The sequence below is a fragment of the Aegilops tauschii genome, chromosome 1 (assembly GCF_002575655.3).
Source record: "Aegilops tauschii subsp. strangulata cultivar AL8/78 chromosome 1, Aet v6.0, whole genome shotgun sequence".
Classification (NCBI taxonomy): domain Eukaryota; kingdom Viridiplantae; phylum Streptophyta; class Magnoliopsida; order Poales; family Poaceae; genus Aegilops; species Aegilops tauschii.
The window spans coordinates 91,701,383-91,773,471 of NC_053035.3; the positions used below are offsets into that span (position 1 = coordinate 91,701,383).

The window sequence follows — 72,089 nt, forward strand, 5'->3', positions numbered from 1 at the left end:
GAGGGCAGTGAATGCTGTTGAGCCGGCGGTCCCACGCTACTTGCGGTGGTCTGAGCAGCCTATAGTGTGGAGTAGGGAGGATCACCCTCCCCGGGTGGATAACCCGGGCCACTTGGCCTTAGTGGTGGCTCCTCAAGTGGGAGGATATAAGTTCACAAAGGTGCTCATGGATGGAGGCAGCAGCATCAACATCCTCTATTATGAGACTTTTCGCCGTATGGGGTTGGTTGATAAGAACCTTAGCCAGTCAAACACTATCTTCCATGGTGTGGTACCTGGTAAATCGGCTTATCCAGTCGGCAAGATCGAATTGGAAGTGGCCTTTGGTGATGAGAACAACTACAGGGTGGAGAAATTGACCTTTGAGGTGGTCAAGATAAGAAGTCCATACCATGCTATATTTGGACGGCCGGCTTACACCAAGTTCATGGCACGGCCGTGTTATGTGTACCTACAGCTCAGGATGTCGGGTCACAATGGGACCATTACGGTTCACGGCAGTCGGAAAGTGGCTCTGGAGTGTGAGGAAGGCGATGCGGCTTATGCAGAATCTGTGTGTGCTACAGAGGAGTTGAAGTTTTACAAAGACAATGTTGACCCAACAGATATGACCTCTCTGAAAAAGCCAACTACAGAACAAGAGCCGGCAATGAAATTTAAGTCGGCTGATGAAACTAAACTTGTTGATTTTGTTCCAGGTGACTCATCTCAGCAGTTTAGCATCAGTGCAAATCTGGATCCAAAATAGGAAAGCGCGCTCATCGAGTTCATCCGTGAGAATAGGGACATCTTCGCATGGAAACCTTCTGACATGCCAGGTGTACCTAGAGAACTCGCTGAGCATACTCTCAATGTTGATCCGAAATTTAGGCCGGTCAGGCAGTTTCTTCGGCGGTTTAATGAAGAGAGGCGGAATGCTATTGGTGAAGAGGTGGCCCGGCTCTTGGTGGCCGGGTTTATCGTTGAAGTCTTTCACCCAGAGTGGTTAGCTAACCCGGTGCTCGTACTCAAGAAGAACGGCACTTGGCGGATGTGTGTGGACTACACGGACTTAAATAAGGCGTGTCCGGCTGATCCTTTTGCCCTCCCCCGTATTGATCAAATCATTGATGCTACGGCAGGTTGTGCACGCTTAAGTTTCTTGGATGCTTATTCCGGATATCAACAGATTAAGATGGCAGTTAAGGACCAGGAGAAGACGGCGTTCATCACTCCCTTTGGAGCCTTCTACTATGTGTCTATGCCTTTTGGACTCAAGTGTGCACAGGCGACTTACCAGCGTTGTGTACAGAACTGTCTTCATAAACAGATTGGGCGCAATGTTCACGCTTATGTGGACGATATTGTGGTTAACTCCATAAAAGAGGAAACCCTGATAGATGATTTAAGGGAAACCTTTGATAATCTCCGGGTCTACAAGATGATGCTTAACCCAGCCAAGTGTGTCTTTGGTGTTCCTGCAGGCAAACTCTTGGGTTTTTTGGTTTCTGACAGAGGCATTGAAGCTAACCCAGAGAAGATCAAGGCCATCACCTCCCTGGCTAAGCCGGCGTGTATAAATGACGTTCAGCGTTTGGCGGGTCGCATCGCTGCTTTAAGCCGGTTTATAAGCCGTTTGGGTGAGAAGGCCATGCCATTGTATCAGTTGATGAAGAAAACTGATAACTTTGTCTGGAATGATGCAGCTAATACCGCTTTTGAGGATTTGAAGAAGCAGCTGGCAGAGCCCCCAGTCCTTGCTGCTCCGGTTGATAAGGAGCCCTTATTACTGTATGTGGCGGCAAACGCACGAGCCGTCAGTGTGGCTATTGTGGTGGAGCGCAAGGAGGAGGGTAAGGAACATCCGGTTCAACGGCCGGTTTATTATGTCAGCGAAGTGCTCATTGAGTCCAAGCAGCGGTACCCGCATTGGCAGAAGCTTGTGTATGGTGTGTTCATGGCGAGCTGGAAACTTAAGCATTATTTTCAGGGTCACCCCATCACTGTGGTCAGTTCTGCCCCTCTTGGTGATATCATTCAAAACAGAGAGGCCACAGGGAGAATTGCTAAGTGGGCTATAGAACTTGGACCTCATGGTCTCAAATATGTGCCACGCACTGCTGTTAAGTCTCAGGCCTTGGTGGATTTCATCAATGATTGGACAGAGTCACAAGTGCCCGAGCAAAAGCCGGATAACATGTATTGGACTATTCACTTTGATGGGTCCAGACAGTTGGAGGGCTCGGGGGCTGGCGTTGTATTGGCTTCCCCTAAAGGTGACAAGTTCCATTATGTGCTGCAGTTGATGTTTCCTTGCACTAACAATGCGGCTGAGTACGAGGCCTTGCTCCACGGTCTTCGGATGGCTAAGGAGATGAGCTTGAGCCGGGTAAGGTGCTTCGGTGACTCAGACTTGGTGGCTCAACAAGTATCAGGCAAATGGGATTCTAAGGACCCTCTCATGGCGGCTTATCGCCGCAAAGTTGATGCGATTGCTGGGCACTTTCAGGGCTACCAAGTAGAGCACATTGATCGCAGGAAGAACGAGGCGGCTGATGCTCTAAGCCGGCTAGGCTCTCAGCGAAAGCCGGTGCCGCCTAACACTTTCCTGGATGTCCTGTATAGCCCTTCGGTTACGTTGCCTACGGAGGAAGACTTGGCTATCCCTGACCCGGAGGCACGACTGGTGGTGGCTCTCCATATTATACCAGACTGGACAATGCCCTATCTGGCTTACATGACCCGGGGCGAGTTGCCTGAGGATGAAACTTTGGCCAGGCAAATAACCCGGCGGGCTAAGTCAATGATTGTTATCGATGGCGAGTTGCATCATCGCAGTGTTACAGGAGCATTTCAGCGTTGTGTCTCCCCTGAGGAAGGTCAAGAGATCTTGCGTGAGATCCATGAAGGGGATTGTGGCCATCACGCCGGCTCAAAGTCCCTTGTGGCCAAGGCTTTTCGTCATGGTTTTTATTGGTTGACGGCTCATGCTGATGCAGAGGACTTGGTCAGTAAATGTGATGGTTGCCAGAGGTTCTCACGACGGGCTCATGTGCCGGCTCAGGAGCTGAGGATGATCCCAATCACTTGGCCCTTTGCGGTCTGGGGGCTTGATATGGTTGGGCCTTTTAAAAGGTCCAAGGATAAGAAGACCCATCTCTTGGTGGCAGTTGATAAATTCACAAAGTGGGTGGAAGCTGAGCCAGTTAGCAAGTGCGATGCAGCCACGGCGGTTCAATTTATGAAAAAGGTGATTTTCCGCTTTGGCTTTCCGCACAGCATTATAACTGACAATGGCACCAATCTCTCCAAAGGCGCCATGGAAGAGTTTTGTCAACGCGAGCATATCCGACTTGATGTTTCCTCAGTGGCTCATCCTCAATCCAACGGTCAAGCTGAGAGAGCTAATCAGGAGATTCTGAAAGGTATCAAGCCCCGGCTTTTGGTCCCTTTGCAACGGACGCCGAGTTGTTGGGTGGAGGAGTTGCCCTCCGTGTTATGGAGCATCAACACTACTCCTAACAGGTCTACAGGCTTCACGCCTTTCTTCATGGTTTATGGAGCAGAAGCAGTCCTCCCCAGTGACATCCATCATGACTCACCTCGAGTGGCGGCTTATGTTGAGGCGGATAATGAACTGGCGCGACAAGATGCTCTTGACCTATTGGACGAACAGCGTGATGTGGCAGCAGCTCGATCAGCGATTTACCAGCAAGACCTGCGTCGTTACCATAGCCGCCGGATTAAATCCCGGGTCTTCCAGGAAGGCGATCTCGTGCTCCGGCTGATCCAGGATCAAACAGATGCACACAAGTTATCCCCGCCTTGGGAAGGGCCCTTTGTGGTCAGCAAGAACTTGCACAACGGGTCATATTACCTCATTGACATTCGGGAGCATAAAGATTCACGTAAGTCGGAGGAGGAGACCCGTCGGCCGTGGAACATAGCTCAGCTTCGGCCTTACTACACTTGAGCCACCGGCTCTCGTGGTGTACATATTTCTCTCAGCCATGTATATATTATGATAAGCAATAAAGCAGGACCTCTGTCCTTTTTTCTCCTCCAAATATGCACGTGTTGTTCTTATTGCAAGATTACATGGTGACTTAAAGGAGGATCCGGTTTATGATCGTATTCGAATCTAGCCGTAAGCAGTAAAGTCACTTGGGGGCTTCCTGTTCAAACATGGGTCGTATTCAAACCAAAGAGAACATAGCTGTCGATACCCATTTGATTGGCAAAGCGCCGAGCTCATTGGGAGGTTACCTTTGGTCATATTTGAATCATAGTTTAACCCCTCTGAGAACCGACGTGGATCGTATTCGAATCAGCATCGTTAAACAATTCTTAAAATCACTTGGGGGCTTCCTGTTCAAACATGGGTCGTATTCGAACCAAAGAGAACATAGCTGTCGGTACCCTCTTGATTGGCATCGCCACACCCACTGGGGGCTATATGATCGTATCCGAATCTTAGCTTAACCCCTTTGGGCCGGGTCTCTGGTCGTATTCGAACCGGAAGCCCCTAAGTTCTTCTGCTTTATCACAAGTTTACTCTGATTATGTCAAGATGTGTACGGCCGGGTCTCACTTTGCCGGCTTAACTTTGGTTTACAGTGTTAGTTGAACACCATGGGTGTTATTAAGACAAGTAAATCGGAGTTAAGATACCAACCTTGTTACCCGGGTTATCTAAACCAGAAGTATGCTTACAGGCCGCTAAGTGTGTTATTACGGCTGTGTTAAGGATATAATTGAGGACCAGTCTTTTTTGATTCATATTCCGGGTTATCTATCCAAAACACCTGATTCTCAGGGCGGTAAGCCGCCTCGAGACTTGTGATTTGCTTTTCTATGCAGGTTACCTAAAGGCACCTCTTTGAGGTTGAGAAAAACAAAGGGATGATTATGACCCGGAGAAACATCAAAGAGACAACTTCAAAAGACCTTGGCATTCAATACGTGCACGATGGCATGGCAGAGATAAACTGTTGCACCTACTCTATTACAAAACTCATCAAGTCTAAAAAGGGTGGAGCATTGTTTGGTAAACCGCCAGCCGAGTTACGATGCCCGCTGAGTTGAAGTCTCCAGCTCGTTCCTATCCTCTCCTCCGGCTGATCCCAAGACCTGGAAGGTTGATGACTTCCAGTCGATGCCGCTGAGAGCTTCGAATTGGGCTTCCTCGTCAATTAACCCGGCCGGGTCAATCTCTGGGGCGAAAGTGTGCTGATGAGCCGGCGGGATCAAGTTGAGGGCTTCATAGCGAGGGGTTGGAATCCTCTGATTCTCCGCATCATAACCTGGCTGGTACTTGGTCAAATCTGTGTCGTTCCCGATAAGGGTGGCCACCGGGCGTACCGCCTTCACGCAAGCCGCGAAGTCCTTCTGATCGAAAGCTGAGCCGTCTTCCTTCAGGCTTGGATAGCCAAGGGCGATGTCCGCCGGGTCTAACTCTGGCAGGAATGCCTTGGCCCGGCTCAGCGCGGAGATCGCTCCGGCCCTCGCAGAGGCCCGTCGCAGCTCTTGGATCCGCTGAGGCAGAACGGCGAGCCGGCGCAGGACTTCTGCCAGGTGAGTCGGCACCTCGTTGGATAGGGCCACCACAGCTAAGGCACGCTGTGACCCGGTGTAGAGCTGCTCCACTAGGGTATACACGGCCTTTAGCTTGGTGACCACGCTCTGGTTGAGGTTGGCACTTCTGGGACCTATTTAACAGAATCAGATAAACCGGCGACAAGGATGAATCATGAGATATAAACATTCTAAACTTGATGAAAGCCGGTGAGGTGACTTACCGAAGATGGCGGCCAACATTTGGGAAACCTGGAGCTTTAGGCCAGAGAGCTCGGCGGTCTTCTCAGAGAGAGCCTTCTCCGCCTGTTCCGCCCGGGTCACCAGTGCGGCCTTCTCTTCGGCCCAGGCTTTCCGCTCAGCATCAAATTCTGTCTTCAGCTTCTCTTGAGCGGCGATGCTGGATACAAACTTGGCGTTTGCCTTCTGGGTCTCCATCTCCTGCGTCTTCAGCCGGCTCTTGAGATCCGCAAGGTCCGCCTCTAGCTTCTTGCCAACAGCCTGCATACATTTCCGGGTTATTAACAGTCATTATATAAGTCCCAAGCGTTTTCCAAGCAAAGACACTTGGCACTTGGGGGCTAATGCATATTGATCGTATCTATCTACATACTGCCGGCTCAATTGAGTAAGCCGGAACCTAAGTCTACAACATATTCACTCATAAGTCGTCGACTTGGGGGCTATCATGGCAAAGGTAACTATGCAGTAAGTAAGAGGACAGCAGAATGATACCTCAGATTTTTGCTGGAACTGGTTCACCATGGCGACCTCTGCGTCCCGGCTCTTGTGCACTTGGCTGATGTAGCCAGAGACGAGCTCTCCAATGCTCAAGTTGGTGTAGTCGGAGAGGTCCAGGTTCACCCGGTGGGGCGGCAGCAACTCCCCCTTAGCGGAGCACTTGGCCAGCACGGTAGGTCTCCCCGGCTCAACGAACTCCGTCCGGGTGATTACCACGTCCGGGTCGTCTGCTGGTGGAGCTGAGCCGGAGGCCTCCGGGTTAATAGAAGCTTCGGTCGTTGCCTTGGTAGTCGGGGCAGTGGCCTCAGGTGCCGTGTCCATTGGAGTGGTGGCTTCGGGGGCGGAGGCAGCTGACGGTTCTTGAGCCGTCACCTCCGGTTCAGGCAAATCCGGCACTCCGGCTGACTTGGTCTTCTTCGCTCTTTTGGTGAGCTTTGCCTGGGCGCTGAAAGGACAGAAACGTTAAGCACAAAAAGAGTAAGTACAAACAAATATAATATGAGATGGTTGTCATTACCCGGGCGCGGTCTTGAAAGTCGGAAGACTCGACTGCATAGAGTCGCCCGAAGAGGGGGAGGTCTCCTGATAATTGGAGTCAGAGGAATTGAGTGGCTGACGGATAACACCCGCCAACGGATGAAAAGGGTACAAGTGGGAAATAACCTCAGTTCGGCGCTTCCTTGTTGCGTCGGGTAACCCGGCGGAGAGGTCGGTGTCCTTGTTGGTCCGGGTATGACGCCGGCTTTCATGAACCTGTCGCTTCAAAATAAATTGAGGGTCTTGATAAGCTAAAGGATGTGAAAAGCTTATTTTCCGGGTTACCCTTCGGACTTTCAGCTGTGGCAAGGGCTCCGAGTCGGAGGAAAGTGACATTACCTCTTCAACCACCGGGTTACTGGCGCCGGTGTCATCCTGTCAATGAGCAAGTATTGATAAGGCAGACAGCAAACAAACAGTGAATATAGCAAGGACTTAAAAGACTCAGGGGTTACCTCTGACTCGGAGCTGTCGCTTAATTGCATCAGCTTGGAGGCAGTAGGCCTGCTCCCTTTCTTGCGAGGGGCGGTTTTCTTGGCGGCTTTCTTCGCCTTCCTGGCCTTCTTAGCCGCCTCATGGTCATATTTGACCCGCCAGAACTTATCATTAGCCTGAAAAGTACAATGATGAATTCTTCAAACGGTTCAGATGAAGGTTACATGCAGAAGTAGATAAAAAGTTAAAGTCGGCGGCTTACCGCTGGGGCTGGGTTGGTCTTGCAGAAGGGGGCTAACCCGGTCCTTCCGCAGTCTGCCAGGCTCTCGTTTAACAGAGCCTTGGTCATCTCCTCTGCAACGTCTTCTGGAAGATCATTGCGGCTGTGTCTCTGAGGGTCATCCTTTCGTCCTGTGTACTCACACATTAAGCCGGGGCGGCGGCTCAATGGGATCACCCGCCATGAGATCCAGACCCGGACCAGGTCGATTCCGTTCAGACCATTGCCCAGGAGAGCCTTGATCTTGTTGATAGTGGGGAGCAGAGGCTGGCGCTCCGCTTGAGTCAGCTTGTCCGACAGTGGGTGAGTCGGCTCCAGACGTGTTGGGCGAAAGCCGGGCAGCGGGCTTTCATCAGCCGGGGACGTATCTTGGCAGTAGAACCAAGTCATGTTCCAGTCCTTTGGGTGGCTCGGCGGCTCTGCGTAAGGGAAAAGGCAGTCCCTACGCCGCTGGATGGAGATACCACCTAATTCCAGACTTGGCCCATTGGCGCACTCATTCTGACGGTTTAAATAAAAAAGCTCTCTGAAGAGCAGCAAACTAGGTTCTTCTCCAAGGTAAACCTTGCAGAAGACTTGAAAATTGCAGATGTTGGATACTGAGTTGGGTCCTATATCTTGAGGCCGCAAGTCGAAGAAGTTGAGCACGTCCCTAAAAAACTTTAAGTCGGGCGGTGCGAAGCCCCGGCTCATGTGATCCGCAAAAATCACTACCTCCCCATCCTTTGGCTGTGGCCTCTCTTCTGACAGGCCAGGGGCACGGTAGGACATGACATCCTTCTTGGGCAGATATCCAGCCTTAACAAAATCTGCTAGGGTCTCATTGGTGACATTGGACCTCATCCAGTTGCAAGTAATGGGAGCTTTGGGAGGCATGGTGAAAGTTGGCGGTCTATGATAAAAGAAAAAAAAACGTCCGGGTTAATTATGAGCTGGAGGAAATCTACAGTTCAATATCAAGATGGCGGCTTATAAGGGGACTAATGGTATACACTTAAGTGCATCGGGCTATTTAAGCTGCCGAGGGGTTGAGAATAATTTGATTGTCTACAGGCCTTATCACAGCTAAGCCGGAAATTTTTGTGGCGCATGGTTTTCTTTAAGCCGGAAGGTTCTATGGCGCGTGGTTTCTTTAAGCCGGAAATATAAACCGCCGAGATTCAATGATTGCAGTTTTTTTTTACTAAGTGTGATAAACAGGTTTCACACATCGCAGTAAAAATTTTGGATCAAAACAGTCGGCTAAAAGGAAAAGTTCTAGACCTAAAAACAGACGCTGGAGAAGCTCTTGGGCTCGAACGAGGCTCCTATGCAGTAAAAAGGGATCTGCTTACATTAGAAATGAGTGCTAAACGGCCGCCGCATTGGTTCTATACTATCCTGAGATCAGAAAGAGGCAGTAAAAAGGAAAACTACCAAGAACTCGCGGGTGGTGGCGAAGAACACGGACGAACTGCTCGAACCCTACGGCAGATCCAATCTACAGGACAAGCAGGACTTACAGGAGCTGGAGAGCTGCGGAGGTTGTCGCGTTCCTCTGGTCCGATCAGGGTGATGCAGCGGCCTAAGCTGGTGACGACGAGAAGACCCGCAGCGGTGACGGCGGCGGAGCTCGAGCAGCACGGGCAGTGAGAGGAAGGAGACGACAGAGGAAGGAGAATGAGAAAGGGCCGTCGGGCCGGCCTATTTATAAGGCAAACTCATAAAGCGGGCGCGAGGATCAAGGAGACCGCGGCGTGGTTATCTCCCCACGAAACGCCTCGATTTTCGGGATGACAGTAAATGTAAAGATCCGTTCCGAATCTGGCGGAGTAAAGAACAGGCTTAATGGAAGATGATGTCACGGCGGATTATCCGGAGTCCAGAGGATGACGTCACGCCGGGTTATGGCCTTCACACAATTGTAAGCCGGAGATTTTCTGTCGAAGGAATGGAAGATTGACATGAGCCGGCTCAAATCAATCTGGGGCCTAATGTTGAGGATATAGACCTTAGAGTCACCCGCCAGGAGGGGCCGGGTTACTCATATGGTCACTGCCAGAAGCCCGGCGCCAAGCTTAAAGACGGTGGGCCAAAGATGGGCTCAAGACCCGGAGATGGCTTAAGGCCCGTAGTTACAATCATTATTATGTTAGAACTTGTAGTGTAAGGCAAGAATAGTTGAGAGTCCGAGCCGGACACTCTTATGAGCCGGCCGGGACTCTGAGAGCTGCTGGGCGTCAGCCTCCCTATATAAAGGGACGACCCGGCAGCGGTTTAGGAACAAGAACAATCTCATCGAAAGCCGGGCATAGCAGTTTAGCTCCCTGGTGATCGTAACCCTAATCAATACCACCTCAACTGGACGTAGGCTTTTACCTTCACCGTAAGGGGCCGAACCAGTATAAACCCTCGTGTTCCTTGTCCCGCATTAACCCCTTCAAGCTTCCTAGTTGCGATGGCTCCACGACTAAGTCCTAGCTCAAGGACATCTGCCGTGACAATTCCACGACACTTTCTCAAATAAGACCGGTAAAAACTCCAACACCGAAAACACAAAAGAAGATGCATATGAAATCGGTTTTCGATGAACTCGAGCTTGTCATGAAGATGACCATAAGCTCCAAATCTCACAAGGAGAAGAACCAAACAAGAACCAAGAGAGATGATGCAAGGATGCAATGGTTTGAGCTCTCGATGAACGATACGATCAAGCTACTCACTAGAGAGCCCCCCTTGATAGTACGGCAATCGATTCTACAACCCGGCCTCCCAACTACCACCATGAGACCGGTAAAATAGAAAACCTATCAAGGGCAAACCTTTTCCTTGCAGATAGTCCACTTGAGCTAGATGATGACGATCTTGACTTCCTCAAGTTGGACCACCTTTCTTGATTGTGTTGGCTTGATGAAGACTAGTTGATTGCTCCCCCATACTCCACTATGGGTGAGCCACTCTTCGGCACATCTTCACAATTCCATTGACACCACAATGGATTGCTCCCCCATACTCCATTATGGGTGAGCCACTCTTCGTGTTGCTCCACTTGAACTTGCACACTGCAAACTTGATGACGATCACCACTTGATGTCATCCTCCATGGGTTGTATGAGATTTTCCTCTTGACGCAAGACCGTGGAAACATACCCAACCCCCACACAGAACTCTCATGTAGACCATGGGTTAGTACACAAAGCGTAATGGACAATGCTTACCATACCATGGGATCACTTGATCCCTCTCGGTACAACTTGTGCACTTTGTGTGTTGATCAACTTGAACCACTCTCTGTACTTAGTCTTGATCAACCTTGCATCTTTCCAATTCTCTTCATTAGGATGATGTCTTGAAGGTAAACTCGAATCTTCACACAATCTTGTTCTTCAAGACATGCTTGCAATAAGCTCAACTCTCACATGACCAATCTTTGGATAAATCCTTGAAAAGCACTTTGACCATCTAATAAACTCTTTGAAACCAACACATCGACTTCAAGAAAAGCCTATGGACAAATCCTTCAAATATAACTCAAGGCAACCATTAGTCCATAGAGATTGTCATCAATTACCAAAACCAAACATGGGGGCACCGCATGTTCTTTCACTTAATACACTAGATGCATGCTAGATAGCGGTCGATGTGTGGAGTAATAGTAGTAGATGCAGGCAGGAGTCAGTCTACTAATCTTGGACGTGATGCCTATATAATGATCATTGCCTGGATATCGTCATGATTATTTGAAGTTCTATTAATTGCCCAACAGTAATTTGTTTACCCACCATTTGCTATTTTTCTCGAGAGAAGCCACTAGTGAAACCTATGCCCCCCGGGTCTCTTCTTTAATATATTTGCCTTTGCGATCTATTTTATTTGCTTTTATTTTCAGATCTATTAAACCAAAAATACAAAAATACCTTGCTGCAATTTATTTTATCGCGTTCCTGCGAGATCCATCTATCAAATTATCACAACTTTCTCACATCTGTTTGCCAATTTCTGGCGCCGTTACCCGAAAGGGATTGACAACCCCTTTAATACGTCGGGTTGCGAGTATTTGTTATTTGTGTGCAGGTGCCGTTCATGTAGTGTTGCTTGGTTCTCCTACTGGTTCGATAACCTTGGTCTCATCACTAAGGTAAATACGTACAGTCGCTGTGCTGAATCATCCCTTCCTCCTTGGGGAAATACCGACGTAGTCTAGCAGACATCAAAAGAAATTTCTAGTGCCATTGCCGGGGAGACATCATCAACATCTACCAGGTTCCTAATCACAAATATCATCTCCTTGCAATTTACATTATTTGCCATTGGCCTCTCATTTTCCTCTCCCCACTTCACAAAAATTTGCCGTTTCATTCGCCTTCTTTTTTGTTCGCCATTTTCTTGCCGGATCTATTTTTGAGTGCAATCTTGTTGCGTAGTCACAATGACTCAAGAGAACACCAAGTTGTGTGATTTCTCAAATACCAACAACAATTATTTTATTGGCACTGCGATTGCTCCCATCACTAGTGCGGAATCTTGTGATATTAATACCGCTTTGCTGAATCTTATTATGAAAGATCAATTCTCCGGTGCTCCTAATGAGGATGACGCGTCCCATCTTAACACATTTGTGAAATTATGCGATATGCAAAAGATAAAAGATGTGGACAATGATGTTGTGAAGATGAAATTATTTCCGTTTTCTTTGTGAGATGATGCAAAATTTTGGTTTTTTTTTCTTTGCCTCACAATAGTATTGATTCTTGGAAATGGTGCAAAGATGCTTTTATCACTAAGTATTTTCTGCCCGCGAAAATTATTTCCCTTAGAACCCAGATCATGAATTTCAAGTAGCTTGAACATGAGCATGTTGCACAATCTTAGGAAAGGATGAAAATGATGCTAAGGAATTGCCCAACTCATGGGTTAAATCTTTGGATGATCATACAAAAAGATTATGCGGGGTTGAATTTTGTTTCTCCTAATCTTTTAGATTCCGCCACGGGTGGTACTGTTATGGAAATTACTTTGGGTGAATCCGCCAAATTTCTTGATAACATCATGGCAAATTATTCACAATGGCATACCGAAAGAGCTCCTACTAGTAAAAAAGTTAATTCAGTTGAAGAAATTTCTTCTTCGAGTGAAAAGGTTGATGCTCTTATGAAATTGGTTGCTAGTAAAAGTGATCCTATTGATTTCAATGATATGCCTTTGCCTACATTGATTGAGCAAAATAGTGATGCCGTAGATGTGAATTTTATCTCACGAAACAATTTCAATAACAATGCTTATAGAGGTAATTTTAATCCTAGGCCTTTTCCTAGTAATTCCTCTAATAATTATGGTAATTCCTTTGTAAATCCTTCTTATAATAATAGGAACACCAATGATCTTGAGAATAATATTAAAAAAGTTATCAACACTCAAAAAAATTTCAACACTAGAATGGAAGAAAAGTTGAATAAGATTGATGATTTGTCTAGAAGTGTTGATAGAATTTCTTGTGATGTGGAAAATCTCAAGATGAAAATTTGTGTGCCTAAGGTTGAGGAATCAGTTAAAGCTCTTTATGTTTTCTATGGATGAAATTAAGAAAAGAACTGCTATGCTTAGAGCTAGAAGAGAATTTTTAGAAAGGCGTTTTCTAGTGATTGTTTTCATAAAAGTGATGAAGATCTTAAAATGATTGGTGTTTCTCCTATTGATTCCTTGTTTAGTAAAATTAAGATTGGTTAAAAAAGGACTGAAGAAGAGTCAACTTTAGCTAGAAGGCGTCCCGATAATTCGGAGGGTGAAAATCTTGTTGAGAAAATTTATAAAAGTGGGTTTGAAGAGGTCAAAACTTTAACTAGTGATGTGCCCACTCTTTTGGATTACAAAGACTTTAATTATGATAGTTGCTCTTTGATTGATTGTATTTCTTTGTTGCAATCCATGATAAATTCACTCCATGCTTATGAATAGAATAAAGCTTTTACTAAACATATTGTTGATGCTATGATGAAAGATTTAGAAGAAAAGTTGGAATTAGAAGTTTCAATTCCTAGAAAATTACATGATGAGTGGGAACCTACTATCAAAGTCAAATTATGAGTGTTTTGCTTTTGTGTGACTTGGGTGCTAGCGTTTTTACAATTCCGAAATCTTTATCTGATGTGCTTGGTCTTACGGATATTGAAGAATGCTCTTTAAATTTGCACTTGGCGGATTCTACTATTAAAAAGCCTATGGGAAGAATTAATGATGTTATTATTCTTGCACATAGGAATTATGTGCCCATAGATTTTATTGTTCTTGATATTGATTGCAATCTGTCTTGTCCAATTATCCTTGGTAGACCGTTTTTACGCACTATCGATGCCATGATTGATATGAAAGAAGGCAATATTAAGTTTCAATTTACACTAAGGAAGGGTATGGAACACTTACCTAGAACAAGAATTAGGCCATCATATGAATCAATCATGAGGGCATCTTATGGATCTAGAAACAAAGACGACAAAACTTAGACCCTTGCTTTATGCCTAGCAAGGGGCGTGAAACAATAGCGCTTGTCGGGAGGCAACCCAATGAATAAAATTTGTTTTTGTCTTTTGCTTTCTGTTCTTGAGTGTTTGCATAATTATGCTACTGTTATTATTGTATTTTTTGTGTTTTAATTAGTGTTTATGCCAAGCAAAGCCTTTAGGATCTTCTTGGGTGATAGTTGTTTGATCTTGCTGAAAAACATAAACTTTCGCACTCACGAAAATAATTTTCATTTTTAATAGAAGCGTGATAAAATATCAATTCTTTTTGCAGAAGATTAATACACAAATTGCTTAGGTCTTCCTAATTTTTCGGAATTTTTGGAGTTTCAGAAGTATTCGAAATATCAAGATTGCTACAGACTGTTCTGTTTTTGACAGATTCTGTTTTCTTTGCGTTGTGTGCTTGTTTTGATGATTCTATGGTTTTGTTTGAAGCTTTTTTGCCATAGCGAAGTTGGAATACAGTAGATATAGTGCAAGAATAAAATATGAATGGGTTGCAACAGTATTTTATAGTAGTGATTTGTTTTCTTATACTAACGGGTCTCACGAAGGTTTTGTTGAGTTTTGTGTGATTGAAGTTTTCAAGTTTTGGGTGATGTTACGATGGATGAAGGAATAAGGAGTAAGAAGAGCCTAAGCTTGGGGATGCCCATGGCATCCCAAGCTACTATCCAAAGAGAAGCAAGCAACTAAGCTTGGGGATGCCCCGAGTGGCATCCCCTCTTTCTTCTAACGACCATCGGTATTTTACTCGAAGCTATATTTTTATTCGTCACATACTATGAGTTTTGCTTGGAGCGTCTTGTATGATATGAGTCTTTGCTTGATTTTGTTTTTGTTTTAAGTCTTGATTCCTTTCTGGAGACACCTATTTGAGAGAGCCAAAATTATGCCATGACTTGTTAGAATTACTCTCTATGCTTCACTTAAATTTTTATGAGCTATGGAATTGCTCTAGTGCTTCACTTATATCTTTTTTAGCACGGTGTGCTTTAGTATTTTTGAAGAAATGCTCTCTTGCTTCACTTAGATTTATTTGAGAGTTAGTAAAATTTTCAAGAAATTCTCTCTTGCTTCACTTAAATTAATTTGAGAGAAAGAAATATTATGCTCATGATCTTCACTTATATTTGTTTGAGCTTATCAACAGCAACACATGAAAATTAGTTCCAAATTGATAGATATCCAAGAAGGATATAACAAAAAATTTCATGAAGATCATTGGACAAAATAAACTTGATTCCTTGTAATAGTTTTGAGATATGATGATGTGATATGTGAGTCATGTTGTGAGTAATTATGCTTTAGTAAGAATATTGGTTTAAGGTTTGTGATTCCCTATGCAAGCACGAAAGTCAATAGTTATGCAATGAAATTACATCCTACTTGTGGTGCATTATTCGGTGTTAATTATGCTCAATGCTCGGTTATGAGATTATTTGTTTCTTGGTTGGTCGCTTCTCAATCTTTTGATAGCCTTCATTTTGCACTAAGTATGATCACTACTTGTGCATCCAAGATCCTTTAAACCAGTTTTTCCATATGAGTTCACTATACCTACCTATATGTGGTATTCTTTTGTCGTTCTAAGCAAATTTGTATGTGCCATCTCTAATTTTCAAAATAAATTTCTCTTTTGTGTGCTCGTACCGCTCGCGAGGCGGTGAGGGGTGGCCAATATTTTCCATGCTAGATGTATTATTCTCACGATGAGTGTTTATTCACTTGTCATTGCACGAGAGTAAGGCAAAGGTAATAGGGATGCCCAGTCCCGAAATGAAAAATGAATTTACTTTATGTTGTCAAATAATAAATTCCTTGGAAAGTGTTGGTATGGAGGGCACCCATGGATACGGTTAGCCATGGAAAGTGAAAGTATGGTTGAAAAAGAAATAAACTTTATTTTCTGTTTGGGAACCGCCTATGATATATCTAGCATGGAAAGTGTTGGGAGCTCTAAGTCGTTTTCCTTGGTGGGAAAAGTATGCCTCTCAAAATGTTTTTATCTCTAAGTTTTTGCTTTGAGCTCTGGCACCTCTAAAAATCCCTACTTCCCTCTGCGAAGGGCCTTTCTTTTTTACTTTATGCAATTTTTATTTTTAATTTGAGTCTCCATCTTCTCTTATAAAGCACGAATTAGGAGGCACTATGATCGTACTTGAGCATTGGGTGTAGCTAATATGTGAGTGTGTTTCATGAATGGATCAACGTTTGAGCATGATGGGCTAGGGATAACTTATTTTACCGTTGACATTTTGAAAGACATGGTTGCTTGTTGATATGCTTGAGTATTTAAGTTATCATGTCAGAACTAGACTATTGCTTTGAACAATATAAAAGTGAGGGGAAGTCCTCCCTCTCTCCACAGTCCTCCTACTACTCCCCACCCCCAGCACAGCGACGCATCACCGCGGGAAGCACACACCGGCTTAGGCATCACAAGCTCCCTAGTCCCCTTCCCACCCCACACGGCGAGATCTTGGTCCGATCTCGCTAGCGTGTGGTCACATCCACCATAGCCGCTCACCAAGCCATCGCGCGGCGGAGACCCAATGTCGGCAGCGGTCGAGGAGCAGATGGTAGTGAAAGCGATCCGGGGAAACTAGAGCTGGCTGACGCTCTGGCGATGCAGGCTTCGGGCTCTGGCAACTCTGGCAATGCGCCCCCGCCCCCGGCGGGCACCGCGGCCGGCGTCCTTTCCTCGCTCGGTTCCTCGTCGGACCCCCGCCCCCCTTCCCCTCCGCCTGCGTCACCTATCTCCTCGCCGCCCCGGCCTCCCACGAGGCGCTGCCTCGGATCCGTTGGGAGGACCTCACCGAGGAAGACGAGCCCCCCCGATTGGCGACTGTCCTGGCACCTCCCTCCCCCCCCCGTCCCCCCGTTCGTGCGTCGCCGACCAGCGCGGCCGCTGGCTCAGCCTCCCGTTACGGAGGTTCTGCCTCCGGCTCACGGCGGCGCTCGTAGAACCGGCCGATGAGCTCTGCTCGTCCGCCTCGGGGCCAAGGTGCAGCCTTGCGGGGCTCGGGAGATCGCCGATGCCGCTCCTGGGGAGTGGCGGACCGGTCCGACATGGGAATGGCTCGTTCCTCCTGGCGTCCGTCCACTACGCCCCCCTCCCCCTCGGCCGGCTCCGGCGGCACCTTCGGCCCTCCCTGCCTCCCCGTCTGCCGGCGTGGTAGTGGCCCGTTGCTCTCCGTTTCGGCCCTTCATCGCCGCGTTTGGTTCCTACGGTCGTCAGCTCCGCCCGCTCTCCCTCCCTCGTCGCCCTTGGCCGGCGGACTCGCCTCCCCTTGCCCCGGTGACGGCGGCGGCGGAGGCACCTCCCTGCGAAGGGGAAACCCTTCCACGCGGTGCCCCATCCCCTGTCCTGGGCCGTGCCCTGGTGGGCCGCGAGGTGTTGGCCCGTTCGCGCCGGGTGGCCGGCCTGCCCCTCAGGGCCCGTAGGCCCCTTCCCAGGCCGTGGCGGCCGGGCCATCGATCCTCGGGCCGGCGCCGTGCCCTAGGCCCACTGAGCCCCCTCGCTCGGTTTGGCTCCCCTATGGCCAGCCGCGCCCCCGGTCCCCCCTCCCGCCGCCACTGTCTCTCCCTCCCCCGAAGCGAACTCCAGTCCCTCCCCCTCCCCCGCCCCGCTCCGCTCGCCTCCTCGGCCTGCCTCACCGGCGGCCGCCGGCCCGGGTCCCATCCCTTCCGCCCCCCTCTCCTGTCCGCTGGCTCCGCCCATGCCGCGGGAGTGGGACGACGGTGAGGACCGACGCAAGCGACGCTACGACGACCGCCGCAAACCCCCCCCCCCCCGTCCCTCTCCGGACGCCGCCCGTCGTGAGGATGAGCTTCGGCGCGAGCTCCAGGACCGGGATAGCCGGCGCTCGCAGGGCTATGATGACCGCCGCGACTCCCGACGCTCTCCGGGCCGCTCCGATGGGCGTGCTCGCTCCCGCTCCCCTCCGCCCGCGGCTGGCGATTGGCGCTCCTCGCGTCGGTGCTCCCCTTCCCCGACTCGGCGCCGGGAGCGCAGCCAGTCCCCTCCCCGCCCGCCCCGTCCTCTCTCCCCGCGTGCGCCTCCCCAACCCGCTGTTGCTCCGGCCCGGAAATATGTCCCGCCACATGCCGCTAACTCCTCTGGTCCTCCCGCCGCCGGTGGTGGTGGGGGTGACTAGGCCCGTGGTCGCCCGGGCGTGGCCAAGAAGAAGAAGAGGCGCGGGCAGGCTCGGGCCAACCAATAGGCGGCTTCCGTGCCGGCCTCCGGCCTCGCTGCCGCCTCTGGTCCTGTGTCTGGCCGCCCCGGTCCGCCGCGCTTCAATTGCGGCGTTGCGGGTCATTCTCAGGTCAATTGTGTCAACCCCCCATGCTGCTACATCTGCAAGGATCCCTCCCACCCCGCCCTGCTGTGCCCGGACAAGCCTATCGACGAGGAGTTGATGATGTACGGCCACGGGATTGAGGGGTTGGGGTTCTTCCACATCGAGCTCCCAGACGTCCCCTCCCCCTCCCTCCAGGCGCTCGTAACGGTGGTTGATGGTGTCTCCTCCCCTGAGATGATTGAGGCTGAGCTCAACCACCTCTATCGTCGCCAATGGGACTGGCAGGCCACCATCACCACCGGTGGCGCTTTCTCGGTGGTCTTCCCCGATGCTCTCAGCCACGGCTATGCCACGCGCAGTGACCAGATCACTCTCACCCTCAACAAGCTGGTCTTCGACATCTCTGAGCCGATCCTCGATCCCAAGGCCGTCGCGGTCCTTGACACTGCTTGGATCCTGGTCGCCGAGCTTCCTGACATTGCCCGGTCCGAGCGGATGATCCGCAATATGTCTCGGATCCTTGGCAAGGTGGTGGTGGTTGACGAGCTTTCCCTCCATAAGGAGGAGGAGGTGCGAGTCAAAGTCAAGTGCCTCGACTCCTCTAAGTTGTGTGCCACCATCCGTGTCTTCTTCAACGACCAGGGATTTCATCTCCGCATTGCTCCCGAGCCGCCCAACCACGTGGGTCGGCCCCGCTTCTTCGACGACGCCCCTCTTGACGCCCCTCCTGGGTCCCAGGATAACTACCGCGATCGTCATCATCCTCGCCTGCACCACTCCGACGAGGAGGAGGGGTCGGAGGACAGCCCTTCCCGCTCCCCCTAGCCGACTCGCCCGGCCCCGTCCTCGAGCCGTGGGGGCGGCAGGCTGGGCTTGCTGTGCTTCCCCCCTCTCCGTCTGATGTCGCCTCCAAGGGGAGTGATGCCTCCGACATCAGCCTCATCATCGCCCCGGCTTCCTCACCGCGCTCCCCCGACGCTCTCCCTGCCAAGCCGGCCCTAGGTGTGCAGCCGACCACCTCCGTCCCGGCCTCCCCTACGGCTGGGACCCAAGTCGCGGCGTGCACCCCCCTGGCCACCCTCTCGCTGGCGCTCCAGGACGACTCGCTCCGCACTCCAGCTCGCCCTCCCTGGCGCTGGTCCCTGAGGACCCCCCACCACCCCCGGCAGCCACTCCCACACCGTCTCCGCTGCCGGCGGTAACCGGAGTTCCTCCCGCCTCTAAGCCCGCGCCGCCAGCTTTAGCTCCATCCCCCCTGCGCCTCGACTGCACCCAGCTGGCACTCCTCCTCGCGGCTGCGGCTGACCCCGACGGGGAGGGAGGGACTCAGGTGACCACCCCGGTGGCTTCCCAGCCCCCTCCCCCACGGTCCGCGGCTAACTCCCGCCGTGGTCGGTCCTCCTCCACCCCCGATGACGGCCTCGCGACGGAGTGTCCGGCTTGTGGCCGCCCGGCCAGACGGTAGCCCAGCTCTGCCCATCCCCGAGCGGGCGGAGCTTCGGGCCGCTGCCCGAAACCTGGAGCCAGGTACGCTTGCCGCCCCACCCCCCCTCTGCTTCTACTTGCTCATTTTCTGCGCTCGAAGCGGTCCCACTTGGTCACCTTGTGAAGGTTGCGTCAGACTCTGCGATCGTTTTCAGGGGGAAGCCACTCCCCCCTTAGTGCAGATTGCGGCCATCCAGGCTCGCAAGATTCTTGATGGAAAATTGGCGGAGGCCCGCCAGGCCCTCCTCGTCCCCTCCATCCCCCCGGCCCCTTCTCCGGCGGCTGCACCGTCACAGCCCCGTAGGGCTGCTGGCCGCCCCCCGGTGGTGGCAGCCGAGCCTCGTGGCCGCACCCGCTCTCGCACTGCCGTTTTCCGTGCCCAAAGCGCTTCCCGTGTCCTGGGGTCAAGTAGCCCCCCAATGGCTCCTTAATGCGTGCCTTATTTTGGAACATCCGCGGGTTCGTCCATGATGGTCGACGCCACAAACTCATCGAGTATTTGCGCGATGAGCATATTGACATAGTGGCGATCCAGGAAACCATGCGCTCTGACTTCTCCTTGCCGGAACTTGATAGGCTAAATTCCCACCTCTTCGCGTGGCACTAGCTCCCTTCTAGTGGGAATGCCGGCCATTCGGGTGGCATCCTTCTAGGTGTGAAGGATGCCACCTTCGAGGTGGGGAGTATGGATCGGGGCTAGTTATTTGTTAGTATGGAGCTTTATGAACGGGCCCTGAATTTCAAATGGGAGGTTATCATCGTCTACGTCCCGGCTGACCACAGTAGATCCGCGTCCTTCCTCGAGGAGCTTAACCGGAAGGTCTCTTCGGCCTCCCTGCCCGTGGTTGTCGGGGGCGATTTTAACCTCCTCCGCTTCGCGGAAGACAAGAGCAATGACCACGTCAACTTTGCATGTATGCAAATGTTTAATGACTACATTGCCGATCTTGGTCTTCGCGAGATAGACAGGATTGGTGCCAGGTTCACCTGGACCAATCGGCAAGCCTCCCCGACCCAGTCCGTCCTGGACCGAGTCTTAGTCTCCCCGGAATGGGACCTCCTCTGCCCTCTGGCTTCCCTCCCGGCCATCACTCGGATCGGCTCCGACCATGTTCCTCTTCTCTTGTCCTCCTCTGACGAGCGACCTCCGATCCCTCCACGATTTTGGTTTGAGACATTCTGGCTGTCCCAAACTGGATTCGTGGAGGCTGTTAGGGCTCGCTGGGTGGAGACTAGGTCTCTTCCCCACCTCCGCCCCCTCGGCTATTGACTCTTGGCAACTCTGTGCCAAAACGCGGCCGACAGTTCATGAAGGGGTGGGGTGCCAACCTGGGTCGCGACCTCCGCGAGCGGAAAAAGGCCTTGCTGACCTCCATTCAGGCTCTCGATCTCCACATGCTGACACGGTCGGCCTCTCCCCTGATGAGTGGCTCTCCTGGTATGACCTGGAGGACCAACTCTCCATCATCTACACGGGCGAGGAGGCTTATTGGCGCTTGCGGGGTTCCCAGAAATGGGTCCTGAAGGGCGACGCGAACACTGCCTACTTTCAGGCCATAGCGAATGGGCGTCGTCAAAGCAACACCGTCCCTCTCCTCTAGGACGGCCCGTCCCTTCTGCAGTCCCCGAGGGACATTAGGGCCCATGTCGACGGGTTCTACCGATCCCTATTCTCTGCATCTCCTAGGAGCGGTCTCTCTCTAGCACACGATTGCTGGTCTGGCCGCCAGCTTGTCTCCGCTGAGGAGAATGCGGCTCTCACGGCGTGTATGAGGTCTGGGCAGCCATTAGAGGCATGAACCCCTCCTCGGCCCCGGGACCGGACGGCCTTCCGGTTAAATTCTTCCAGACCTTCTGGAATGTGATTAAGCCAGAAATCATGGCCATCTTTGACGAGTTTTACGTTGGGACCATCGACCTTGGTCGCCTCAACTATGGGATCATTTCGCTCATTCCCAAAGTGTCGGGGGCCTCCGACATTCGCCAGTTTCGCCCGATCACGGTGATCAATGTGATCTTCCGGATTCTGGCGAAAGGGTACGCCAATAGGGATGACCCTGCTAGCTGACCTCATTACCCCCCCCCCCCAACCAGTCCGCCTTCGTGAAAGGGCGATATATCCTGGACGGGGTGCTAGTTCTTCATGAAGTCCTCCATGAGGTCCGCTCTAAACACCTCAAGGCGGTCTTCCTGAAAATCGACTTTCATAAGGCCTACGACACTGTTAGTTGGTCCTTCCTTCGGGAAGTATTGCTCCGGAAGGGCTTCGATGATCGAGGGATCACCCGGGTGATGCAGATGGTGTCCCGCGGTCGCACCGTCGTGAACATCAATGGGGAGATTGGCCCTTACTTCCCCACTCTCTGTGGGGTTAGACAAGGCGATCCTTTCTCTCCGTTCCTGTTCAATATGGTGGTGGACGCGCTGGCCGCCATCCTAGATATGGCCAAAGCCACATGCCATATTCGTGGGATTACCCCTCATCTGGCTAGCGGCTCCGGGATTTCCATGCTCCAATACGCCGACGATACCATCATCATGGTCGAAGGCTCGGACACGGACATCGCTAACCTCAAGTTCCTCCTCCTATGCTTCCAACAAATGTCTGGCCTCAAGATCAACTTCGACAAGAGTGATGTGATAGTAATGGGCTATTCTCCGGCTGAAGCCCTCGACATCACCAACCGCCTCAACTGCCGCCTCGGCTCCTTCCCCACGACGTACTTGGGAACCCCCATCAGTGACTCTCGGCTCACCTTCGCGGACTTGCGCCCCACGGTTGCCAAGTTGCAAACTCGCACGGAGCCTTGGCAGGGTAGGTGGCTGTCGAAGGCGGCTCGGACGATCCTCATTAACTCCTCCCTCTCTAGCCTCCTCCTGTTTCTTATGAGCTTCTATAGCCTCCATGAGACCCTTCACCATGAGATCGCCAAAATCCAATCTCGCTTCTATTGGGCTGGCGACAACAATAAGCAGAAGTACCACATGGTTAGCTGGCCGGACATCTGCAAGCCCCGGGAACAGGGAGGCCTCGGTATCATGTGCTCTAAGCGCATGAATATTGCCCTCCTCATCCGCTGGCTTTGGCGCATTTCGCAAGGGCATGGTGGTCTCTGGCTTGACATTATCCGGAACAAGTACCTGCGCGGATGGCCCCTCGCCTTTTGTCAAAGGTCCGGCGGTTCCCAGTTTTGGCAATCGGTCGTCGAACTGCTGCCCGTCCTCCGTATTGGGACCTCCATCTCGGTTGGTTCGGGTATGGCGACGTTGTTCTAGTTCGGCCGTTGGGCGGGAGACTCCCCCTTTGCGGCCCGCTTCCCCGACCTCTTCTCCATTGCTGTCACCCCCTTGATCTCAGTTGAGAGGGCCCTTATTGACTTAGGGCGCCTCGCCTTCCAGAGGTCATTTGGGCCTCCGGAAGCCGCCGCGTGGCTTGAGCTGCTTGATTGCGTCGCTCTCCACGAGCCGGTGGTGGATGCTGGCCCGGACGAGGTTCGGTGGCGTCTTGAGCCCTTAGGACAATTCTCCACCAGGTCCCTTTACTCGGCCATCGCTCCCTCCTCCGCTCCTCCCCCCTCCTTGCGGTCTGGTCCATCCGCCTGCCATTGAAAATTCGGATATTCATGTGGCAATGGATCTGTGGTAGGATTTCGTCTGGGGTGGAGGTCCGCAAACGCAATGGCCCTGGGTCCGGCCTCTGTCCTCTGTGTGGTACCCCCGAATATTCGAATCACATCTTCTTCTCCTGTGTCTCAGCACAATTCATGTGGATCTGCTTTAGGGAGGCTGTAGGAGGGGATTGGTGGCACACTAACTTCCCCGACCTCTTCGCTGAACTCCAGAACTCCCCTCTGCCCTCTCGCCACATTAGGTGGCTCGAGATTGGGGCGCTTGCATGGACTCTTTGGACGATTCGCAATAAGCTTGTGATTTAGCGTATTCCTCTTCGACGGGCTACTAACGCTCTATTCAAACTGTCTAGTTACTTGCAGCTTTGGCGGCCGCTTAGCCGCCCTCAGGATCGAGACGCCATCACCGCCTTCATGGCCGACCTTCGCTCGATGGCCGTCCGTCTGTCGCCGCCGCCCCCTCTGCCTCCCCCGGAGCCAGATTAGACGCCTTGCCTCGGTCGCGTCCTTTTTTGTTTCTTTTGGGCTTGTTGAGTTGTGGCCTCAGCAGAACCTTGGTACTTCTCGTTATGTGACTTGGGTGTGTGTGTTCTGGACTAGTCCGTGTATGTGTGCTCTTGGCGGTTTGCTTTATATATAAAGCGGGGCGAAAGCCTTTTTCGGTAACAATATAAAAGTCCAAACGTCCATGCTAAAAAGAAAAGAATATGAGATGACATGTTAGGCAGCATTCCACATCAAAAATTCTTTTTTTATCATTTACCTACTCGAGGACGAGCAGGAATTAAGCTTGGGGATGCTGATACGTCTCCAACGTATCAATAATTTTTTATTGTTCCATGCTATTATATATTTATTCTTGAATGTTTCATAATCATTTTATAGTCATTTTATATCATTTTTTGGTACTAACCTATTGACATAGTGCCAAGTGCCAGTTGCTGTTTTTTGCATGTTTTTACATCACAGGAAATCAATACCAAACGGAGTCCAAATGTAGTGAAACTTTTTGTGGATTTTTTGGACCAGAAGACATCCAGTGGGCCGAAAAAGCACCTGGGGGCTGCTCCGAGGGGAGCACAGCCCACCTGGGCGCGCTTGGAGGCCCACGCGTGCCCTGGTGGGCTGTGCCCACCTCGGGTGCCCCTCGGACCGCCTCTTTACTCTATAAATACCCCAATATTCCAGAAACCCTAGGGGAGTCGACGAAAATCAATTTCAGCCGCCGCAAGTTCCAGAACCACCAGATCCAATCTAGACACCATCACGGAGGGGTTCATCATGTCCATTGGTGCCTCTCCGATGATGCGTGAGTAGACTCTTGTAGACCTATGGGTCTGTAGTTAGTAGCTAGACAGCTTCCTCTCTGTCGTTTGATTCTCAATACAATGGTCTCTTGGAGATCCATATGATGTAATGTTGGGGAACGTAGTAATTTCAAAAAAATTCCTACGCACACGCAAGATCATGGTGATGCATAGCAATGAGAGGGAAGAGTGTCTCCACGTACCCTCATAGACCGAAAGCGGAAGCGTTAGCACAACGCGGTTGATGTAGTGGTATGTCTTCATGATCCGACCGATCAAGCACCGAACGCACGGCACCTCCGAGTTCTGCACACGTTAAACTCGATGACGTCCGTCGAACTCCGATCCAGCCGAGCTTTGAGGGAGAGTTCCGTCAGCACAACGGCGTGGTGACGATGATGATGTTCTATCGACGCAGGGCTTCGCCTAAGCACCGCTACGATATTATCGAGGTGGAATATGGTGGAGGGGGGCACCGCACACGGCTAAGAGATCAAGAGATCAATTGTTGTGTCTATGGGGTGCCCCCCTCCTCCGTATATAAAGGTGGGGAGGAGGAGAGGGCCGGCCAAGGGGAGAGGCGCGCCCAAGGGGGGGGGGGCAATCCTACTCCAAGTAGGTTTGCCCCCCCCCCTTTCCTATTCCAACTAGGAGAAGGGGGAAGGAGGAGGTGGAGAGAAGGAAGGAGAAGGGGGGTCGCCGCCCCCTTCCCTTTCCCAATTTGGATTGGGGCAAGGGGGGCCACGCGCCACCTCTTGGCCTCCCTCTCTCCTTTGCACTAAGGACCATAAGGCCCAATAGCTTCCCGGGGGGTTCCGGTAACCCCCGGTACTCCGATAAATATCCGATAACCCCCGGAACCATTTCGGTGACCGAATATAGTCGTCCAATATATCAATCTTCTTGTCTCGACCATTTCGAGACTCCTCGTCATGTCCGTGATCACATCCGGGACTCCGAACAACCTTCGGTACATCAAAACACATAAACTCATAATAAAACCGTCATCAAACTTGAAGCGTGCAGACCCTACGGGTTCGAGAACTATGTAGACATGACCGAGACACGCCTCCGGTCAATAACCAATAGCGGAACCTGGATGCTCATATTGGCTCCTACATATTCTACGAAGATCTTTATCGGTCAAACCGCATAACAACATACGTTGTTCCCTTTGTCATTGGTATGTTACTTGCCCGAGATTCGATCGTCGGTATCTCAATACCTAGTTCAATCTCGTTACCGGCAAGTCTCTTTACTTGTTCCGTAATACATCATCCCGCAACTAACTCATTAGTTGCAATGCTTGCAAGGCTTATAGTGATGTGCATTACCGAGTGGGCCCAGAGATACCTCTCCGACAATCGGAGTGACAAATCCTAATCTCGAAATACGCCAACCCAACAAGTACCTTCGGAGACACCTGTAGAGCACCTTTATAATCACCCAGTTACGTTGTGATGTTTGGTAGCACACAAAGTGTTCCTCTGGTAAACGGGAGTTGCATAACCTCATAGTCATAGGAACATGTATAAGTCATGAAGAAAGCAATAGCAACATACTAAACGATCGAGTGCTAAGCTAACGGAATGGGTCATGTCAATCACATCATTCTCCTAATGATGTGATCCCGTTAATCAAATGAAAACTATTTGTCCATGGCTAGGAAACATAGCCATCTCTGATTAATGAGCTAGTCAAGTAGAGGCATACTAGTGACATTCTGTTTGTCTATGTATTCACACATGTATCATGTTTCCGGTTAATACAATTCTAGCATGAATAATAAACATTTATCATGATACAAGGAAATAAATAATAACTTTATTATTGCCTCTAGGGCATATTTCCTTCAGTCTCCCACTTGCACTAGAGTCAATAATCTAGATTACATAGTAATGATTCTAACACCCATGGAGTCTTGGTGTTGATCATGTTTTGCTCGTGGAAGAGGCTTAGTCAATGGGTCTGCAACATTCAGATCCGTATGTATCTTGCAAATCTCTATGTCTCCCACCTGGACTTGATCCCGGATGGAGTTGAAGCGTCTCTTGATGTGCTTGGTTCTCTTGTGAAATCTGGATTCCTTTGCCAAAGCAATTGCACCAGTATTGTCACAACAGATTTTCATTGGACCCCATGCACTAGGTATGACACCTAGATCGGATATGAACTCCTTCATCCAGACTCCTTCATTTGCTGCTTCCGAAGCAGCTATGTACTCCGCTTCACATGTAGATCCCGCTACAACGCTTTGTTTAGAACTGCACCAACTGACAGCTCCACCTTTCAATATAAACACGTATCTGGTTTGCGATTTAGAATCGTCCGGATCAGTGTCAAAGCTTGCACCGACGTGACCATTTACGACGAGCTCTTTGTCACCTCCATAAACGAGAAACATATCCTTAGTCCTTCTTAAGTATTTCAAGATGTTCTTGACCAATGTCCAGTGATCCACTCCTGGATTACTTTGGTACCTCCCTGCTAAACTAATAGCAAGGCACACATCTGGTCTGGTACAGAGCATTGCATACATGGTAGAGCCTATGGCTGAACCGTAGGAAACATCTTTCATTTTCTCTCTATCTTCTGTAGTGGTCGGGCATTGAGTCTTACTGAACTTCACACCTTGTAACACAGGCAAGAACCCTTTCTTTGCTTGATCCATTTTGAACTTCTTCAAAACTTTGTCAAGGTATGTGCTTTGTGAAAGTCCAATTAAGCGTCTTGATCTATCTCTATAGATCTTGATGCCCAATATATAAGCAGCTTCACCGAGGTCCTTCATCGAAAAACTCTTATTCAAATATCCCTTTATGCTATCCAGAAATTCTATATCATTTCCGATCAACAATACGTCATCCACATATAATATCAGAAATGCTACAGAGCTCCCACTCACTTTCTTGTAAATACAGGATTCTCCAAAAGTCTGTATAAAACCATATGCTTTGATCACACTATCAAAATGTTTATTCCAACTCCGAGAAGCTTGCACCAGTCCATAAATGGATCGCTGGAGCTTGCACACTTTGTTAGCTCCGTTTGGATCGACAAAACCTTCCGGTTGCATCATATACAACTCTTCTTCCAGAAATCCATTCAGGAATGCAGTTTTTACATCCATTTGCCAAATTTCATAATCATAAAATGCGGCAATTGCTAACATGATTCGGACAGACTTAAGAATCGCTACGGGTGAGAAGGTCTCATCGTAGTCAACCCCTTGAACTTGTCGAAAACCTTTTGCAACAAGTCGAGCTTTATAGACAGTAACATTACCGTCAGTGTCAGTCTTCTTCTTGAAGATCCATTTATTCTCGATGGCCTGCCGATCATCGGGCAAGTCAACCAAAGTCCACACTTTGTTCTCATACATGGATCCCATCTCAGATTTCATGGCCTCAAGCCATTTTGCGGAATCTGGGCTCACCATCGCTTCTTCATAGTTCATAGGTTCGTCATGGTCTAGTAACATAACCTCCAGAACAGGATTACCGTACCACTCTGGTGCGGATCTTACTCTGGTTGACCTACAAGGTTCAGTAACAACTTGATCTGAAGTATTATGATCATCATCATTAACTTCCTCACTAATTGGTGTAGATGTCACAGGAACCGGTTTCTGTGATGTACTACTTTCCAATAAGGGAGCAGGTACTGTTACCTCATCAAGTTCTACTTTCCTCCCACTCACTTCTTTCGAGAGAAACTCCTTCTATAGAAAGGACCCGTTCTTGGCAACGAATATCTTGCCTTCGGATCTGTGATAGAAGGTGTACCCAACGGTTTCTTTTGGGTATCCTATGAAGACACATTTCTCCGATTTGGGTTCGAGCTTATCAGGTTGAAGCTTTTTCACATAAGCATCACAGCCCCAAACTTTAAGAAACGACAACTTTGGTTTCTTGCCAAACCACAGTTCATAAGGCATCGTCTCAACGGATTTTGATGGTGCCCTATTTAACGTGAATGCGGCCGTCTCTAAAGCATAACCCCAAAATGATAGCGGTAAATCAGTAAGAGACATCATAGATCGCACCATATCTAGTAAAGTACGATTACGACGTTCGGACACACCATTACGCTGTCGTGTTCTAGGTGCCGTGAGTTGCGAAACTATTACGCATTGTTTCAAATGTAAACCAAATTCGTAACTCAAATATTCTCCTCCACGATCAGATCGTAGAAAGTTTATTTTCTTGTTACGATGATTTTCAACTTCACTCTGAAATTCTTTGAACTTTTCAAATGTTTCAGACTTATGTTTCATTAAGTAGATATACCCATATCTGCTTAAATCATCTGTGAAGGTGAGAAAATAACGATACCCGCCGCGAGCCTCAATATTCATTGGACCACATACATCAGTATGTATGATCTCCAATAAATCAGTTGCTTGCTCCATAGTTCCGGAGAACGGTGTTTTAGTCATCTTGCCTATGAGGCATGGTTCGCAAGTACCAAGTGATTCATAATCAAGTGATTCCAAAAGTCCATCAGTATGGAGCTTCTTCATGCCCTTTACACCAATATGACCCAAACGGCAGTGCCACAAATAAGTTGCACTATCATTATCAAATCTGCATCTTTTGGCATCAACATTATGAATATGTGTATCACTACTATCGAGATTCATCAAAAATAGACCACTCTTCAAGGGTGCATGACTATAAAAGATATTACTCATATAAATAGAACAACCATAATTCTCAGATTTAAATGAATAACCATCTCGCATCAAACAAGATCCAGATATAATGTTCATGCTCAACGCTGGCACCAAATAACAATTATTTAGGTCTAAAACTAATCCCGAAGGTAGATGTAGAGGTAGCGTGCCGACGGCGATCACATCGACTTTGGAACCATTTCCCACGCGCATCGTCACCTCGTCCTTAGCCAGTGTCCGCTTAATCCGTAGTCCCTTTGTTCACCTTGCCATCCTTCTTATCCGCCAAATACTTGGGGCAGTTCCGCTTCCAGTGACCAGTCTGCTTGTAGTAGAAGCACTCAGTCTCAGGCTTAGGTCCAGACTTGGGTTTCTTCTCTTGAGCAGCAACTTGCTTGTTGTTCTTCTTGAAGTTCCCCTTCTTCTTCCCTTTACCCTTTTTCTTGAAACTGGTGGTCTTATTGACCATCAACACTTGATGCTCCTTCTTGATTTCTACCTCCGCAGCCTTTAGCATTGCGAAGAGCTCGGGAATCGTCTTATCCATCCCTTGCATGTTATAGTTCATCACAAAGCTCTTGTAGCTTGGTGGCAGTGATTGAAGAATTCTGTCAATGACGCTATCAGCTGGAAGATTAACTCCTAGTTGAATCAAGTGACTGTTATACCCAGACATTCTGAGTATATGCTCACTGACAGAACTATTCCCCTCCATCTTGCAGCTGTAGAACTTATTGGAGACTTCATATCTCTCAATCCGGGCATTTGCTTGAAATATTAACTTCAACTCCTGAAACATCTCATATGCTCCATGACGTTCAAAACGTCGTTGAAGTCCCGGTTCTAAGACGTAAAGCATGGCACACTGAACTATCGAGTAGTCATCAGCTTTGCTCTGCCAGATGTTCATAACATCTGGTGTTGCTCCTGCAGCAGGTTTGGCACCCAGCGGTGCTTCCAGGACGTAATTCTTCTGTGCAGCAATGAGGATAATCCTCAAGTTACGGACCCAGTCCGTGTAATTGCTACCATCATCTTTCAACTTTGCTTTCTCAAGGAACGCATTAAAATTCAACGGAACAACAGCACGAGCCATCTATCTACAACAAACATAGACATGCAAAATACTATCAGGTACTAAGTTCATGATAAATTTAAGTTCAATTAATCATATTACTTAAGAACTCCCACTTAGATAAACATCCCTCTAATCATCTAAGTGATCGCGTGATCCAAATCAACTAAACCATAACCGATCATCACGTGAAATGGAGTAGTTTTCAATGGTGAACATCACTATGTTGATCATATCTACTATATGATTCACGCTCGACCCCTGGAGCCAGATTAGACGCCTTGCCTCGGTCGCGTAATCTTTTGTTTCTTTTGGGCTTGTTGAGTTGTGCCCTCAGCAGAACCTTGGTACTTCTCGTTATGTGACTTGGGTGTGTGTGTTCTGGACTAGTCCGTGTATGTGTGCTCTTGGCGGTTTGCTTTATATATAAAGCGGGGCGAAAGCCTTTTTTGGTAACAATATAAAAGTCCAAATGTCCATGCTAAAAAGAAAAGAATATGAGATGACATGTTAGGCAGCATTCCACATCAAAAATTCTATTTTTATCATTTACCGACTCGAGGACGAGCAGGAATTAAGCTTGGGGATGCTGATACGTCTCCAACGTATCAATAATTTTTTATTGTTCCATGCTATTATATTTTTATTCTTGAATGTTTCATAATCATTTTATAGTCATTTTATATCATTTTTTGGTACTAACCTATTGGCATAGTGCCAAGTGCCGGTTGCTGTTTTTTGCATGTTTTTACATCGCAGGAAATCAATACCAAACGGAGTCCAAACGCAGTGAAACTTTTTGTAGATTTTGTGGACCAGAAGACATCCAGTGGGCCGAAGAAGCACCTGGGGGTTGCTCCGAGGGGAGCACAGATCACCAGGGCGCGCCTGGAGGCCCATGCACGCCCTGGTGGGCTGTGCCCACCTCGGGTGCCCCCCGGACCGCCTCTTTACTCTATAAATACCCCAATATTCCAGAAACCCTAGGGGAGTCGACGAAAATCAATTTCAGCCACCGCAAGTTCCAGAACCACCAGATCCAATCTAGACACCATCACGGAGGGGTTCATCATGTCCATTGGTGCCTCTCCGATGATGCGTGAGTAGTCACTTGTAGACCTACGGGTCCGTAGTTAGTAGCTAGATAGCTTCCTCTCTCTCGTTTGATTCTCAATACAATGGTCTCTTGGAGATCCATATGATGTAATGTTGGGGAACGTAGTAATTTCAAAAAAATTCCTACGCACACGCAAGATCATGGTGATGCATGGCAACGAGAGGGGCGAGTGTGTCCGCGTACCCTCATAGACCGAAAGCAGAAGCGTTAGCACAACGCGGTTGATGTAGTCGTACGTCTTCATGATCCGACCGATCAAGCACCGAACGCACGACACCTCCGAGCTCTGCACACGTTCAACTCGATGACGTCCCTCGAACTCCGATCCAGCCGAGCTTTGAGGGAGAGTTCCGTCAGCACGACGGCGTGGTGACGATGATGATGTTCTACCGACACAGGGCTTCGCCTAAGCACCGCTACGATATTATCGAGGTGGAATATGGTGGAAGGGGGCACCGCACACGGCTAAGAGATCAAGAGATCAATTGTTGTGTCTATGGGGTGCCCCCTCCTCCGTATATAAAGGGGGGAGGAGGAGAGGGCCGGCCAAGGGGAGAGGCGCGCCCAAGGGGGGCAATCCGACTCCAAGTAGGTTTGGCCTCCCCCCTTTCCTATTCCAACTTGGAGAAGGGGGGAAGGAGGAGGTGGAGAGAAGGAAGGAGAAGGGGGGCCGCTGCCCCCTTCCCTTTCCCAATTCGGATTGGGGCAAGGGGCCCGCGCGCCACCTCTTGGCCTCCCTCTCTCCTTTCCACTAAGGCCCATAAGGCCCAATAGCTTCCCGGGGGGGTTCCGGTAACCCCAGGTACTCCGATAAATATCCGATAACCCCCGGAACCATTCCGGTGTCCGAATATAGTCGTCCAATATTTCAATCTTCTTGTCTCGACCATTTCGAGACTCCTCGTCATGTCCGTGATCACATCCGGGACTCCGAACAACCTTCGGTACATCAAAACACATAAACTCATAATAAAACCGTCATCGAACTTTAAGCATGCGGACCCTACGGGTTCGAGAACTATGTAGACATGACCGAGACATGTCTCCGGTCAATAAACAATAGCGGAACCCGGAGGCTCATATTGGCTTCTACATATTCTACGAAGATCTTTATCGGTCAAACCGCATAACAACATACGTTGTTCCCTTTGTCATCGGTATGTTACTTGCCCAAGATTCGATCGTCGGTATCTCAATACCTAGTTCAATCTCGTTACCGGCAAGTCTCTTTACTTGTTCCGTAATACATCATCCCGCAACTAACTCATTAGTTGCAATGCTTGCAAGGCTTATAGTGATGTGCACTGCCGAGTGGGCCCAGAGATACCTCTCCGACAATCGGAGTGACAAATCCTAATCTCAAAATACGCCAACCCAACAAGTACCTTCGGAGACACCTGTAGAGCACCTTTATAATCACCCAGTTACGTTGTGACGTTTGGTAGCACACAAAGTGTTCCTCCGGTAAACGGGAGTTGCATAATCTCATAGTCATAGGAACATGTATAAGTCATGAAGAAAGCAATAGCAACATACTAAACGATCGAGTGCTAAGCTAACGGAATGGGTCATGTCAATCACATCATTCTCCTAATGATGTGATCCCATTAATCAAATGACAACTCTTTGTCCATGGCTAGGAAACATAGCCATCTCTGATTAACGAGCTAGTCAAGTAGAGGCATACTAGTGACATTCTGTTTGTCTATGTATTCACACATGTATCATATTTCCGGTTAATACAATTCTAGCATGAATAATAAACATTTATCATGATAAAAGGAAATAAATAATAACTTTATTATTGCCTCTAGGGCATATTTCCTTCATGTAACACTTTTTGCGGTGTGTTTGTTGGGATCGGATGAACTTTGAGTGTATGATCAGATCTATCTTTTTATCCATGAAAGTTATTTGAGTCTTCTTGATCTCTTATATGCATGATTGCTTATAGCCTCGTATTTCTTATCTGATATTTGGGTTTTGTTTGGCCAACTTGATCTATTTATCTTGCAATGGGAAGAGGTGCTTTGTGATGGGTTCGATCTTACGGTGCTTGATCCCAGTGACAGAAGGGGAACCGACATGTATGTATCATTGCTGTTAAGGATAACAAGATGAGGTCTATTTCGACATAAATAGATCTTGTCTACATCATGTCATCGTTCTTATTGCATTACTCCGTTTTTCCATGAACTTAATACACTAGATGCATGCTGGATAGCGGTCGAAGTGTGGAGTATTAGTAGTAGATGCAGCAGGAGTCGGTCTACTAATCTTGGACATGATGCCTATATAATGATCATTTCCTGGATCTCGACATGATTATTTGAAGTTCTACAATTTCCCAACAGTAATTTGTTTACCCACCGTTTGCTATTTTTCTCGAGAGAAGCCACTAGTGAAACCTACGGCCCCGGGGTCTCTTCTTTAATATTTCTGCCTTTGCGATCTATTTTATTTGCTTTTATTTTCGTATCTATTAAACCAAAAATACAAAAATACTTTGCTGCAATTTATTTTATCTCGCGTTCCCGCGAGATCCGTCTATCAAAGTATCACAACTTTCTCACGTCCGTTTGCCAATTTCTGGCGCCGTTACCCGAAAGGGATTGACAACCCCTTTAATACGTCGGGTTGCGAGTATTTGTTATTTGTGTGCATGTGCCGTTCACTTGGTGTTGCTTGGTTCTCCTACTGGTTCGATAATCTTGGTCTCGTCACTAAGGGAAATACCTACCGGCGATGTGCTGCATCATCCCTTCCTCTTTGGGGAAATACCAACGTAGTCTAGCAGACATCAATAGCACTTCACCATATTTGGGCCCAAGGGAATGCATTGTGGAGTAGTTATTAGATGATGGGTTGCTAGAGTGACAGAAGCTTAAACCAGTTTATGCGCTACTTTGTAAGGGACCGATTTGGATCCAAAAGTGTAATGCTATGGTTAGATTTTATCTTAATACTTTTCTCATAGTTGCAGATGCTTGGAGGGGGTTAATCATAAGTAGGAGGATTGTTCAAGTAAGAACAGTACCTAAGCATCGGTCCACCCACATATCAAATTATCAAAGTAGCAAACGCGAATCAAACCAACATGATGAAAGTGATATGGTGAAATTCCCGTGTACCCTCAAGAACGCTTTGCTTATCATAAGAGACCGTTTTGACATGTACTTTGCCACAAAAGGATTGGGCAATCTTGCTGCACTTTATTTACCATTATCGTTACTTGCTCATTACAAATTATCTTGCTATCAAACTACTCGTTACCGACTATTTCAGTGCTTGCAGAAAATACCTTGCTGAAAACCACTTGTCATTTTCTTCTGCTCCTCGTTGGGTTCGACACTCTTACTTATCGAAAGGACTACGATTGATCCCCTATACTTGTGGGTCATCAGCCGACTGCGCTTCAGCCGACTCCGCGTTGTCGGTGATGGACTCGCTGTCGTCTGAGCCAGCTTGCTCATTCACCAAGACATGCGTCCTCGTCCCATCACGCGTTTGTTGTACCGTGAGCAGTAGCATCTCTCTCATCGCGTCGGGGCGGAGGAGAATCTCAAACATTGTGAAAAATGGAGACTAGGGACTCAACACTGGCGCCGGGTTCGCTCTGTTGTTGGGCGCCTTCCCGAAGCGCCAGTCAGCGGCCAACCCGGCCTTGGAGATGTTGTTGACCCAGTCGGCAACCTGCGCCAATGTCAAATCCCGGGCCGACGTCCGGGTGGGGTCCTGCTGGTCACCCATCTCTATGATGTTGTGAACCCGGCGCTGCAGCGGCAGCACCCGGCACGTGATGAAGGTCGTGATGAGGTCCATCCTGGTGAGCCCCTCGCGCACTGTCATCTCAGTGACCCGAATGGACATGTCCAGCATCCCCAGCAGCGGGTTCTTGGGCAGGTAGCCCCAGTTCATCTTGGCGAGCGGTTGCTCATTGACGAAAAGCGGCAGGGTTATGCACTCCGCGCCAATGTTGCGCACATAGAAGAAAGAATTCTACCACTTCTTGGCAGAATCCTTCAAGGGCATTTTGGGAAACGGCCCATTCGGCCGGACCGAGATGACGGCGGTACTAAATGCCTCTGCATATTTAATACTCCTATCCTCAAATAGAATCATTAAACAAGCAAACATATGCAAACAATTTAAACATAACAGCAATCTGCCAAAACAGTACAATCTGTAAAGAATGCAAGAGTATCAATACTTATTCAACTCCAAAAATTATGAAAAAAATACCACACTGTAGAAAATTTATCAGAGCTTATTTCGCAAAAATTTCAACATTTTTATCATATTCTGACTTTTCTAGGGAATTTTTGCAACAGCAGTAAACTTTCTGTTTTCAAACAGCAACATGTAGACTTGTAAAATAAGCATGGTAAAGGCTATCAATGCCACTTTTATTGAAATAAAAGATGCAAAACATTATTCTAAATAACAGCAAGCAAATCCTAACAAAATAAATTGACGCTCCAAGAAAAACACATATCATGTGACGAATGAAAACATAGCTCCAAGTGAGGTTACCGATAATGTTTGAGATGAAAGAGGGGATGCCTTCCGGGGCATTGTCGGTGTCAAAACCGGCGGATCTCGGGTAGGGGGTCCCGAACTGTGCGTCTAGGATCGATGGTAATAGGAGACGGGGGACACAATGTTTACCCAGGTTCGGGCCCTCTTTATGGAGGTAATACCCTACTTCCTGCTTGATTGATCTTGGTGAATATGAGTGTTACAAGAGTTGATCTACCACAAGATCGTAATGGCTAAAACCTAGAAGTCTAGCCTATGAGTATATGGTAATGAATCTGTCCTATCCGGACTATGCTCTCCGGTTTATATAGACACCGGAGAGATCTAGGGTTACATGGAGTCGGTTTACATAAGGAGGAATCTTCATAATCGATCGCCCAGCTTGCCTTCCACGCCAAGCAGGGTCCAATCCGGACACGGGTATAGTATTCGGTCTTGATGTCTTCATAGCCCATCAGTCCGGCCCATGGATAACAAGTCGGACCCCCGAGGACCCCTTAGTACAGGACTCCCTCAGTAGCCCCCAAACCAGGCTTCAATGACGATGTGTTCGGTGCTTGGATTGTCTTCGGCATTGCAAGGCGGGTTCCCTTCTTTGAGTAATGTATCCGGCTGTTGACTCAATATCGTTTCCCTCGGCTTCTGCGCGCTAATAACTTCGTCTTCCACGCATCAAGCGGATGCGGAAAGTCAGGGCATTTTTACAAATAATGCCCCATCCATACAAGGCAGAATGCCTATTTAATGAAATCAGATCTTAGATCCAGGCGACATCGTGCCGAGAAAAATCCCCAGAAACTGCCGAAAGAAACCACTCCAACATGGCTAGCATCCCCAGCTCTTCCTCCCGCTCCGGCCCAAAGAGAAGCGAGTGGGAGAAGTGTTCCGTGACTAGCAGTCAGCTAGCAAAGCTGCAAACACAGGGATTTCTTCCTCCTGCGGAACTGGTCCCTGTCCGAGCAGGGTCGGTCTCTTTTAATGGTGTGACTCAAGCGGAAGACTTCCCCAATCCATCCGGAAGGGAGCGAGTGTGATTCGTCCCCTATCTGCTGAGGGGCATCGGATTTCCAGTCCATCCATTCCTTCGAGGGCTTCTGGAATATTACGGTCTTCAGCTGCACAACTTCACTCCCGCCTCCATCTTGCACATTGCCGGTTATGTTGCTTTATGCGAACTATTCCTGGGCGTCGAAGCCCATTTCAAATTGTGGAGAAAATTGTTTCGTCTTGTCCCGCGTAACCATGAAGGGTCTATATTTGAAGTTGGCGGAGCCGAAGTGTGGCACATCGCCGATACCGGATATCCGTCCGGCACACCAAGGAAGGCATCTGAAGAATGGCTTTCCGAGTGGTTCTGTATTGAGGACGTTGCACTTCCCGACCCAATTCGAAAGGGTCTTCCTGAATTTGCAAGTGTTCCGCTAAAGAGACGCCACAGTTGGCGCCTCCGGAGCTTCGAGGAGGATGATAGTGCGGAGGTTCGTCAACTCTTGGGCGAGATAAAAACGCTCGCCCAGTCCGGATTAACAATGATTGAGGTAATGGCGACCTCCGTAACGCGAGGGGTTCAGCCGCTTCAATACAGAGGGCTCCCAATGTGGCACTATAACGGGGAGGACGACGCCTCCCGCTGTGGTCGAAAAGGTCTGGGCACCCCTGCCGCTCTGGCCAAAATACTGGCCGAGTTGTTCAAAGGGGAGGAAGAGGAATTTCTTTGGATCAATCGCAGAGATGGATATTCTATGTATAATCCTCCCAGTTGGGTAAGCCCCAATCCTTCTGTTTTACTCATTCCACTTCCCGGGTTACCTTTGACGGATTCCTAACCCGCCTATTGTTAGAGTTATAATATAAGTCATGTATACCCCTTTGTATTTATCCCGTAGTATAAGGGGTTTCCTGCATATGTACCAGACCTGTACATGTATATATATCGGCCTATGGCCTCATGGGAATACAAGTTGCTTATTCCTAACATGGTATTAGGGCTAGGTCAATTTTTTGCACGCTGCAACTCGTGCTATTGATCCGTCCCGATCGAGTCGGCCGCCGCTGCTCCCGTTCGAAGTCGCCGTCCTCCTGCTCGAGGTCGTCGTCGCCTGTGGCTGCTACCGCTCGAAGCTCCCTCCCGCCTCCCGCTCGAAGCTCCCTCCTGCTCCCGCGGAGTCGGCCGCCGCTGCTCCTGCTCATCCGCCCCGCCCGCGGCTGCCGCTCGTCGACCGCGGCTCTCCTGCCCGACGACTCCCTCACGCTCGAAGTAGGCCGCCGCCGCCGCTCTCCCCGGCTCGGCCACCGCGACGTGCGGGCTCCCGTACCAGGCCCCGCGTCCGCCCGTGTTCGTCTGCCCCTCCTGCGGCTGCCGTTCGTGCGTGCTCGTCCGCCTGCTGTTCGGTGGTTCCTCTGATTCCGGGTGCTTATTCCAAAAAAAATTGTCTGCTGCATCGGGCTTTGTCGTTGTCCCTCGCTGTCCGGTGATCTTCGACGGTACTAACTACACCGAGTTTGCTGGCTTCATGCGCATTCACATGCGTGGCATCCGTCTCTGGGGTGTTCTTTCTAGCGAGGTCTGCTGTCCGCCACGTCCGGTTCTTCCGGTGGCCCCTACTCCGCCGACTCCACTGGTTCTTCCTCCGGATGCTAATCAGGCCGCCAAGGATGCGGCTAAGGTTGCTGATGAGGCTGCTGATCGTGCCTATGATGAGAGGGCTCTGGCTTATGAGGAGGCTCTTCAGACGTATCATGGTGCTTTGTCTGTTTACACCCAGTGGCTTGATGATGATGCTCGTGCTGCCGCTGTTCTCACTTCTAGTGTTCTGCCTCAGTTTGCTTCTGAGTTTCTGGGTCTTCCTACTGTCTTCCAGATGTGGACCTGTCTTCGTCAGCGCTATGAGCCCTCTAGTGATGCCTTATACCTTTCTGTGGTTCGTCAGGAGCATGCTCTTCAGCAGGGTGACTCTACTGTTGATGACTTTTATGCACAGAGTTCTGCTATCTGGCGCCAGCTTGATTCTCTCCGCAGTGCTGGTTGTCGTACTTGCCCCTGCTGCCAGGCTGTCCAGGCCGATTTGGAGTTTCATCGCGTCTACGAGTTCCTGTCTCGGCTCCGTAAGGAGTTTGAGCCCCGGCGTGCTCAGTTGCTTGCTCGTGGCCGTATTTCTCTCATGGAGGCGCTTTCGGAGATTCGTGCTGAGGAGACTCGCCTACGCGGTGCTGGTTTGCTGGAGGTTCCCTCGGTGCTCGCTACTCGGGTTTCTTCCACTCCACCTGCTGCACCGCCCCATTCTCGCTCGAGTGCTCCGCCGCTCTTGCCCACTCCTTCTGGAGGCTCAGGTCGGCCCCGTTCACATTGTGACTACTGCAACAATGATGGTCATATTGAGTCCCAGTGCTACACAAAGAGGAAACACCTGCGCAAGGCGCGATCATCCTCCTCAGGGCCTTCGTCATCTCCCTCACCAGCTTCAGCCATTGCTTTGACTGAGCAGGATATTCTGAGACTTAAGCGTCTGCTCGCGGCTTCAGGTTCTTCCTCGACGGGTACTGCTGGTTCTGTGACTGATGCTTCCCGCACTGAGCACCCGCCCTCTACACAGTCAGGTACATCCCCATGGGTTCTGGATTCTGGAGCTTCTTTTCATATGTCTTCTCATTCTTCTGCTTTGTGTTCTCTTCGCTCGCTGGATTCTCCTGTTCATGTCTTCACTGCTGATGGTACTCCACTTTCTGTTGCTAGTAGAGGCCATCTTTCTACTCCTTCTTATTATGTTCCTGATGTTGCTCATGTTCCTCGACTTACCATGAATCTATTTTCTGCCGGTCAACTTACTGATTCTGGTTGTCATGTCATCCTTGATGTTGACTCTTGTTCTGTTCAGGATCGTCGCACGCACACTCTGGTTGGGGCTGGCCCTCGCCGCCGTGATTCTCAGGGTCTTTGGGAGTTGGACTGGCTTCATGTTCCTTCCGCTGCCACCACCATCGCCAGTTCCTCCGCTGCTGTCGCTTCTGTTACTGGTTCCTTCAAGCAGTGGCATCATCGCCTTGGTCATATGTGTGGTTCTCGATTATCGTCTTTAGTTCGTCGAGGTCTTCTGGGGTCTGTCTCAGGAGATGTCTCTTTAGAGTGTCAGGGTTGTCGTCTTGGCAAGCAGATTCAGCTACCATATTCTCATAGTGAGTCAGTGTCTCAGCGTCCTTTCGATTTAGTCCATTCTGATGTATGGGGTCCAGCTCCTTTCACTTCGAAAGGTGGTCATAAATACTATATTATTTTCATCGATGATTTTTCTCGTTACACATGGCTTTATTTCATGACTTCGCGTAGTGAGGTGTTGTCTATTTATAAGCGTTTTGCTGCCATGGTTCATACTCAGTTCTCTTCACCCATTCATGTTTTTCGTGCTGACTCCGCTGGTGAGTATATCTCTAAGATGTTGCGTGGTGTCCTTGCTGAGCAGGGTACTCTTGCCCAGTTCTCTTGTCCTGGTGCTCATGCTCAGAATGGTGTGTCTGAGCGCAAGCATCGTCACCTTCTTGAGACGGCTCGTGCTATGATGATCGCCGCCTCTCTTCCGCCTCATTTTTGGGCAGAGGCTATCTCCACTTCTGTCTATCTCATCAACCTTCAGCCATCTGCTGCTTTGCAGGGTGGTGTTCCTTTTGAGCGTCTGTTTGATCGCTCTCCCGATTATTCGATGCTTCGCTTGTTTGGTTGTGTTTGCTATGTTCTTCTTGCCCCCCGCGAACGCACCAAACTGACCGCTCAGTCTGTTGAGTGTGTCTTCTTAGGCTACAGTGATGAGCATAAGGGCTATCGTTGTTGGGATCCTGTTGGTCGCCGGATGCGTATCTCTCGAGATGTGACTTTTGATGAGTCTCGTTCTTTTTACCCACGCCCATCTTCCTCGGTCTTTTCCGTGGAGGATATCTCCTTTCTCACTTTTCCTGACTCCCCTGTCACTCTCGTTGCGCCTGTGCCTATTCGTCCCACTCCCTCTGCTTCTCCACCTCTTGTCGATTCACCGTCATCATCTTCCCCGGTCTCCTCACCTAGCATGTCACCGGATTCTACACCTTTCTCTCCAGTGACTTCTTCGTCGCCACCCCCTGATTCTACCTTGGCGATTCCTCCTTCTCTTGTTCCATCTCTTCCTCAGCATTACACTCGTCGTTCATGGCCTGTGGATGTTTCCCTGGATGAGTCATCCTCTTCCTCTCAGCCTACTTATGGCTTGCGTTCTCGTCCTCGTCCGCCTATTGATCGCTTTGGATTTCCCACCGCTGGTGCTGCTGTTCTTGAGCCGACTTCTTACCGTCAGGCTGTTGGTCATCCTGAATGGCAGTTTGCGATGGCAGAGAAGATTGCTGCTCTTGAACGCACTGGTACCTGGGATCTTGTTTCTCTTCCTCCCGGAGTCCGTCCCATTACTTGTAAGTGGGTCTACAAGGTTAAGACTCGCTCCGATGGTTCTCTTGAGCGTCACAAAGCTCGTCTCGTGGCTCGTGGTTTTCAGCAGGAGCATGGTCGTGATTATGACGAGACTTTTGCTCCTGTGGCCCATATGACCACTATTCGTACACTTCTTGTCGTTGCCTCTGCACGCCACTGGTCTATATCTCAGCTTGATGTTAAGAATGCCTTTCTTAATGGTGAGCTGCGTGAGGAGGTGTACATGCAGCCACCACCTGGGTATTCGGTTCCTGATGGCATGGTGTGTCGTCTTCGTCGCTCTCTCTATGGCCTTAAGCAAGCCCCTCGCGCCTGGTTTGAGCGTTTTGCTTCTGTGGTCACTACTGCTGGTTTTTCAGCAAGTGTTCATGATCCCGCATTGTTTATTCACCTTTCTCCTCGTGGCCGGACTCTTCTTCTTCTCTATGTTGATGATATGGTCATCACTGGGGATGACCCCGAGTATATTGCCTTTGTAAAGGCCCGTCTTAGTGAGCAGTTTCTTATGTCTGATCTTGGACCTCTTCGCTATTTTCTTGGGATTGAAGTCTCTTCTACCTCTGATGGCTTTTTTATATCCCAGGAAAAGTATATCCAGGATCTTCTTGCTCGTGCTGCTCTTTCTGACGAGCGCACTGTTGAGACTCCTATGGAGCTCAATGTTCACCTTCGTGCTACTGATGGTGATCCTCTCCCTGACCCGACGCGTTATCGTCATCTCGTTGGCAGTCTTGTTTATCTAGCTGTCACTCGTCCGGACATCTCTTATCCGGTTCATATTCTCAGTCAGTTTGTTTCTGCTCCCACATCGGTTCATTATAGTCATCTCCTTCGTGTTCTCCGATATCTTCGGGGCACGATCTCTCACCGTCTCTTCTTTCCTAGCTCCAGTTCTTTACAGCTTCAGGCCTATGCGGATGCTACGTGGGCTAGTGATCCTTCTGATCGCCGTTCGCTTTCTGCTTACTGTGTTTTTCTTGGCGGTTCTCTCATTGCCTGGAAGACGAAGAAACAGATTGCAGTTTCCCGTTCGAGTGTTGAGGCTGAGTTGCGAGCTATGGCTCTTTTGACGACAGAGGTGACTTGGTTACGGTGGTTACTTCAGGACTTTGGTGTTTCTATCACTACACCGACTATGCTCTTATCTGACAGTACAGGTGCTATTAGCATTGCGCGCGATCCTGTGAAGCATGAGCTCACCAAGCATATTGGTGTTGATGCTTTCTATGTGCGCGCTGCTGTGCAGGATCAGGTCGTTGCTCTTCAGTATGTGCCTTCCGAGTTACAGTTGGCGGATTTCTTGACAAAGGCCCAGACTAGAGCACAACATGGCTTTTATCTCTCCAAACTCAGTGTTGTTCCTCCACCATGAGTTTGAGGGGGGGTGTTAGAGTTATAATATAAGTCATGTATACCCCTTTGTATTTATCCCGTAGTATAAGGGGTTTCCTTCATATGTACCACACCTGTACATGTATATATATCGGCCTATGGCCTCATGGGAATACAAGTTGCTTATTCCTAACACCTATAACAGCATTGGCGAAGAATCACCGAGGGGTTTTACAGCCCCGCCCCACAGCCTGAGGACCACAACCGGGAATTGGATACCGGGTTCGAAGAGGATCCGGATATAACCGTGGTACTCGCAGAAGGGGTGTTTTTTCAGGCGAGCTACGATGGCATGGAAGTGGCCATTATCACCGATTACCCTGGCCTTCTTCCTGCTTCCCACGTAAGCCGTTGAGAACAAACCTCTCTCAAAAGAGCTTCCTTGCACTGACTCACCCATCATTGTCTCGCGCTTCCACAGGGGAGGCGTTCGGCGCGTCATACTACTCCCGGGCAGCTCCGAAGAGAGCGGCTCCGACGTTGAGCAAGGCCTCTAAAAGGAAGGTCGGCGAAGTCACGACCGGTCCCTCATCAAAGAGGTAAGGATTTAAAGGTATACGTCAACAGTCACATCCAACTGTAACTTGTATGCTTATTTGACACCAGGAAAAAGGTTCACCGGACTAAATCCGAGGGTCCGGCCAGCCGTACTCCCCGCGCCCGGGATTTAGATCCCGTTGGAAAGGCGGGAGCCAATGTAGGAATAGTGTCGGACTGTCCTTCAGCCGAGGGTTCGGAGAACATGTCCGTTACCAACTCGGAGGTGGAGAGCGTCATGAATCATCGGCGCTGTAGGGCTGTTTTACGAGACCCTGAGCTTTCGGAAGAGGCATTCAATGCCTTCAGCTCAGCCGATGCGTACATCCGAACTGCTCGAACCGGGCTTAGTAGAGCCACGAAGCAGTATTTAACAGATGTGCGGGTAAGTTTTTTGATTTTTCCGAAATAGAATAGCCATGTGCCAGTAGCCCTCGGGACTGAAAGCAGTTGGTACAACTGATTTGAGGACCGTTATACCGCCAGGTTCTTACCGAGAAGAACGACATGCTAGTCCAAGAGCTGGAACAGTGTCGGGCGCAGTTAAATACTGTCACCACCGAACTAGAGAATTTGAAGAAGTTATCCACTGGTAACATTCCCCGCTATTGAGGAATAGTGAATGTATACCAAATGTGCTAATACTGCCACTGATCGCATAATAGGGTCACCTGACCAATTTGACAAGGAGTTGAAGACCGCCCAAGAGGGAGAAAGAGAGGCGAAGAGGCAACACGCCGTAGGAGAACGTGTGTTGGCCCGCGTCAGGGACGAGAAAAACAAGCTGCAGGACTCCAACACCAAGTTGGGTGAAGAATTCAAGGATGTGCGAGCCCACTATCCGACTCCGTAAAGGAGAACAAGAAACTGCGGGGCGGCATATTCAGTATGCTTCCGAACTTATTTGTTTTTAGTAGTTCGGAGAGAAATGAAACTGATGTAGCCATGCTTGCAGGTATATTGACGGGCCGTCCTAAAGAGGAGGTGTCCGGATCATCGAGTGATCTGCTGCATAAGCTGTCGCACGTGCACGAACAGGCGAGGCTGGTGATGCGGAGTGTTGCCAAGGCTCTATGGCCCTCCGCCTCTTCTCCAGGAAGTATGGAGGAGCTTGTAGAGCGTTTCAAAGGCGCACGGCGGCATATCCGACTATGGAAGATATCGGCCTGTCGAGAGGGTGCACGAGAGGCTTGGGCCATGGTGAAGACTCGGTATACCAAGCTTGATCCTAATCACATGGCGCGTGTCGGACCGGTAGGGCCGAATGGGGAAGAAATTCCAGTTAGTTTAGTATATGACCAGGTAGAGGTGGCCGCCAAATATTCCCAACAGGATTGTAAGTTAGATTGCCTGTTGGACGGTATAGAGGAGGAAGTGTTTGAGTCCAAGTGACTATGTACTTTCCTCACCGTGTGGAATTCTAGCTGAATTGTATATCATTTGTCATGGCAGACCTTTTCGCTTCAACCTCCGGACTCGAGGGTACGGAGTGTTTCTGGATACCCTCACGGCCGAATAGGCCGGGGCATGCCTGGAAAACTAGGCGTAGGGGTCATAATTGCTTGAACAGACAAGTTGTATTCTGCTAGTTATGTTATATTACATTTGAGTCGTAAGAAACATCTTCCAGAGAGAATAGTTCCGTTAAGGGTTCCTTTCCCTGGGTGTGCATGCATTAGTAGGCATGTCTGAAGTATGATGTGATAATCACAGTATGTATAGCTTCTGGGGGTTCACAATAGAGTGAGTGCAAAAGAGATTTTTCATCCACCGACCGAATATTCCCTTAAGAACGCTAGCTTTCGGCTTCACCCGGTCTGAGGTACACATCCGGATGACCCGACGGTAACAATCACAGAGGTGCTCCCTTTACCACCTAGCCGAACAATCGGGAACGTAGGGGTAAGCACAGGAGCCAGGCAACCCAGCTTGGCCAAAACTTAAGTCATATCGATGCATATAATGGCGAAGAAAAAGACATGCGGGAAAGCGCGCATGTGTGATGAGCTTGATGCTCGGAAAATAATATCAACAAGCTTCTGTTTAAAGAAGCCCCCAGGTATAATGGGCATACATATGTAAAGGTGTGTACGTCAATAGTGTTCAGTCAAGCCGAATGAGTGCTTTAAAGTGAAAGAAAAAATTGTGTAAAAGGGAGAAAGAGTAATGGAAACTATAGGGGAGAAGGAGACTAACAACGAGTTCGGCGCTAGGCATAGAACCTTCATAGTCTGGCCGCGTTCCAGGGGTTCGGCTCTAGGCGATTGTCTGATGCATCACGAAGACGGTACGCTCCTCCGGTGAGAACTTCGTCTATTATGAAGGGACCCTCCCATTTGGGCCTGAGTTTGTCCTTTTTCTTCTCCGGTAAGCGTAGAACGAGTTCACCAACATTGTAAGTCTTGGCCCGTACCTCTCTGCTTTGATACCCTCGAGCCTGCTGTTGATAAAATGTTGAACGGGCTTTGGCGACGTCGTGTTCTTCCTCCAGGGCATCTAGGTTGTCCTGCCGATCCAACTCGGCCTCTTTCTCCTCGTACATACGCACTCGAGGTGAATCGTGTATAATATCGCAGGGCAACACGGCCTCTGCACCGTACACCATGAAAAAAGGTGTGTATCCGGTGGTACGGTTGGGCATGGTCCACAGCCCCCAGAGTACGGAGTCGAGCTCCTCGACCCAGTGCTTGTTTGATTTTGTCAAAGAACGCACTAGTCTGGGTTTAATGCCGCTCATAATGAGACCATTGGCTCGCTCGACTTGACCATTTGTTTGCGGGTGATAGACGGAGGCGTAATCGAGCTTAATACCCAGATTAGCGCACCAGGTTTTCACCTCGTCGGCTGTGAAATTCGAACCATTATCGGTGATGATGCTGTGCGGTACACCGTAACGGTGTACCACATCGGATATGAATGCAATCACCGGTCCGGACTCGGCCGTTAACCGGTCTAGCCTCTATCCACTTGGTGAATTTGTCCACCATGACCAACAGATACTTTTTCTTATGGCTTCCCCCTTTAAGGGGTCCGACCATGTCCAAGCCCCAGACCGCAAAGGGCCATGTAATGGGGATTGTTTGTAGAGCGGTGGGGGCATATGGCTTTTGTTGGCGAAGAGTTGGCATCCGACGCAGTGCTGGACGAGGTCTTGTGCGTCTGCCCGGGCCGTAGGCCAGTAAAATCCTATACGGAAGGCCTTGCTGACAAGTGCCCAGGCTACGGCGTGCTGTCCGTCAAGACCGGCGTGAATTTCTGCCAAGAGTTGCCGCCCCTCCTCCTCGGAGATACACCTTTGAAGGACTCCGGTAGTGCTTTTCTTGTAGAGCTCTCCTTCGTGAACTTTATAGGCTTTCGAATGCTGGACTATGCGGCGAGCCTCATTCTGATCTTCTGGGAGCTCCTTCCTATTAAAGTAGGCCAAGAATGGTTCGTTCCACAGGGCTATTACTGCCATGATGAGGTGGGCCGACGGTGTTACTTCGGTGGTTGATCCTCCGATGATGTCGTCGTGTTCGTTATCCGAGTTTGTGTTTGGAACGGGACTGTCGTTGCTGTCTCCCCCTTGCCATACCACGGAATGCTTGAAGAGCCTTTCGAGGAAGATGTTAGGTGGGACGTGGTCGCGCTTGGCGCCAATGCGAGCAAGGACGTCTGCCGCCTAGTTACTTTCGCGGGCTATGTGATGAAATTCGAGTCCCTCGAACCGAGCCGACATCTTCAAAATGGCATTGCGATAAGCTGCCATCTTTGGATCCTTGGCGTCAAAGTCTCCATTGATTTGGGATATTGCGAGGTTTGAGTCCCCGCGCACCTCCAGGCGTTGTATGCCCATTGATACGGCCATCCGGAGGCCGTGTAGCAAGGCCTCGTATTCGGATGCGTTGTTGGAGTCTGTGTATAATATTTGGAGTACGTACTGGATGATGTCTCCTGTGGGGGACGTTAATATGACGCCCGCCCCTAGCCCTGCCAACATCTTGGAGCCGTCAAAATGCATCACCTAGTTGGAATACGCGCCGTATTCTTTGGGGAGTTCGGCTTCTGTCCATTCGGCGATGAAGTCAGCCAGTACCTGGGGTTTGATGGCTCGACGTGGTTTGTACGTGATGTCGAATGGCAGGAGCTCAATGGCCCATTTGGCAATCCGGCCCGTTGCATCCCGGTTGTTAATTATGTCATTGAGGGGCACTTCGGAGGCCACCGTGATAGAGCACTCCTGAAAGTAGTGTTGCAATTTTCGAGATGTCATGAAGACTGCATATGCTATTTTTTGATAATGAGGGTACCGGGATTTGCATGGTGTGAGGACGGTGGATACGTAGTATACCGGTTTCTGGAGTGGAAATTTGTGTCCGTCCTGTTCTCGTTCGACGACGAGTACGACGCTCACCACCTGGTGTGTTGCCGATATGTATAAGAGCATTGGTTCGCCGGCGTTTGGCGCGGCCAGGATTGGGTTGCTTGCCAGAAGGGCCTTTATTTCTTCCAGCCCGGCAGTCGCCGCATCTGTCCACTCGAAGTTATCGGTGCGCCGCAGAAGGCGATAGAGCGGCAGCGCCTTTTCTCCCAACCTGGAGATAAAGCGGCTTAAAGCTACCACGCACCCAGCAAGTTTTTGGACCTGCTTGAGTTCGGTTGGCGTGGCCAGTTGCGACAGAGCTCGGATTTTGGCTAGATTTGCTTCAATTCCTCGTCTGGAAACGATGAAGCCCAATAGTTTACCGGTGGGGACGCCGAAGATGCACTTTTCTGGATTAAGCTTGATGTCGTATGTGCGGAGATTGTTGAATGTGAGACGTAAGTCGTCTATTAGTGTTTCGACGTGTCTGGTTTTGATGACGACGTCGTCCACGTAGGCCTCCACTGTTTTGCCGATCTGTTTCTCGAGGCATGTTTGGATCATGCGCTGGTAAGTGGCGCCGGCGTTCTTGAGCCCGAAAGGCATGGTGTTGAAGCAAAACGGCCCGTATGGTGTAATGAATGTTGTTGCGGCTTGATCGGACTCCTTCATTTTGATTTGGTGGTATCCGGAATATGCATCAAGGAAGCATAGCGAGTCGTGACCCGCGGTAGCGTCAATTATTTGGTCAATGCGGGGAAGAGGGAAGGGATCCTTAGGGCAAGCCTTGTTGAGGTCTTTGAAATCGACGCATAGGCGCCAGGATTTATCCTTTTTTGGTACCATTACCAAGTTTGCCAGCCAGTCCGGATGTTTGATGTCTTTGATGAATCCGGCCTCGATGAGTTTGGCTAGCTCCTCCCCCATAGCTTGTCGTTTGGGTTTGGAAAAGCGCCGCAGAGTTTGCTTGACCGGCTTATATCCCTTTAGTATGTTGAGGCTATGTTCGGCCAGTTCACGCGGGATTCCTGGCATATCGGAAGGATGCCAGGCAAATATATCCCAGTTTTCGCGCAGGAAGTCTCGTAGTGCGGCGTCGACAGTCGGGCTGAGCTGTGCTCCGATAGACGCTGTCTTCTTCGGGACGGTTGGATGGACTTGAAATTTGACTATTTCTTCTGCTGGCTTGAAAGAAGTGGATTTAGGTCGTTTGTCCAGGGTCACATCGTCCTTATCCACTATGGAGCGTAGTGTGCTTAGTTCTTCGGCCGCAAGGGCCTCAGACAATGCCTCGAGGGCCAAGGATGTGGTTTTATTCTCGGCACGGAAGGCTATGTCCGGATCGCTGACAAGGGTAATTATTCCATTGGGCCCAGGCATTTTTAACTTCATATACCCAGAATGAGGTATGGCTTGAAAGCGCATGAAGGCCTCTCGCCCTAACAGGGCGTGGTATCCACTGTTGAAAGGGGCCACCTGGAAAGTTATTTCTTCAGACCGATAATTCTCCGGCGTGCCGAACACCACATCAAGTGTAATTTTTCCTGCACACTGCGCTTCCCGGCTGGGAATGATACCTCGGAAGGTTGTGTTGCTTTTCTTGATGCGGCTCCTATCTATTTCCATCTTTCGGAGCGTGTCCTCATAAATGAGGTTGAGTCCGCTGCCGCCGTCCATAAGCACTTTTGTAAGTCGAAAGCCGTCCACGATGGGACTGAGGACTAATGCGGCTGGAGCTCGGACAGTTCTGTATTTAGGTTCATCACTGGCATTAAAGGTTATGGCCGTGTCGTTCCAGGGGTCAATTGCAGCGACCTGGCAAACTTCGGCGAGATCGCGCAGGGCCCTTTTACACTTATTGTTTGAAGCGAATGTCTCGAAGACTGTCAATACCCTATTGTCGTCGTTTGCTGGAAGGTGTTGTTCTGGAGTGTCCTTGATAAGGATGTCCTCGCCGCTCTTGGCTACCTGCCGAAGTATCCAGCATGCTCTAAGGCTGTGGGTTGCCACGGTATCCGGTGTCGAGTGTATTTTGCATGGGACATTGAGCCATCCCTCCAGAACGGTGCCGTGCAGCGTAAAGGGTTTATGTTTTTTGACTGTTCGGCTGGGCGTGCCACGAGGGTGCGTCCTTTTCGCCTGTATGGGGAGTCGGGGTGGTTCGCAACAAGCTTCCTGAGTTTTCCAGGCACTTTCCATCGCGTTGTATTTATGTACGATAGTTGCTAAGTCAGTGAACTTTGGTATGCGGCGGCGATTGATGGCGTTAAGGATACCTTCATCCGTGCAGTTGTTACAGAATGCTGCTATCGCGTCTTCGTCGCGGCAGTCTTTTACCTTGTCTTTTGACCGTTTCATGGGACTTTTGCTTGATGCTCCTGAGAGCGTCTATGTCCGGGTGGGTGGGTGGCGTTGAGTCCGAACCCTGACCCGATTTTGGATCCGGAGTTTGGAGATCTACCGGGCCTGACAGTTTGGGCTCTGGAATATCAACTGATTTTTTAGACTCGTCCTCTGACTCTATGTTTGGAGGAAGAGGCATGACCGTCTGCCGGAAAGTATCCGGCTCTTCAAGATCGACGATTCGAACATAGTTCGTCTTCAATATAGTGGAAGAATTGATCTGCTCCTCGACTACTGCTATCTGGTGGGTGATCGGCGGAGTTTTAATTTCTCTCCGGTCGGGTTTAAGCCCGTCCCGATCATAGTCTGTCGCGACCCCCATGGTGGCCATGCGATCCAGGAGTTCGTTCAACGACGACAACTCTACCAGATCCATGCGGGCGAAGTATTCGGGATCAACGCGGAGGTGATTTTTGATGACTTGAGAGGTCATCGTCGGCTTAAGGGCCAAGCTGGCGGTCATAACGAAGCCGCCGAGACGGAGGGTCTGACCAGGGGCCAGGGCTCCTCCAGAGATGATATTATCCTTGACAACAAGGCTAGCCATCAATCCTCTTGGCGACGGCACAGCGGAACTCTCAATGAAAGCACCAATGTCGGTGTCAAAACCGGCGGATCTCGGGTAGGGAGTCCCGAACTGTGTGTCTAGGATCGATGGTAACAGGAGACGGGGGACACAATGTTTACCCAGGTTCGGGCCCTCTCTATGGAGGTAATACCCTACTTCCTGCTTGATTGATCTTGATGAATATGAGTGTTACAAGAGTTGATCTACCACGAGATCGTAATGGCTAAACCCTAGAAGTCTAGCCTATGAGTATATGGTAATGAATCTGTCCTATTCGGACTATGCTCTCCGGTTTATATAGACACCGGAGAGATATAGGGTTACATGGAGTCGGTTTACATAAGGAGGAATCTTCATAATCGATCGCCCAGATTGCCTTCCACGCCACGCAGGGTCCAATCCGGACACGGGTATAGTCTTCGGTCTTCATGTCTTCATAGCCCATCAGTCCGGCCGATGGATAACAAGCCGGACCCCCGAGGACCCCTTAGTCCAGGACTCCCTCAGGCATCCCCAAGCTTAGTTGCTTGGATCTTCCTTGAATATTACCTTGGGGTGGCTTTGGCATCCGCAAGCTTAGGGTCTTTTCACTCCTTATTCTCCTCATATCGACATCTCGCCCAAAACTTGAAAACTTCAATCACACAAAACTTAACGGAACTTTGTGAGATAGGTTAGTATGATAAAGAGAAAACGATTCCACTTTTGGTACTGTCAAAGATAAGATACATAATTGTTCTCACACAATACCTACTGTAGCATATCGTTTCTACAATTTACATTGAGCAATATAAGCCATAGAAACTAGAAAACAAGCTAACTATGCATTGAAAACAGAATCTGTCAAAAACAGAACAGTCTGTAGTAATCTGTACTCAAACCATACTTCTGATACTCCAAAAATTATGAAAAAACCAGGACCACGTGAGAAACTTGTATATTAATCTTCTGCAAAAAGAATCAACTCAAAAGCACTCTTCTGTTAAAAATGAGAATTATTTTCGTGAGCGCAAAAGTTTCTGTTTTTCAGCAAGATCAAATCAACTATCACCCAACATGATCCCAAAGGCTTTACTTGGCACTTTACTGAAAGAAAAGCAATAAAACATGATCAATACAGTAGCATAATCATGTGAACATACAAAAAAAGTAGGTAAAAGTGTTGGGTTTTCTCCCAACAAGCGCTTTTCTTTAATGCCTTTTAGCTAGGCATGATGAGTTCAATGATGCTCGCATAAAAGATAAGAATTGAAACATATCAAGAGCATCATGAATCACATGGAAAGCACATTTAAGTCTAACCCACTTCCTATGAATAGGGAATTTGTGAGCAAATAATTTATGGGAGCAAGAATCAACTAGCATAGGAAGGCAAAACAAGCACAACTTCAAGATTTTCAACACATAGAGAGGAAACTTGATATTATTGCAATTCCTACAATCATAAGTTCCTCCCTCATAATATTTTTCAGTAGCATCATGAAGAAATTCAACAATATAACCATCACATAGAGCATTCTTTTCATGATACCTAAGCATAAATTTTTTGTTACTCTCCACATGAGCAAATTTATTCTCATCAATAGTAGTGGGAGCAAACTCAACAAAATAACTATCATGTGATTGAAAATTAAAATCATGATGACGAGTTTCATGTTTATCATTATTCTTTATAGCATACATGTCATCACCATAATCATCATAGATAGCAACTTTGTTGTCATAGTCAATTGAAGCCTCATCCAGAATGGTGGATTCATCACTAAATAAATTCATGACCTCTCCAAATCCACTTTCATCAATATAATCATCATAAATAGGAGGCATGCAATCATCATAATAAATTTTCTCATCAAAACTTGGGGGACTAAAAATATCATATTCATCCAATATAGCATCCCCAAGCTTATGGCTTTGCATGTCATTAGCATCATGGATATTCAAAGAATTCATACTAACAACATTGCAATCATGCTCATCATTTATGCCAAACATTTTATAGAACTCTTCTTCTATCAATTGAGCACAATTTTCCGATCCATCATTTTCAAGAAAGATATTATAAAGATGATCAATAATATGATGCAACCTCAATTCCATTTTTATGTAGTTTTCTTTTATAAACCAAACTAGTGATAAAACAAGAAACTAAAAGATTCAATTGCAAGATCTAAAGATATACCTTGAAGCACTCACCTCCCCGACAACGGCGCCAGAAAAGAGCTTGATGTCTACTACGCAACTTTATTCTTGTAGACACGTGTTGGGCCTCCAAGCGTAGAGTTTTGTAGGACAGTAGCAATTTTCCCTCAAGTGGATGACCTAAGGTTTATCAATCCGTGAGAGGTGTAGGATGAAGATGGTCTCTCTCAAACGACCCTGCAACCAAATACAAGAAATCTCTTGTGTCCCCAACACACCTAATACAATGGCAAATTGTATAGGTGCACTAGTTCGACGAATTGATGGTGATAAAAGTGTAATATGGATGGTAGAAATATATTTTATAATATGAATAAATAAAAACAGCAAGGTAGCAAATAGTAAACGAGCACAAAAACGGTACTGCAATGCTTGAAAATGAGGCCTAGGGTCCGTACTTTCACTAGTGCAAACTCTCAACAGTGCTAATATAATTGGATCATATAACCACCCCACAAAGTGCGATGAAGAATCACTCCAAAGTTCTTATCTAGTGGAGAACATAAGAATAAATTGTTTGTTGGGTAAGAAACCACCTCAAAGCTATTCTTTCCGTTCGATCTATTCAAGAGTTCTTACTGAAATAACACAAAGCTATTCTTTCCGTTCGATCTATCCTAGAGTTCATACTAAAATAACACCAAAGCAAATTCATATTCATAATACTCAATCCAACACAAAGAACTTCAAAGAGTGCCCCAAGATTTCTACCGGAGAAACAAAGACAAGAACGTGCATCAACCCCTATGCATAGATCACCCCAATTTCACCTCGGGAATCCGCGAGTTGAGTGCCAAAACATATATCAAGTGAATCAATACGATACCCCATTGTCACCACGAGTATACAATTGCAAGACATATATCAATGTTCTCAAATCCATAAAAGTATTCAATCCGATAACAAAGAAATCTCAAAGGGAAAAACTCAATTCATCACAACAAGATAGAGAGGGGAAAACACCATATGATCCGACTACATTAACAAAGCCCGCGATACATCAAGATCGTGACATCTCAAGAATACGAGAGAGAGGGAGATTAAACACATAGCTAGTGGTACAAACCCTCAGCCCCAAGGGTGGACTACTCCCTCCTCATCGTGGTGGCCACCGGGATGATGAAGATGGCCACCGGAGATGATTCCCCCCCCCCTCCGGCAAGGTGCCAGAAAGGGTCTAGATTGGTTTTCGGTGGCTACAGAGCCTTGCGGCGGTGGAACTTCTGATCTAGGTTAACCCCTGATGGTTTCTCTATTTATAGGATTTTTTGGCGTTGGTTTCACGCTAAGATGGGCCTCGAGGTGAGCACAACCCACCGGGGCAAGCCAGGCCCAGCAGGCGCGCCCTGGTGGGTTGTGCCCTCCTCATGGCTCTTCTGGCCCTCCCACGAAGCTTCGGGGGTCTCTTTTGTTCCAAAAAAATCGTCAAAAAGGTTTAGCTCGTTTGGAGAACTTTCATTTCTGCACAAAAAACAACACCACAGTAGTTGTGCTGAAAACAGCATCACTCCGGGTTAGTTCCATGCAAATCATACCAAAACCATATAAAATTGTTGTAAACATGGCATGAATACTTCATAAATTATAGATACGTTGGAGACAGTAGGTGCTACACCTCTTGAGCACTGCGTTGGTTTTCCCTTGAAGAGGAAAGGGTGATGCAGTAAAGTAGTGTAAGTATTTCCCTCAGTTATTGAGAACCAAGGTATCAATCCAGTAGGAGACCACGCACGAGTCCCATGCACCTACACAAACAAATAAGAACCTTGCAACCAACGCGATAATGGGGTTGTCAATCCCTTCACGGTCACTTACGAGAGTGAGATCTGATAGATATGATAAGATAATATTTTTGGTATTTTTATGATAAAGAGAAATAAAGATGCAAAGTAAAAATAAACGGCGCCAGAAATAGCTTGTTGACGGGAGATTAATATGATGGAAAATAGACCCGGGGGCCATAGGTTTCACTAGTGGCTTCTCTCAACAGCATAAGTATTACGGTGGGTAAACAAATTACTGTCGAGCAATTGATAGAATTGAGCATAGTTATGAGAATATCTAGGTATGATCATGTATATAGGCATCACGTCCGTGACAAGTAGACCGAAACGATTCTGCATCTACTACTATTACTCCACACATCGACCGCTATCCAGCATGCATCTAGAGTATTAAGTTCTTAGAACAGAGTAATGCTTTAAGCAAGATGACATGATGTAGAGGGATAAACTCATTCAATATGATATAAACCCCATCTTTTTATCCTCGATGGCAACAATACAATGCGTGCCTTGTGCTACCTCTTGAGCACCGTGTTGGTTTTCCCTTGAAGAGGAAAGGGTGATGCAGTAAAGCAGTGTAAGTATTTCCCTCAGTTTTTGAAAACCAAGGTATCAATCCAGTAGGAGGCCACGCAAGAGTCCCTCGCACCTACACAAACAAATAAATCCTCGCAACCAACGCAATAAAGGGGTTGTCAATCCCTTCACGGTCACTTACGAGAGTGAGATCTGATAGATATGATAAAGTAATATTTTTGGTATTTTTATGATAGAGATGCAAAGTAAAGAAAGCAAAATAAAAACAGCGCGAGAAATAGCTTGTTGTCGGGAGATTAAATATGATGGTAAATAGACCCGGGGGCCATAGGTTTCACTAGTGGCCTCTCTCGAGAGCATAAGTATTACGGTGGGTGAACAAATTACTGTTGAGCAATTGACAGAATTGAGCATAGTTATGAGAATATCTAGGTATGATCATGTATATAGGCATCACGTCCGTGACAAGTAGACCGACTCCTGCCTGCATCTACTACTATTACTCCACACATCGACCGCTATCCAGCATGCATCTAGAGTATTAAGTTCATAAGAACAGAGTAACGCTTTAAGTAAAATGACATGATCTAGAGGGATAAACTCATGCAATATGATATAAACCCCATCTTGTTATCCTCGATGGCAACAATTCAATACGTGCCTTGTTGCCCCTACTGTCACTGGGAAAGGACACTGCAAGATTGAACCCAAAGCTAAGCACTTCTCCCATTGCAAGAAAGATCAATCTAGTAGGCCAAACCAAACTGATAATTCAAAGAGACTTGCAAAGATAACCAATCATACATAAAAGAATTCAGAGAAGATTCAAATATTGTTCATAAATAAACTTGATCATAAACCCACAATTCATCGGTCTCAACAAACACACCGCAAAAGAAGATTACATCGAATAGATCTCCACAAGAGAGGGGGAGAACATTGTGTTGAGATCCAAAATGAGAGAAGAAGCCATCTAGCTAATAACTATGGACCCGAAGGTCTGAGGTAAACTACTCACACATCATCGGAGAGGCTATGGTGTTGATGTAGAAGCCCTCCGTGATCGATGCCCGCTCCGGCGGAGCTCCGGAAAAGGCCCCAAGATGGGATCTCACAAGTACAGAAGGTTGCGGCGGTGGAATTAGGTTTTTGGCTCCGTATCTGGTAGTTTGGGGGTACGTAGGTATATATAGGAGGAAGAAGTACGTCGGTGGAGCAACATGGGGCCCACGAGGGTGGAGGGCGCGCCCCCTACCTCATGCCTTCCTGGTTGATGTCTTGACGTAGGATCCAAGTCCTCTGGATCACGTTCGTTCCGAAAATCACGTTCCCGAAGGTTTCATTCCGTTTGGACTCCGTTTGATATTCTTTTTCTGCGAAACTGTGAAATAGGCAAAAAACAGCAATTTGGGCTGGGCCTCCGGTTAATAGGTTAGTCCCAAAAATAATATAGAAGTGCATAACAAAGCCCAATAAGCATCCAAAACAGAATATAACATAACATGGAACAATCAAAAATTATAGATACGTTGGAGACGTATGAAGCATCCCCAAGCTTAATTCCTGCTCGTCCTCGAGTAGGTAAATGATAAAAACAGAATTTTTGATGTGGAATGCTAGTTGGCATAATTTCAGTGTAATTCTCTTAATTGTGGTATGAATATTCAGATCCGAAAGATTCAAGATAAAATTTTAATATTGACATAAAAATAATAATACTTCAAGCATACTAACTAAGCAATTATGTCCTCTCAAAATAACATGGCCAAAGAAAGTTCATCCCTACAAAATCATATAGTTTAGTCATGCTCCATTTTCGTCACACAAGAATGCTCTCATCATGCACAACCCCAATGACAAGCCAAGCAATTGTTTCATACTTTAGTAATCATAAACTTTTTCAACCTTCATGCAATACATGAGCGTGAGCCATGGACATAGCACTATGGGTGGAATAGAATATAATGATGGGGGTTATGTGGAGAAGACAAAAAAGGAGAAAGTCTCACATCAACGCGGCTAATCAATGAGCTATGGAGATGCCCATCGATTGATGTTAATGCAAGGAGTAGGGATTGCCATGCAACGGATGCACTAGAGCTATAAATGCATGAAAGCTCAACAAAAGAAACTAAGTGGGTGTGCATCCAACTTGCTTGCTCATGAAGACCTAGGGCATTTGAGGAAGCCCATTGTTGGAATATACAAGCCAAGTTCTATAATGAAAAAATCCCACTAGTATACGAAAGTGACAAAACAAGAGACTCTCTATCATGAAGATCATGGTGCTACTTCGAAGCACAAGTGTGGAAAAAAGGATAGTAGCATTGCCCCTTTTTATTTTCTCTTTTTTTGGGCCTTTCTTTTTTTTGGCCTTTCTCTTTTTTTTGGGACAATGCTCTATGAATGATGATCATCACACTTATATTTATTTACAACTCAATGATTACAACTCGATACTAGAACAAAGTATGACTCTATATGAATGCCTCCGGCGGTATACCGGGATAGCAACGAATCAAGAGTGACATGTATGAAAAATTATGAACGGTGGCTTTGCCACAAATACGATGTCAACTACATGATCATGCAAAGCAATATGACAATGATGAACGTGTCATAATAAATGGAACGGTGGAAAGTTGCATGGCAATATATCTCGGAATGGCTATGGAAATGCCATAATAGGTAGGTATGGTGGCTGTTTTGAGGAGGATATAAGGAGGTTTATGTGTGAAATAGCATATCATATCACGGGGTTTGGATGCACCGGCGAAGTTTGCACGAACTCTCAATGTGAGAAAGGGCAATGCACGGTACCGAAGAGGCTACCAATGATGGAAGGGTAAGAGTGCATATAATGACTCAACATTAGTCATAAAGAACTCACATACTTATTGCAAAAATCTACAAGTCATCAAAAACCAAGCACTACGCGCATGCTCCTAGGGGGATAGATTGGTAGGAAAAGACCATCGCTCGTCCCCGACCGCCACTCATAAGGAGGACAATCAAAGAACACCTCATGTTTCAAATTTGTTACATAACGTTTACCATACGTGCATGCTACGGGACTTGCAAACTTCAACACAAGTATTTCTCAAATTCACAACTACTCAACTAGCACAACTTTAATATCACTACCTCCATATCTCAAAACAATCATCAAGCATCAAACTTCTCTTAGCATTCAGCACACTCATAAGAAAGTTTTTTACTAGTCTTGAATACATAACATATTTTTTTGAATATTTACTGTGAGGCAAAGCCCCACAGCCCTTTATTAAAGAAAACAGAACTGTACAAGCAAATTATAGACTATACAAAGAAAAAAAATAAAAAAGCCTACCTATGACTAAACATCCCTACCTGCTTTACAACAAAGAATCAACCCAAGCCAAGAGTTTTGGTTTAATACAATCCTTCACCCTATGAGCAAGCAATGAAATATCATGGATGAATTTACACTTCCAAGCACTGAAAGTAGCTCTCTCAGCTCTGAAGGTTCTGCCATTTCTTAAAATCCAAATATTCCAGGCTGCTATCAGCATAACTTCACAGAAGAAAGGGTGCCTGAAGCTAGATCTAGCATGCACGATACATTGCAGTATATCGGGGCCTCCAGACCAATCAATGCCCAAGTAGCTCCAGACTCTACAGCTGAATGTGCAATTAAAAAACAGATGGATTCTATCCTCATACAGTAGCTCACTGCAAATGAGACAGAGATTGTCATCTTGGCTTGAGCGCCAATGTCTTCGAACTAGCATATCCTTGGTGTTGAATCTGTCAAAGAATAACAGCCACCCAAACACCTTGATCTTCATGGTGCACCTACTCTACCACAACCATTTGCAAGGTTGTATTGTAGGTAGGTGGGAGTGCATGATCATGTAGAAGCTTTTGGCAGTGTATTCCCCTGATTTACCAGGCCATATCCAAACATCAGGTATAGAGGGGTCTCTGTCTAACTGCATGATCCAACCTTCCAGCATGTGTAACTCAGCAGTAGCCTCATGAGAAAGAGGCAAATAAAACATAGAGAACAGATCCTGGGATTGAAGAAATTCCTGCACTGAGATCTTATCATTATTGAAAAAAGAAAACAACCTAGGCAATCTCCAACATAGGGGTCTAGCAGAACCCCCAATGTGCCAAGAATCTGTCCAGAACAAAGCAGTGTCACCCATGTTGATATGAGCTGAGGCAATAGCAGTATAAGCCTCATGCAGTTTCAGAACATCCCTCCACCAGAAAGATCCAGCTTGAGCTGTGGCCTGTGGAACCCCATGATCATAGTAGCTGTTCCATATTAGTGTCACCCAAGGAATATCAACCTTGTTATAGAACTTGTGAAGATGCTTGATGAGGAGTCCTTTATTCTGGATGTTCAGATTAATAACTCCTAAACCCCCTTTATCTTTTGGCCTGCAAACGAGCTCCCATGCAGCCAGAGACTGCTTTGGAGCATCACTATTACCCCTCCAGAGGCATTGCCTGAAGATTCTGTCTAGCTGCTTAATGATCCCTGGTGGAATATTGAGGCTGCACAGAAAGTATATTGGCAGAGAGGTCAGGACAGAGGTAAGAAGCTGCAAACGAGAACCTTGATTCAGCATGGAAGAGCTCGCAGTTAACCTCCTCTCAAGACTGTCAACTAGAGGCATTAGGTCAATGATCCTTGGCCTAGTAGTTCCCAATGGCAATCCAAGGTAAGTAAATGGTAGCTGCCCAATTCTACAACCAAGAATAGCAGCAAGCCTAGTAGCCTCCTCATCACTCATATTCAATGGAATCATTGAAGATTTAGCAAAGTTCACCTTTAAACCTGCGGATTGTTGGAAGGTAAGCAGCATGTTCTTTAGGGCAACAAGCTCATCATCCTTAGCTGCAAGAAAAATAATCGTGTCATCACTGAATGATAGGAAAATCTCTGTCATGGGTTGGAATAGGCAAAGAGAGCGTGCCATGCTCCAACATTTGGTTGACCACAGACTGCAACAGATCCGCTGCGATGACAAACAACAATGGTGATAGGGGATCACCCTGTCTGACCCCACACTTGCACTTAAATTGCTTTCCTGGAATTCCATTTAACAGCATAGACGAAGAACCTGTGGACAGTAATTGTTTAACCCAAGATATCCATTTGGCATCAAACCCTTTATGCTGCAACATTTGTAGAATAACCTCATGCTTGACAGTGTCAAAGGCCTTAGCAAAATCCAATTTAAGAATTATGATTGGACGCTTGGACTGTTTACATTGATGGATATACTCAAAACTCCAGGCCAGACAATCCTGAATCGACCTACCCTTAAGGAACCCATACTGATTTTTGTGTATACACCTAAGGACACTACAAAAAAAGACACTTCCGTGATGATACGTGTTTGTCACAGTAGGTCACGTTTTTTGTCATGCATGTACATCCATGACAAATTTATGACAGAATCAAGATAGTCATACCTGTGTTGTCATAGAAGTCTTCCATGACATTACCAAAATTTCATCACGGAAGTGTCCACTTCCATGACGATAAATCGCGCGTCACAGAAGTGCTTTCGTCAAGGGTGACCGACACGTGGCATCCACCATAACGGAACGCCGTTAAGCTATCGGGTCGGGTTTTGGATCCGATAACCCGTTAACAGCCCCGACCAATGGGGATTTTCCACGTGTAAAATCATCATTGGCTGGAGGAGACACGTGTCAGGTCCGCGTTGGCACAGGTGTCACTCATCCAATGGGCGAGACGCGCCTATGATATGTTGACACGTGGACCGGCCCATCAAGTTTAAATGGGCCGGCCCAACTAAAGGCCCACAAGATTTTACGGACCATAATGGGCCTGCCCAGCTAAAGGCCCATGAGATTTTGCGGACCATAATGGGCTGGCCCAGCTAAAGGCCCACAAGATTTTGCGGGCCATAATGGGCCGGCCCAGCTAAAGGCCCACAAGATTTTTGTGTGCCATAATGGGTCGGCCCAGGTAAAGGCCCACAAGATTCTTGCGGATCATAATGGGCCGGCCCAGCTAAAGGCCCACGAGATTTCACCGACATTAATGGGTCGGCCCAGCTGTAGGCCCACAAGATTTTGAGGACCCTAGTAGGCCGGCCCATTAACTGGCTGCCATGTTTTGGGCCAAATGCCGACCCATATTTGATCCGGTCCATTAATGGCCTGCCACGCTCCGGGCCTAATAGTGGCCCATATGAGATCCGGCCCGTTAAAAGCCTACCACGTTCCGGGCCAAATTACGGCCCAGATCAGGTCCGGCCCTTTAAGAGGCTTTGGGCTCAGTTATGGCCCATATCAGATTCGGCCCGTCAACTGGACACTATGCTTTTGGGCCCACTTGCTAAAGGCCCACTTATTAATTCGGCCTGATATTAGTTTTGGCCTGTTAAGGGCCCGTTTAACATTTCGGCCCTATATTAATTTCGGCCTGTTAAAAGCCCGTCATATAGTTGGGCCTAACTACGGCCCGGTTTGCATCCGGCCTGCTCGCAGCCGATATCTGATTGGGCCAAACAAGGACCGAGACAATTTTGGCCTGTTAAAAGCCCGTGATTTGATTCGCACAATCATTGGTCGGGGTTCATTTCGGGCTGCTGCCGGCCCGTGAGCTGTTCGGCACGTTTCAGGCCCAACCTACATCGCGATTGCATGACGGCCCGATTATGTACCGTAATTTTACGGTTTGGCCGATTTACTGCGAAGACAGGATATATATACAGTAAAATAACTGCAGCATCGTGAATAAGAAAAAACCTAGACTATACAATAAAGAAATTACGGCATATTACATCCACTGGGCATCAAAGTTCGCCACTATGATAATAAAGCACAAGCAGACAGCAGATTACATACACTGGGCATCAAAGATCGCCACCAGTGCAAATAAACACGCTAACAAAATAATATACAAAACCTACAGCACTTCAATAGAGTTCAAGAAAGGTTAGCCCTACTGGGGAGCTGCAGCGCAAGCAGCTGAGCAAGATGATGAGACTGCGCTTGTTCAACACTTATATCTTCCTCACTCTGAAAGATAAACAAGCAGACAGCTGATAGGTTTTGCACATAAAAGTATCAGTGCTGACAATTCATCACATTTCTTACTGACGAATAAAGTGACATAGTTTAAAATTGCATTAACACAATATGGTATTGTTCAGGTCAAGACATGGCAGGAAATGACATTGTGAAGGAGTTGGCAGCTTCACGACACCACTGGATTACAGATCAAGAACTCATAAGTATCAATGGTTAGTGTGCTGTCAATTTATACCATTTCAGATTGGCAAATAAAGAGACGGTTTAAATAATAGTATAATGATATGACATTGTTCATAGTTAAGACATTGCAGAATATGACATTGTGCTGTAGTGGGTAGGTTCACCACACCACTGGATTACGGATGAAGAACAGAAGCATACATGCAGTGCAAAAGAAGATCACTTGCTCTGTATAGTTTAATTTACATGGTATGAAGAAGGAACTTGGTTGTTCAACTGAAAACTTAAATTGAGAAAGGACAAACTTTTGTTTATGAACTACATAATAAACTTTAAACAAGCAATTTGATGCAAACACCAAAAATAAACAGCTGTTGCAGTCATGCCTAACCAAATATATACAACAAAGTTTGAAGGCTTGAGATGGACAAACTTACATTATTGGTGAAGATAGGCTCTATAAAGGCCTTGTCCATGCTGATGGGGGGCAATTCAAGAACTTTACCACAGAATCTTCTTCAAAAGCATTGCCTTTATTCTACATTTTGTTAAGAGTAAATATAGATGTGATAATATACAAAAAATGGAGAATATTTAAGATAAGATGAAGAGTGATGCTACATAACCAAGTAGCTATAAATGTAAGTGCAGCGATACAAGCAAAAGGTATAGCCAAGAGCAATGCACAGCTAAACTTCTTCAGTACCAACCTTATGGTAAGAGTAAATATAGATCTGATGTGTAGAAAATGGAGGGCAAAGGAAAATAAGCTGTAGAGTGATGGTACATGAACAACTACCTGTCATTATAAGTACACTGATAAAGGACAGCATGTACTTACAAGAACAATGCAGAGCTAAAAAAACATTGGCATTGGATATATTCTACACTAATGTAACCATTCATACAGATCAGATAATTTGGAGCGAACAACTGATAAGCAAGCTATCATGCATACTGCTGTCACATAATGAACCAGGTATGTATGCAAGTACAGTGATATAGGACAACAGGTACTAACAAGAGCAAAGCAGCGGGCAGCATATTTGCGATATCCTGTCGTTCTTGTCAAACCGGAATTCTTCTTCGAGCAGATTTCCTGCAAAAAAGATCCGTAAGGCACATGCGGAAAAGTAGAAGTTCAAATTGTCATGTGATTTTATAGATAGTACCTCATACTGGGAATGAGACCAGTGCATAACAAGGTTTTTCCATTCAATGTCTTCTAAATTTAGCACAGGAGACTTCACCGGAAATTCGTTTATAGACTTGCCATCAAAGTGTGATTCTCCTCAGGTAACACCGATACTGCTGCAATGCTTCCTTGAAAAGCACAAGCAAGCTTTGCTCGTCATGACTATCCAGATTGACCCTCGCCTAGTTACAACAATGTAATGTAAATCATTGATGTGTTCAATCAGCAGAAAACAGGAAAATAATAACCATGAATAATAGCACTTACACGTAAGTGGGACGGGAAGATGTGAAAATGGTGTTTGTCTTCACAATAATCTTCCCATGATGGGAATATATGCACGTAGTCCCTAACAACATTGAAAGCATTGTCTTTTAAACTGGGAATAAATGGAATGGGGTTCCAATCTGCAGGAATTGGCCGTCTCTGCGGTTGGGATAGGTCTTCGGCCGGTGGACTTGCTCTACTTTTTGCTGGAGTGGGATTTTTCTGTGGTACAGCTGGTGCTATGGCAAATGAAATCGGTATACCTTTTGCTAGAGTGCAGGTCCTGTGTGGTGGGGCTAGTGGTGTGACCAGTGAAGTATGGGTACAGTCTGCTGGAGTCGGTCCTACGTTTTGTGTCACTGGTTGTACAGCCAATATAAGTGGGGTTTTGTCTGATTTCTCCGGCACCACGTTTTTCAAGGACTTTGCTGGTGCTCCTTCAGGTTCGGCAATCACCCTCTTCCTTTTTGATGTCTGATGCATAAGAACAGCATTTGAGTGGGAAAACATGGTATGATGACAGATGGAATATGTATGATAATGGATGGGCATGGCATCTTGACATATATGATGAGTAAACTAAGCAGATGGCGGTGCAACAAAGTAGAAGAAATGCAAGACAACATATGCAAGATACCCGCAATCAATAAAACATTGCCAAATTAGAACAGGCACCTTGATGGGTGAACAGGACAGGCCATCTGCCTTTGACTCCTCGAGGTTAGAATAGTCATTAGGATCATATTCTGAACAAGAATCAACAGGTGGGGAGCGTATGAGTTTCATTGCATCCAGAATGGCACTCAATGCCTTGGTGCCAATTTTGTAAGTCATTGCAGTGTTTAGCTTCAAGAGTGGACTGCTGCTAGTGCGACACAAAGCAGCTACACAGATCATAGTGTAGATATAACGGGAAAACCTTAAGCATCAGAGTAAAATCAGCAAAGTGGAACTTGCTGGAATATATGTGCTAGTATTGCCGGTACGGCTAGAAAGGCTTCGGATACCAGCTCTCTTCAAGTGAAGGTGCGGTACTGTTAATATCAGTGTAACTCTCAAAGGCGAAACAGCTCCCTGCATTTCCTTGCTACTCTTATAGGATTCAAGTGGGCAGGCCACTACAAATCCTATTCCTATATTTACAAGATCCTACGAATCAAAGAGGCTCAAAGTGTCCATCACAACCGACCGTATAGACCTCTACACTGCAAATGTCCCTGCTCATCTTCAGTACAAGGAACATACTATACTACTATCATACTCCCTCCGTTCCAAAATATAAGTCTTAGTAGAGATTTCCACTATGGATCACATACAGATGTATCCAGATACATTTTAGAGTGTAGATTCACTCATTTTACTCCATATATAGTCCATGGTGGAATCTATACAAAGACTTGTATTTAGGAACGGAGAGAGTACATATTAAAGAAGAACGGAAGAGGAACATGGTAAAGAAGAGCAAGCAAATTTTGGATAATAAAATGTTGGTTGCGCAGTGCCCACACATGATGAACCAGAGTGCATTAAGAATGCAACTCCCAGCTGTCTCTCGACCATTTCAGGCGGTTGGATGAAGATCCTACGTCTCCTAACCCTTCTTCTTCCTCGTCTCTGATTCTTCCCATACAGAACACCGCACGGGCCGCCGGCCGAACCACCGGCTCGCACCGCCTGTGTTCCTCCGCCACCCCCACCCCCACCCCCGCCCCAACCCCCACCCGCGTCGAGTTTTCTTCGTTCGGCGAGGCCCCACAACCACCCGAGCCCCTTCGATCGCACCGGCGAACTTCGGCGAGCTCTGAAAAATCGACTGACCCAATTTTGAAATTTAGTCTACTGTGATTTAACTAGTGTGGAATATAAAAGGGGAAAACCATAAGCATTGGGAGTATAGTGTTGAGCGTGCCATGGCGGATCTGAAGGTGCAAACCGGACAAAGGCAACTTCGCAACCAAGACAAGAAATCAGAGTAAAGCAGTGGCGATCTATTTTCTTGCTGCGATAAATAAGTTGAGCAGATACGAAAGAGTACCGCCTCTGGTGCGGCGCCGTGTACGCATCTGCTGAGAATTTGACGGTGCTGCGGTAGCGATGGCTGTCGGCGGCGTGGAAGCAGATCTAGGAGGGTAGACGGTGGCGGCGGGGCGCGGTGGACGAGACGGTCGTAGGAGCGGCGCCGGCAAGGTGGACGGCGGCGGGGATGAAGCGAGAGGACGGGATGCAAGGATCCCGGTCCGAAGCCGTGGATGTGAGAGGTCGATCTCTTGTAATGGACGGCGGCGTCGGGGTATCAGCTCCGGCATGGTGGAGGAGGACGGCGGTGGATGGGGTGGCGGACGGCGGCGGGCGGAGGAGGGTGGGGTGGAGAGGGTGTTTTGGCGCCCACGGAGTACGAATGGGGAAAAGGGAGATAGAGAGGAAGGGCGGAACCATGTATTCAGGGCGCGCTTGTCTCAAATGCGAGGAAATTTACAAACTTAGCCCCCGTTTCAAATTTCTACTACATCACAGCAACATTAGTCGGTTGGGGATAGGACGGTAATCTCGCATACACCGAATATTTGCCGGCGAGAGTTTGTTTTTGGTGCCCACCGTGTATGAATATGAATCGGGGAGGGAGTCGATTTCGGCCGAGGACACACTGTGTTTTGGCGCCCACCGTGTATGAATCCGGGTGAGAGGCGGTTACGTCACGTTTGGGTGAAATTACAAACCTACCCATATCGAAACCTATAGAAATCCAGCAGATAGGCTTTGCGTGGCAGGGATAGGCAATAGTGATTTCCATCTCGCAGATTTTGGTTTCGGGCGGTTACTGCGACTTTCCCCGCTTCGTTCAAATTTTGCAGAGTGCACGTTTACCGTGCCAACTCAATTCGAATCCCGTTTGTATTATATATATTTTTCGGGAGGGATCCATTTTCAATTGGAATTACATTATATATACATCATTTTTTTATATATACTTTCAAAAGCACAACAAAGAATTCTGCTCCTTTATATGTATAATATGATTTACAAATACAACGATCTCAAAATGTTAAGGTTGAATTTGAAAAAATTTAACCAAATTATGTTCTACTAAAATGTATGGATCAGTAATATCTACATATTAAATAACATAGATGTGCGTGAATTCATATGAGTATGCATGTTTGATAGATCAATTTTGGTTCGAGTATGGATTACATGTATCATCATCTCGAATTCAAATATTTGAATCCCTTTTTTGTTCACTCCTTTCACGCCCATCTCTCTCGCATGCATGCTCCTTCAGGTAGCTATCACTCTCTTTTCTCCAGCTCACCCGCACGCTCACTTCATGTTTCTCCTATCCTCGCAAACATGGTCTCTCGACGTCTCCCTTGAGAAGTGTCACACTCTCCCTATCATTATACATTACACGGTTTTCATTATCTCTCACGTCTCTACTGTTCTCTGGTATCACTCGGTACCTAAGCTTTCTTTTTCACCGCCACACACACAGTCTCCACTCGTCTTTCACTTTGTCTTTCTCTCTATGGGATTCTCTCACACACCCTATATGTCTCTACATATGACTCATACCACTAAAATTACTCTCTCTCTCTCTCTCTCTCCTGTAGACACAACATTTGTTGCGGTCTCCTTTTCCTCTCCATCCCAGACTGACATTATTCATTTGTTTACCGATCAGACAACCCCGACTACCGTCTCCTCTCTCTCTCACACAGACACACACACACAACTCCTGCTTCCACTCCCCTTCCTGACTACCGTCTCTCTCTCACACACATAAAACTCTCGCTTTCGCACCCCGACTCGTATTTCTCTCATGAACATTTATCGACTAGCTAGCCTCTAGATAGGTTTATACACCCGCACACTCGTGCTTCCACCATCGCATACATGTCTCTATCCCGCTCCTTGTATCTATGTAGATTTTTCTTCCCTTCTTGAGACACGCCCTCTTGATCATGCACACACACACTATCGCCTCATTTTAAGCTGATACCTATCGCACACACACTCCTTGTGTCTTTGTCACACATGCACTCCGTCCTCCTCCACTCTCCCTCTCTCTCACACACACATGGGCTTTTTGCAACAACTAGCAAGATGCCCATGCGTTGCACGGAACATCAAGATGCATTTGTATGAGTAGTTTATCTTGTGGGGGAAAAGGATGAACAAGGGAAGGCCTTATTTGCAAATGTGGAGAGGGGTGTGGGTATCTTTTTGCAAAATTGCCATAGTTTCCTTCCTATCTGTTAGATATAGATCGAACGGCCTATATTGCAGGATGGCAGGCACACGATCATCACCGACAATGTTTTTTATAAGAGTAGGGATAAAAATAGAGTTGGTGATGATGGTGGGCCTGCCATCCTGCAATGTAGGTCGTCCGATTTATATCTGACGGATAGGAAGGAAAATATGGCAATTTACCCACACTCTTCACCACATTTGCAGATAAGGCCTTCCCTCGTTCATCCTTTTCTCCCACAAGATCTTGATGTTCCGTGCAACGCACGGGCATCTTGCTAGTAAGAGTAGAAATTAGACATATACCACTTCTCGAATCTTGAAACCAACAACATTCCTCCCTTATCTCATCAAAACCGCCAAAGGAATATATTTTGAGTGAAACATAACATATTTTTAGTGATATACGTATTTCAAAACTAGACTTTTTTTCCTATCAAATCGGTGAATATGTATTAATCTACTTTGATCGTGTGGCAACGCATTGGCACATTGCTAGTAGTTATTATAATTTTTTGGACACCAGACAAACGGTGGAGTACATATACGAAGAGAAGAGGCGCACGCACGCAGTCGGCCTCTCGCTGTCTCGCACACATGAGTGTTACGTAAAGGCGACGTTAACAAATAAACCCTAAAACCCTAGGTGCACGATTGCTGCATTCGCGGGTACCGGGTACATGGTGGAGCACCTTTGTAGGAATAGTCAGCTCGCGTGATAATTTGATTCGTAGGAGTTGATGGTCGGGACCACAGGTGAACGACTTGGAGCGCGGTGGCTCGCCAGTTGCCACAGATCGAGTAGCCACGTTTAAAATATCGTTTTTTAGCGGGGTTAAGAGTTCCGATTTTCAATGGCGCGTTATAAGTAGTAAGTAGTTTTTAGAACGATTGGTATGGAGCGAAAATGGAATTCATAGTACTACGTACCTCCTTGGAGTATGGTTGTATGGTTTTTTTTTGCGATGGAGGTTGTATGGGTTTATGTTGCGAGATGTTGAACCTCGTAGTTCTAGGGCAAATACTATGGTTTAGATTTAGATGCTGGTTTTCAGTAATGAAAATCGGAAGGGGAAACCCTTGTTTGATTAAAAAAACTACTACCTCCATTCTGGTTTACTAGTCCCCATCGTACTTTGGGTCAAAGTTTGTCCATGAATTTTACTTGTAAAATGTGAATGGAAAACAAGATTTTGTTATACCCAAACAAAAAAGGACTGGAGGGAGTGATTGCTCTGACACGGACGCGACCTCTCATAGCGCAGGCATTGAACCGGCGCGCCGGCCAAGAGGGCCGCACTCGCTGCAGGCCCGGCTGAGCACGCCTCCTCGCCGCGTGCAACCAGCTTAAGACTGCCCCGCCTGCCTTCATTGAATCCGCGCGTGTGCCGGCAACACGTCCTTCCGCGAGCCGGCAGGCATTTTAGAACACAAAAAATGACTAAAATATAATTAATTTACGCATGGTCTTGACTTGTTGTGTTCGCATTGGTAGCAGGAACTAGTAGAGGATTTCCTTTATTTATAACTCTCCTCACATTTTTTTGGCTTTGAAGTGAATCATGGTTGTGGACATTATGTATGAATGTGCAGATATCTGTAAACATGAGTTTGATGTGGAAGTTGAACTTGGAATGTCGGGCTTGCACATGAACTATACCATGTCCAATGCTTCGTCCGTTATTGTTTGGAAAGTAATTGCTGTTATTACATGACCCGAAAAAAACATTTTGTACCACATCAGTAGATGCACGGACATCACAACAGGCATGCTGACTGGATAAACATTTGAACCTAGCTATTATGAAGGAAATTTTGTATTGACAACAGTTTTAGATAGCAGGAGACGCCTAGCCTGCTCTGCCTCTGCTAGCTTATTTCTGGCTTCTTCCATCTCTTCTTTGGCTTGGGTGAAGAGAGCATCTGATTGCTCTTTTTGCTTCTTCAGGAACTCAGCTACATTCTCAAGGGCTGTTGCACGCTTTCTTTCAGCCTTTACTAATGCCACGAGGACACGAACAGCTGACGACTCCACCTGGCTTGTGTGTAATCCAGCATCATCTGGGAATTTGCACCTTGTGTCTAATCCAGCATCATTAGGGAACTGGCACCTTGTGTGTAATCCAGCCTCATTTTGGAAACATGATCTCGAGGTTGACCATACTTCCCTCCTCGCAGGAACTGCATCTTGACATGAAGTTACTTCTTTTTTAGATCAATACTCAGAGCAACCTATATCCATTTAGTAGAAGCCAGATAAACAGAACTCGGAGAAGTGAATTCAAAAGGAAAAAAACAGACTACAAGGTGAGAACACCCACTTCCTACATCAAGCTAAAAACGAAAGCATTAGGACGATTAAGACTCTTCTTATTACACATCGAAGAACACCACGCTTAAGAGAAACAGAAACTACAACATATACACATCGAAGAACATGAGGCTACACGAAAGTAATTGAAAGGGTGTTACTTACCAAAGCTCGTTTTACAGGTTCGGTGCAGCTCCTCTTTAACTTGCCACGCTCCTTGAAGATGTCCCGAATATCCCGTGTTTGGTCTTCATTGCTCCTCTGCATGTTCGCACTCGTGGTTTTAAAATCTCAACATGGCAAGAAAAATATACTACTAGTAATACTCGTGCATCTTGTGGGCAACATTAAAGCCTCGTCTGCCATGTTAGAGCATCTCCAACAGAATCACAACATGCGGCGCTTTAAAAAAGCGTTTACAGTGCCGAGATCGAGAAGTAGATACTAGAGAGTAGAGGATAGTTCTCAGCATAGATAGATAAAAAAAGATAATTCAACTACTCCTTGTCGTCCGACTCCTCCTCGGTGATGTCCTCCTCCGACGTCTGACTGTAGGCCTGAAGATACCAATCGTCGTCGGATTCCCAGGGCGACGCTGCTCCTAGCCTCATGTTGAATTGAGCGTCCGCTTTTCGCCTACGCTTGTCCTCGCGATAGGCGGCTAGCTCCGCCCTCCTCTTATCCCTCTCCGCCCTCCTTTGCGCGTAGAACTCGCGCTCTTTGATGATGTCCTGCGGGAAGTGTTGGCGCCATGGCTTCCTCGTCCATCTCGGCGATGCCGACACGGTGCTCCCGCCTCCGGTTGTCGCGATGATCCTCGTCGGTGCTAAGCCGCGGCAGAGGCGCGAGCTCCTGCGCCCGCTCCCGCGTCGGCACGTTGGGGAAGTTCAATGTTCTATGAGGCCACCGGAGGCGCCACACCGCCGCGTCGTACGCGCGGGCGGCCTCGTTGGCGGTGTCGAAATTGCCGAGGCCGAGGCGCATCCCGCGGAACCGGATCTCGGCGGAGAAGCCGCTGGAGGGGCGCGCGCGGACGCCGCGGTATCCCCAAGTTTCCCGGCGACGCGGCGGCATGGTGGCGTGGCGGCGGCGAGGCGAAAAAGAGCGGGGAGAGAGCGGTGGCGAGGCACAGAGCGGGGAGAGAGCGGTGGCAAGGCACAGAGCGGTGGGAGGGCGTTGAATTTTATAAAGCGCGCCAGACGCCGCGCGCCAAAACTAGCGCACGCCCGGCCGCTTTTTCCCGCGCGCGCGAGACCCTTTCCCGACGTCTCTGCTATCTCTACTCTCTTCTCTACTGTTATATTTATTTTATATTTAATATTTAATATTTATCTCTACTTCCTTTACTGTCTACTTTTTTTCTCTATACTTTTTTTTCTTGCAATATAGGCCGTCTGATTTATATCTGACAGATAGGAAGGAAACAAATGGG

General features: G+C 47.7%; 2 protein-coding genes across 2 annotated transcripts; one reads left to right on the top strand and one right to left on the bottom strand.

Annotated features, from left to right (window-relative positions):
* The first annotated feature begins 20,547 nt into the window (after positions 1-20,547).
* On the top strand, positions 20,548-21,105 carry LOC141027711 (uncharacterized). Its single transcript, XM_073504960.1, has one exon. The coding sequence runs from the start codon at positions 20,548-20,550 to the stop codon at positions 21,103-21,105; it is 558 nt and encodes a 185-aa protein (XP_073361061.1).
* Positions 21,106-59,230: 38,125 nt separating this feature from the next.
* LOC141027713 (uncharacterized) lies at positions 59,231-60,331 on the bottom strand. The gene has a single exon (XM_073504963.1). It carries the CDS (start codon positions 60,329-60,331, stop codon positions 59,231-59,233), a length of 1,101 nt encoding a protein of 366 aa, XP_073361064.1.
* Between the last annotated feature and the right edge of the window lie 11,758 nt (positions 60,332-72,089).

What these genes read in the sequence shown, in the direction of transcription:
- LOC141027711 (XM_073504960.1), top strand. Translation starts at nt 20,548, where the DNA reads ATGGAGCTTTATGAACGGGCCCTGAATTTCAAATGGGAGGTTATCATC.
- LOC141027713 (XM_073504963.1), bottom strand. Translation starts at nt 60,331, where the DNA reads ATGACAGAGATTTTCCTATCATTCAGTGATGACACGATTATTTTTCTT.